Source organism: Camelus bactrianus, chromosome 22 (assembly GCF_048773025.1).
Source record: "Camelus bactrianus isolate YW-2024 breed Bactrian camel chromosome 22, ASM4877302v1, whole genome shotgun sequence".
In the NCBI taxonomy this organism is placed as follows: Eukaryota; Metazoa; Chordata; class Mammalia; order Artiodactyla; family Camelidae; genus Camelus; species Camelus bactrianus.
This window is the reverse complement of record NC_133560.1, coordinates 8,649,849-8,721,165: the sequence shown is the minus strand read 5'-3', so window position 1 is coordinate 8,721,165 and position 71,317 is coordinate 8,649,849. Positions and strand designations below refer to the sequence as shown.

General features: G+C 45.7%; 1 protein-coding gene and 1 non-coding gene across 6 annotated transcripts; one reads left to right on the top strand and one right to left on the bottom strand.

Moving 5' to 3' along the window:
* Positions 1-18,144: 18,144 nt before the first annotated feature.
* SFXN1 (sideroflexin 1) lies at positions 18,145-51,584 on the top strand. 5 transcript variants are annotated; one of them, XM_074350266.1, is made up of 13 exons: positions 18,165-18,296; positions 24,743-24,833; positions 29,902-30,074; positions 31,784-31,954; positions 32,647-32,745; positions 34,058-34,133; positions 34,721-34,806; positions 36,055-36,182; positions 38,399-38,448; positions 43,910-43,982; positions 44,912-44,961; positions 45,534-45,581; positions 49,366-51,584. In XM_074350266.1, exons 2-13 carry the CDS (start codon positions 24,798-24,800, stop codon positions 49,426-49,428), a joined length of 1,053 nt encoding a protein of 350 aa, XP_074206367.1. In that variant the 5' UTR covers positions 18,165-18,296; positions 24,743-24,797; the 3' UTR covers positions 49,429-51,584. The 5 variants fall into 5 exon arrangements, with proteins under 5 accessions (XP_074206369.1, XP_074206367.1, XP_074206368.1 ...); XM_074350268.1 differs by lacking the exon at positions 24,743-24,833 and having other exon boundaries at positions 18,145-18,296; XM_074350267.1 differs by lacking the exon at positions 43,910-43,982 and having other exon boundaries at positions 18,170-18,296.
* Positions 51,585-58,441: 6,857 nt separating this feature from the next.
* TRNAV-AAC (transfer RNA valine (anticodon AAC)) lies at positions 58,442-58,513 on the bottom strand. Its single transcript has one exon. It is a non-coding gene; the product is annotated as a tRNA-Val (tRNA).
* Positions 58,514-71,317: the final 12,804 nt, after the last annotated feature.

Below are 71,317 nucleotides of genomic sequence, written 5' to 3'. Positions count from 1 at the left end.
TTGGCAAGGAGATGGAGAAACTGGATCCTTCATGCTCTGCATTGCTGGTGGAAATGTAAAATGGTGCAGCCAGTATGGAAAACATTGTGGCAGTTCCTCAAAAAATTAAAAATAGAATTACCACATGATCCAACAATTTCATCTCTAGGCATATACCCCCCCCCAAAAAATTGAAAACAGATATTTTCACACTCCTTAAAAATGAACTCAGACAGGTATATTCACACTTCTGTTCATAATAGCGTTATTCACAATGGCTAAAAGGTGAAAGTAACCCAAGTGTCCATTGATGGATGAATGGGTAAACAAAATGTATATACATACAGTGGAATATTATACAGCCTTGAAAAAGGAAAGATTCTGACATACACTTGATCCTTGAGGAGATTATGCTAAGTGAAATAAGCCAGTTAACAAAAGGACAAATTATTGTATGATTCCACTTCCGTGAGACACTTAGAATAGTCAAATTCATACAGACAGAAAGTAGAATGGTGGTTGTCAGGGGCTGGGGGAAGGGAGAATGAAGAGTTGTTTAATTGGTACAGAGCTTCAGTTTAACTGAGGAAGAGGAAAAAAGTCCTAGAGATGGATGGTGGTGACAGTTGCCCAACAATGTGAACGTGCTTAATGCCACTGAACTTCACAGTTAAAATCGTTAAAATGGCGTATTTTACGTTATGTATATTTCACCACAATAAAGAGAACGGGAGATTAGAGCTGAGCCATTAGACGGCAGCCTCAGGAGGGTGGTCTGTGCGTTCCTGCTGTCAGAGTGCTTCCCCGGACCCTCCATGGAAAGGTGGACCCACTCTTTTCCGGTGTGTGAGCTCCCCATTATCCTCACCATCAAGTCCTCTTTCAGCCTAAGGCATCCAGGATAGATCTCTTTTGGCCAAAGGATATTAGTTGAAATTCTGACATTCTACAAAAAAAAAAAACAAAAAACAAAAAACAAACAAACAAAAAAAACAGCTGCAGCAATCTGTCTATGAGGTAGCATCCCAAACTTACTCCATGGCACAAAGAAAATCTGCCATTTGCTGAGCATCCTTCATGTACCGTGTTTTCACCTGTGCCTGACACTTCATCCCAGGGTCACCTTGCATATCCAGGCCCTTCAAGTTGAAGATTTCTTTGACAGTACACTCATTTTTATACCAGTTTCTCGCTAATATTTTCCCCTCTTCCCCCACTAAGTGACACGCACCACATAGCCCACGGGTCAGAAAAAGCTACCAACTTGTGCTGGTTCTCATTCCCGGACATGACGTAATTCTCATCACCAATCCTGCCTGGTAATTATTCAGACATAGTCTCTATTTTACTCGAGATAACTGGGGGCTCAGAGAGGGGAAGAGATTTGTTCAAACCCACAAAATGAAAAAGATGGAAGGGCGGGAGTCTTGCGGGTCCTGTCTGACTCCAAAGACCGTAATCTCTGTATGCTGGCTGGAGGATGGCTGGTGTTCTGTATGTCAGCAGCAATCGTTGCATTAAACACAAAAGAGCCAGGGAGCATTCTCCAAAATCACATGCATTGCTTTGGGACTAGGACTCATTATCATTATTAAAAAAAAAAAAAATTAGATTTCTTTACTTGAAGGCATGAAAAACAAATTCATCCATTGAAACATAACACTCATATCAACAGAGAGCAGTTTATAAAAGCCAGATTTAGCAGGTTAATTAAGGAATATGAGACACGGTGGCATAGCCAGAGGTCGCTACTGTCCTCCTGGGTTACATTGTCACGAAACATAGCCAATGCCAAATAAATGAGTTTTCTGAATCAACACCAGCCCAAACATGCTTTTTTCCTAATTGGTGCAATGCAGTAAATACCATGTCCATGCTCACATGTGCTGAAATGAAACCCACACCAAAAGACGAATAGCTCGTGAAGAAACAAAGTGGGGAAAAAATACTACCGTTTTTGAGTGCCACCTATGGGCCAACTCCAGTGAAAGTTTTTATCAGCCTTATTTTAAATATGAAGAAATTGAAGCTTGGTTAATATTTGTTCTCTTATCTGAGATCACATAGAAATAAGAGGTCAGGCTGGGATTCACACCTAATCCTATTTGATTGAAAAGCCTGCTCTTTTTCCAGGTTTCTTCACATTCATGTATTCATTCATTCAGTGATAATTTATCAAAAGCCTACCATGGTCCAGGGCTTCATCACAAACACACACACACACACACAGAGGTTTTCAAAAAGTATGGATTTGTTTGCAATTTACAACTGTAGTAATTGCTACCAAAAAAAAAAAAAAAGCAATAAGAGGAAATAAAAGAGAATGCAGATTGGGGATGAACTTTTTGGTAGGTTATACTGTTGTTCCAAATATTTGCTGCTCTCGCCAGGGAGAATATTATATTTCCCTAGCTCACCGACTTCAGGCTTGCCTGTGGGACTTACAGCGCCCTCCCTATTACGTCCCCACCCTGTTGCACTCAGGAGTGTCCATGTGACTTGTTTTGGCCAGTAGAATGCGGCTGGAAGCCATATGTGTGTTTATCAGGCAGATACCTAAAGACCAGTTCAGGGTTCACTGTCTCTCTTTTCCCTCCCCTGAGTCCAGCAGTGTTCGAGGTAGAGGCTGTGATCAGTCTGTCCCAGAGTGAAGCTATTGTGGATCAGGGCTGCAGCTGACCCGTGATGGACATGTCTTTGTTGTAAGTCACTGAGGTCTGGGGTCCATCTGTTAGCACAGCAAAACACAAACTTATCCTGACTTACATACCACACTTACAGGAGGGTGATCAGGGAAGACCTCTTTGAGGAAGTAACATCAGCGCTGAGGCTGAATGCAGGACCCCACTAGGTAAACAGCAGGAGAGGAGGGCTTCCCAGCAAAGGCAAAACAGCCAGTGCCCACACCGTGAGGTGGGAGGGAAATGGCGTGGCCTGGGTGTCTGGAACTGATAAGAAATGAAGCTGAGGAGATGTCTGGGCTGAGTGTGAAGATGCCAGGAGCCAAGTGAGGAGGTTGGATTGCGTTCTGTGTGTGAGAGGAAGCCTCTGAAGGATTCCAGGCAGAAGGATGAAGTGATCAGATTCAAGTGTTCAAAAGATTGCCCTGAATTCTGTAAAGCAGGAAAGGAAGCAGGAAGGCCAATTAAGAGGCTCTTGCATCCTCTTGCGAGAGGCTGAACTGTGTCTCCGCTGTGGGGACAATTGGCACCCTTCAAAGTCCAACGACCCCCTCTCAGATGTCTGCCTGCGATCCCTCAAAAGATAAAGTACATTCTTTACTGGGCATGTTTCCCCTAACAAACTAATAGCCTTAAGTAACGACTAATCGTACAATAGCTCAGGCTGGTTTGTTTCAGCCCACGTCTCCGCCTTGACAGAGTCATAAACCTCACTGCCCCTTCACGGACCCCAAACTTCTTACCTCACCTACAAGCAATCAGAGATTTGTGCACAAGCCGATCATGTACCTTGTGACCCCTGGGTACCTGTTGTAACCCTCCCGAATGAAAGACCTTAGCAACTGACCCTCAGGGCTCTCACGGGCACGTCTCATCCATGCGGCCCACTGTTGTCTGTGACAGTGTCCCTAATAAACTCCTTTTCTATTTTCGCCCTTTGTCTTTGGTAAATTCTTTTAAAACCTGTGCACGAGCCCATCAGACCCCACAACACCCCCCCCAAAAAAAATCATATGTTGAAGTCCAAATCCCCGTACCTCAGAATGTGACCTTATATAGAAAAGGGGTCATTGCAAATCTAATTAGTCAGGTTTAGATGAGGTCACACTGGAGAAGGGTGGACCCTTGTCCAATATGACTTGGTATCCTTATAAAACGGGGAAATTTGGACACAGATTTGCCATGTGAAGAAGGCAGATGTTGGGGTGATGCTTCTACAGGTAAAGTCATGCCCAAGGCTGCCTGAAAACCTCCGTGAGCTGGGGAGAGACATGGAACATAATAACCTCATAACCTTCAGAAGGAACCAGACTTGCTAACACCTAGATCTTGCTCTTCTAGTTTCCAGAACCTTCAGGCAATAAATTTCTGTTGCTTAAGCCATCCAGTCAGTGGTGTGTTGCTATGACAGCCCCAGAAAACAAACACAAGGCCAGAGACAATGGTACCTGGGACTAGAGTAATAGCTTTGCAGATGGTAAAGCAGCAGGTAAATTCAACATATAATTTTGTTTTTTTTACTTTCTTTTTTAATTGAGGTATAGTCAGTTACAATGTGTCAGTTTCTGGTGTACAGAACAATGTCCCAGTCATGCATATATATATATGCATATGTTCGTTTTCATATTCTTATTCATTAAAGATTATTACAAGGTATTGAATATATAGCTCCCTGTGCCATACAGAAGAAATTTGTTTTTTATCTATTTTTATATATAGTGGTTTTTAACATTTGCAAACCTCAAGCTCCCAAATTTATCCCTTCTCACCCCCTTTCCCCTGGTAACTGTAAGATTGTTTACTATGTCTGCGAGTCTGTTTCCGTTTTGTAAGTGAGTTCGTCGTGTTCTCTTTTTTTCTTTTTCTTCTTCTTCTTTTTTTTTAGATTCCACATATGAGTGATATCATATGGTATTTTTCTCTTTCTGGCTTACTTCACTTAGAATGATGATCACCAGGTCCCTCCACGTTGGTGAAAATGGCATTATTTTATTCTTTTTTTTAATCACTGAGTAGCATTCCATTGCATAAATATACCACAACGTTTTTATCCAGTCATCTGTCGATAGATTCAAGATACATTTTTGAAGGTGGAAAGGACATATTTTTTTTTTTTGGAAAAAGCATAGATTAAAATGGAAAGGGAGAAACAAAGAGGAAATCACTGAAATTGTGTATCCAGCACTCCACCCAATGCTTTCATGACCTATTGCCTCGTTTCCTCTTCATAAGAGTCCTGTGTATCAGTCCGGTCCCCTGGGGAGCAGGCACCGAGATGGGATTAGGAATACAAGGGGTTTAATGGGAGGCAATGTCCGTGGAAGGAAGTTAAAAATAGAAGAAAGCAGAATTGGACACAGAAAGGACTGTGATGCAGATCTGGCAGCATTTCAGCACACTCAACCCAATGGGGAGTTCCAGAGCAAAGACTTCCCAGCACGGGAGTCCTGCACTGGGCAGAAACAGACAGGCCCTTGTATTCCCATCATGGCTGGTCATTGACCTAGAAAGAGTGTAGCTCCTGCTTGAAAATGAAGGCAGATCCTAAAGGCGCTAACTAGCGTTTGTCTATTACATTCACTCCTTGAAGGGAGACCCAAGCAGTGCATCACACCCTGTAAGGTCGGATTTTTAGTCATATCTGACAAATTAAGAAATAGAGGCTCAAAACTCTGCTTTGGATGAGACCACATAGACTCTGGCTCCCATCCCATCCTCTGTTGCCATGGTCTCTGCCAAGTTCAAGTTAGTACTTGTGGCAGACACTGCCGGCAGCCACCCCAAGCCCCTCCTAGCTTGCCTCTCTGTGGATGAAGAGCTAAAAGCCGCATTTCCCAGACTCCTTTGCTGCCAGGGCACAGGTGTGTGAAGTGGTTTCAACCTGCCTGATACATCCCTAGATGTGGATGTGGCACTGAAGCGAGGGAAGATATGCTGCCAGCAGATGAGAGGACCACTGGGTGAGCCCTGGGGCAAAGATTTTTTCTAGAACAATCCTTGATCTGTTTTCTCCCAACTGTGTTTTTTTCCGGAACATGCATAACCACGCCTGATTCTCCAAACACCCTGGAGGTTTGCAAACTATCTGCAATCCCTTAACAAATCCCCTTCTGTTTAAATAAGAAGAGAGGCCTCTGTTGTCTGCAACTGGGAATCCTCGGGGAGCTGGTACTGGATAGAGTGCACTAGACGGTAAGGGCACAGATGCCCCATTCAGCGGGGAAAAGGAACTTAGATCCAAAGGCATTTCCCACGCTCTGGCACCCTTCAGTGTGGCATCCATCCCAAAGGAATCATACACAATTTTGGCCTTTGTAGCATATAAACAATATTTTGAAAATCAAATACACACCTGGCAGTGTTTTGGTTCAGAAAGTCTAGATACTTTCAGATCTGCTAGAAATTGCCTTGCAAGAGCCAGAATTTCTTGCCAGCTCTATGCAAATGAACTTCAGCATCTCTCAACAAAGCAAAATAGCAGTGCTGAGGAGTCTGACTCAGCTACCACACAGAAAAAGCTGCTCAAAAGACTTTTTTTATATTCAAGACCCTTTTAAAAACATCCCTTTTCAGTCTTTGATGTAAATCAGAGAACAAGTGTGATCATCTTTCTTTAGCTGTCCACCACAAGCAAATCCTACGCAATTTTCTTCAAGTGATTTTCCATATTACGCAGCAGCCAAGAACGTTAAGGACTGACCTGTGAGCCCATCACAGTAAGGACCTCTTCCTATGCTGGTGTGGATGTTGTGTGGGACAGTGAAAAAAGCAATGAAAAGGAAAGACATTTGCCAATGGGGTGGGGGGGAAATTAGGACTGCCACCCCTCCCAGAACCTTCATGTCCTCCTTCCCACCTCCCAGGGTCAGTGTCAGGGCCACAGTGAAAAAATGACGAAATAGGAAGCTAAGATGAGACGGTCTAGAGGGCCACTGAATTGAGGCAAAGAAGCTCAGAGGCCATCCCCTCCCTGGAGGAGCCATATGAGCAGAACCATGCCCAGCACACCAGTAGGAACCACACCACCCTCAGGACATCCCATGAACAACAGTCCTGCCCCCAAGGTCTCGTGATCAAAAGCCCCACTCCAGTACGGCTGCAGCTGTAGAATTTCCTGAAGCTATTCTCAAAAATCCTGTTCACCGGATTAAAAAAACCACAGGATATTTGCACAACGGAACCCTACCCAGCAATAAAAAGGGATGAAACACTGATACACCCAACACCGTGGATGGATCCCAAAGCCGAAGAAGCCAGAGACAAAAGACTCCAAGTCTATGACTTCCCTTATTTGACATCCTAGAAGAGGCGGAACTAATATCTAGTTACAGAAGGCAGATGAGTGGTTGTCGAGGTGAGGGCTTGATTGCCAAGGGGCACAAAGGGAATTTTTTTCAGGCAATAGAAATATTCTCTCTCTGGATTGCGCTGGTAGATACATGTGTGCGTATACCTCTGCCAAGACTCAGTGAGCTACACAACTTCCTGTGAGCTGTGTGTTTTATTTTGTATAAATTGTACCTCAATAAAATCCACCAAAAATTCCTATCAGGATGACTGGGACTGTGTTAGCTATAGGAAATCTATGTGAATCTGTGTGAAAACCCCTTTGCTACTTGGTTCACTCAAAACATGCCCCTTCACCTCTCTGAGGGTAGAGAGAGTTCTGCGGTCAGCTGAATCTCACCACCTGATGAAATCATTCCCAGCCTCGGGGAGGAGTAAACACCACACTCCTTAAATCCCCTGGTGCACAGATGAGTAGACAGTGCAATGAAAACTGGCTCATTCTTTGGAGAAAAATAAAATTGAATCCCTACCTCACACCATATAGAAAAGTAGGTGCTAGGTGGATTAAAGACCTGAATGTGATGTATAAGACTACACAGCTAGAGAATTAAATACTGGGGACTATCTTTACAAGCTAGCATTCGGGGCACCTTCTAACACAAGACCTCAAAAGCTCAAAATGCAAGGCCACAAGTGAATGCCTTTAATGACATCAACAACACTGGAATTTGACACAACATTGTAAAATGATTATAAATCAATAAAAAATGTTAAAAAAAAAAAGATTTCTTTTCAGCCAAACACTGTAGACAACATTAACAGGAGGATGACAGGTTGGAAGAAGAGATTTGCAATAGACACGGGACATCTGCAAAGGAACAAAGCTAGAAAACCTGACTTCAAAAAAAACCAAACAAACAGGCAATGAATATGATCAAGCAAGTGTTAATAAGCAGATGAGAAGATTCTCAAAATCACTGATAACCAAAGGGCTGCAAATCAGAACGACAATCTAGAAGTCTACTCCCTTCGAAGATCAGAGAGGTGAATAACCCCAGTTCTTGGTGAGATGTGAGGAACAGGAGACTTTCTGTGCACTGCTGGGGACTGTTGAGATATTGCTGCCATTTTGGAGAGTTCTGTGGCAAGACGTATCTAAATTAAGTATGCTTGCCTGGGCGGAAATCTCACCGAGGGTCTTTATGAAACAGGACCCTCACTAGACATATGAGAAGGCATTCAGCACAAAGCAATTTATGGCACTGAGAAGTAGAAGGCACCTTGGTGGTCATCCTGGAGAATGTAGTCACTGCTCTGTTCCAAGGGGTTGGATCAGCAGTTGCAGGGAACAAAAAAGATATGCAGAAGACCATGAAAACAGATCCCCAAAACTTAGCGGTGAGTGAAAAAGTAAGAAACCAAAGGAGAACTACAACAGAATAACATTTCTGTAATTTAAAAATCATGCACCCAAAACAACATGGAACATGTGGAATGAAATTACATGTTCTATGAGGGTACGGAATACTAAGTTAGCGCTGTTGCCTGTGGAGGGGAGGAAAACAGACATGGAGAATGTGGATTCAGGGAGTAAATAAATATAAGGGGGATATTTCTTTCAAATATATTGTCTCACTCCCCGCCCTCCATAGACTCAGATGTGTTCATGACCAGAGTCTAACAACTTTCTCTCTGTCCCGTAGCTACTTTCCACCAAGAAAGTTGGCCCAGGACACCTTGATCACTTGAAAGGGAAGGAGGGGGACCAGAAAAGGGGTTGAGGAAAGAGACCAGTTAATCAGATAACCAGCTAATCTCTCAAAATATTATCCCACCACAACTGTTTCAGGCTTCTTGCTGAGAGTTCTCAAACCCATAAAAATTCACCAGCAAAAGAAAGTCTATTCCATCTCATTATTTTCCTGTGACTTAGGTGAGTCTGTTTTAAATGAACCTCAGTGAGGGCTGCTGCATACAGTTGGACAGGCTGTGCACTGCACAAAGACGCCCTGGGCCAAGGGAGTGAGGGTGAGCTGGAATCTATTAGGGGCTCTGCTTACAGTCTGGGCCAACCTAGAGCTGCTCCAATCACAGGTAAGGGTGACTTTTTGTAATCTGTCTGCCAGAGAGGGTGAACTTTTGTAACTTCTACCAAGGCATTGTATGTGCCAGCTGGAGCCCTGGGTCTGATTAACAGTCTGATCAGAAATTCACGCATCAACTCAAAATTGTCAGTAGCCTCTGCTTTTAGGACAGCCCGAGGCTATTCCGCTGGGTCCTCTGCCTGGTTCTTTCCCTCCTTCATTCAGGTCTCTGCAGAGAAGCCTTCCCTGAACATCCCCTCTAAAGTCGGCCCCCTCCCCATTCTTATATTGCTCTGTCCTCTTATCCAGCTTTCTTCACGCCACTTTTCACTCCCTGAAATTCTGTATGTGTTGCTTTATTGTCTGTCCCCCAAGGGAGGGATTCAGCCTCACTCACTGGTCTAGTCATGGCATAGAATAGATGCTCAGTAGATACACATTGGATGGATGGATGGATTGGACCTAAAGAGCGAGTGAGGTACCATATTCTTCTCAGAAGAAAGGGAGCAGCAAGCACTTACCCAGAGCAAAAAGAAACGTGGTCTTATTTCTTCCTTATTTCTGCCCTGTTACATTAAGATTAATTTGCCTAATGAACCAGTTCCTTAAAACCCATACTGGAGTGACTCAGCTTTCTCCACATAATCAACATTGTGTTTAGCCTCCAGGACATAATTAGCTTCCAAGTGATATTTAGCATTGCTTTATTTTTAAACAAAGGGTCAATTCATGATGTGTTTTTCAGATGCTTTGTATGCGAGACACACTGAGTTTTCAGCCCGAAACAAGAATGCTTTTAGGACAATTGTCTCCATATTTGAGGAACAAAAGCCTAAGGCTTGTCTGCCTGCTGCCCACAGTCCAGCCCCCATCCTGGGCAGATGGCAGGTCAACTCTGCTGTTCCCACGAAGATCCTGCAGCCCCACCCCCGCATCTCAAGAAGCGGAGGGGCCGCTTTGAATCAAAGTGGAGGAGAAGTCTGTCTGTTCCCTGGTGTTCGCTCCGTCCCTTTATTGTCGTGGCCCCCATCCCTGGCTGTACATGGAAGCTTTAGAAATCCAGATTCCAGATCCTGCTTTTAAGATTCTGAGGTAATTGTTCCGGGCTGTGGCCTGGGAAATTGGGTAAAATTGCAAAAGTTTAAAAGCTCTCCAAGTGATTCCAAAGTTCAGCCAAGTTTGAGTCACTATTTTCAAAGGTGCCTGGTAGAACTTAGGCAAACAGCCTGAAATCCCAATGCGGCCTGCGCCCTGCTTCCAGAAACGCCCTAGGCTGCCCCTTGGTCCTCTCTGCTCTGCTGGCCCCTTGATTTTCGCCTCCTGCGTCCTGGCCCTGGCCCTGGCCCTACCTTTTCCTAAGCTCTCCAGTGGAGGAACCCGTGAGGATGCTCCTTCCAGCTTTGACCTCACCCCCTCCCAGGGAGAATGCCCTCTAGCCGTATGCAGCCCCCTCTTGTCTGGGTGCCAGAGGGCTACACCTGCCCCCTCTCCACCTATCCCCATCCCTTGAGATCTGCAGCCAAGCCCACCCCATACCCATCATTCCACACGTGGGCCACAGCTCCCAGATCCAGCCTAACTGGTTGGGCCTCGATGCTGCAGAGCGTACTGTTGCCCCTGCAAAGAATGTCCTTTCCCGCCTCTTTACTTCACTTTCTCCTACTTGCCCCTTAAGGCCTGGCTCATCTATTACCTCTGCCAGGAGCCCTGCCCTGACACGGACTCAGGGCAGGTCAGCTGGTCCTTCCTCCAGGCCCCATGTCTGCCGCTTAGACCACCTGCCCCTGCCTGTGCTGGGACCAGAGTTTCTTCTTTGGGGGAGAAAGGGTTTCAGATCATATCCCCTGATTTTCATCCCAACTCCACCTTCCTGGAGAGAGAAGTTTTTGTCTTTATTTCATCTGGACCGGAAGTGTCATGGTGTCGGTGCGTGATGGGTACTTCTAATCTGCAAGGCTAATTTTATTGAAATGAGGGCATAATGAGCAAAAGATTACATTCAGACACTGGAGATTCCTGCTTTTTCCCATCTTTCGTTGTCGGCCTCTAGGCCGCTTGTTACCCCGAAATGTGTGACCCCTTTTGCACCCAGAGGTTTCTGCTTTTCTTTGTCTGCCCAGGAACCCCTGTTGTTTACATAATGTATGGTTTCCTGTGTTTGGCCCGTGCCCCTTCCTTTTTGCTCAATTCCTGCCTTTGGCCTGCGTCCCCCTTTCTCTGCTCATGTCGAGCTATCTGCCTGCTCTAATAGCCACAGGACCCTCATGGGGCTTAACCCAAGCGACATCAGAGACGTGGTGAGTAAACCAGCAAACAAATGGCACATCAGAGACAACCAGGAGATTTGCCTTGGTTTTCAGGTGCATCTCTGTCTGGACTACAAGCAGTCACCGATCATTCTTAATTTTAACATGTTCCCTTCCCATCATCAGAATGCAGATACTGCCTGACAAAGCTTGGGGCACCAAGAGCGGATCAGTGAACAATGGCCTGAACCCAGCCCACAGATGTTTTTTTGATTGTCTAACGTTGTATTTAACATACTAACTTATCAACATTCAAAAACTAGGAAAATCTACATATTCTGTGGATTTCTGGTTCTCTTGAAAGAAGTCACAAGATGTGGCCCCTCGGAACTCATATTCCCATGGCAACAATTTGCCGGGGTGGGTGGGCTCTGCACCCTCTGGTGGGTGCGCCCTGACCACTTGGCCCCAGATCCACACTCCGCTGCTGTCATCACCAAGACCTGCTGACCCTCAGGGCCTTAGAGCTCCAGCCCCTGGTCTCCATTAACCTTGTGCATGGCAATTAGCATGCAATCCACCATGTGCTATAGTGTTAAGAGTATTTAACCTGGAATCAGGCAGACCAGGAGTCACAGAAGCTGTGTGGCATTAAGCACTTCACGTCACAGCTCTGAGCCTTCTCTTCTGCTCATAGAGGTCCCAGACAAGAAAAGGAGACAGCCCATGATCACAGTGATTTATGTGATGAAATAAGTTCTCTAATAACATGAATATCAAATGTTATTGTACCCAATGAAGGGCACAACAAAGTGCCTGGCAAAGTGAAGGACAACTTCCTGGAGGAGGTGTCTTCCAACTAGGTTTTGAGGGATGTGTATCAGTTCGTCCAGGAATCAAGACTCTCTGGGTAAAGATACTCCAGACAAAATTTGTTCAAAGGCAAAGAGGAATAAAGCAAACTGGTGTGTCCTGGAAACAGTGAGCTGGTCAATGTGCCTGCATCAGGGTGCAAGGAAGGACTTGAAACTGCTTGGAGGGTAAATCAGTATCAGAAAGCCTTGAATGCCATACCACAGAGGTTGGACTATCTGGTGGCAAAAACCAGCTTTCATGTGGGGACTGACATAAAACATCAGATCTTGGGAAGATCACTCTGGAGGCAAAAATTAGGTCAAAGCACATGCCCCAAACATTGCAAGCTAAATGTAAAAAAAAAAAAAAAAAAAAAAAAAAAAAAAAGACAAAACTCCTCTTACATTCATAAAAAGTTTGAATGTCCATATCACAGCCACTTTATTCATAATAACCCTAAATGGGAAACATCGTAAAGGGTCATCAGTTCGGAAATGGACACAAAAAGTGTGGTATTTTCATATAAACCAGAATTCTACATGACGCGGAAAAACAAACTGCAACTACATCCAACAACATGGATAAATCTCAGAAACATGCTGAGTGAAGGAAGCCAGACACACATTCAAAGACGTACGCACCGTAACTGAATCGCCATGCTGTACACCAGAAACTAATACAGCGCTGTAAGTCAGTACTATACTTCAACCAAGAAAAAGCATATACTGTATGATTCCCTTTAGAGAAATTTCCAGAAGAGATAAAGCTAATTAGAAGTTAGTGTTAGATCACAGAAAGCAGGTGATAGAGATCAGGACAGTGTTACCCCTGGAGGCATCAAGGAATCAAGGCATGTACTGACTGAGGAACAGAGTGAGGGAAGTTCCTGGGGTGATTCAATTCTCCATCCTATGTGAGTGGGGACATAGATCATCAGCCTCTACAGAAAAGACTTGGTGTGGCCCTCGCACGTGACCTCAGCTCAGCCGGTCGGACGCACGTGCCCAGACAGTGGAGCATCCATTCCAGCGGTGGCTGCAAGATGCAGCTCCGGGAGCAGCAGTGGCTCTTGTGCAAGTTGCAGAGTCTGACATTCGGGGGTGGAGGCCACAAGGTCCTCGCCCGCCTGAGTGACGCGTGTGCAAAGAGTCTCCCGGCCCAGCTGAGTGGAGGATGACACGGCTGCTCCTTGGACTGCTCCACAGCCGCTGAAATGAGAGAGGACGCTTGCCCCAGAGCTTTGCCCTGACCACCCTTCCTGCCACCCCTCCCTGCTCAAGTTGTGCACACCACCACTACGTACTGTGCACATTCCCTGTGTTGACTGTCCATCTCTCCTTTCCAGAATGTCAGCTGCAGGAGGGCAGGGGGTTAAATCTGTCCCTTTGGATGTAGAATCCCCAGTGCCTGGAACAATTATTAATGGAGAATTGGTGAGCAATAAGCATTTACTGAATAAAAGCATGAATGAATGAATGAATGAATGATGAGGATTATAATGCCACCCGAGAGAATGTTTAGGAATCATACCTTTAAGTGAAGAAAGCAGATCATAAAATACGTGCATCACAGCTCTAACATATTTAGCAAACAAATACAGAATCCACCACCCATCCTGCACTGTATTGTGCTAGACACCAGGAAAATTGAGTAAGGTTGAGTTTCTTTTTTTAAATCGTTCACAGTCTAGAGAGAAGACAGGACTATAAAGCAATGGTTCAGTACCACGAGGTAAGTGCCCACAGAGAGACTTCTGAAGTGCTGTAGGAGCCATGAAGCTAGAACCCCAATAACAACAGTTCTCAATTATCCAGGCTCGCACGGCGCCAGGCGCCCTGCTAATCTCGCCACGTCCGTCATTTCAGGTAATCTCCACAAAAGCCCCAGGAGGAAGGGTGTTGGCCTTATCCCTACTTTAGAGATAAAGAAGCGAAGGCACAAGAGAGGTTAAGGAACTCATTTGTCTAGGATCTCACAGGCCATCAGGGCAGAGATTGAATCAAAAGCCAGGCTGGTCTGCCTCCCAAGACCCGTGTTCTTAAGCACAGGTCCACATGCTTCTGTTCATACATAAGAGGGCAGAAACTCAAGCACAGGAGAAACAGAAGTTTGATTGGGTCAGAAAAGAAAAGAAAATCCTAGAAAGAAACATACTAAAAAATCTCTCAGCGACAGTGCTGGCGAATAGCACGGAGTGTGCCCGTGAACTTTTCCTTACATTTCAAATGCATCTGATTATGTATTTATTTTATCGTCATATATAGCATTGCTAATAGAATCTAGAATTTAAGGCTTTGATTTCACTGTGTCGACTGAAATAAATGCGCAGCCTAGAAGTTGAGAGTTATGTTTTATTTGGCGGGAGGACTCGAGCCGGGATGACAGCCTCTCAGATGGCTCTGAGGGACTGCTCCGAAGAGGTAGGGGAGGAGCTAGGATATATAGGAGCTTTACATCAAAGCTTTAGTTGGAACAATAAAAGATTCCTTGTTATCTAAAGAAAACCAGGCATCTCAAGTTAAAGAATTTAGTGCTTTTCTATGTATGAGAGGAAGCAAACATTTGGGCTCATTGAATTCATTCCTTTGACAAGCACCTAGCTATCTAGGGCCAGCATCTTGTCCTTTCTTATTCTGAGTCCCCTCAGAGGGCACCATTGTGAGTGGCTGCAGAGGCTGGGCTGCAGGCTTGTCTTCACTGGGGGTTGGTGGCAGCTGCTAATGACTTGATGGCTTCAGCATTCTTTGTTGACTGATATGACTTGCAGTATTTTTCATCCACAAATGTTAACTTAAAAGAAAAATATTGTCTCACTGAATTTCCTGTTGGACCCTGAGGAAACCTGCACCTTGTGGTATATTGTCTGCAAGATCTTTGCTCAGACCACTGAACTTTCACTATGCTCAGAAATGTGCCCCCATCTTTGCTGACTTAAGTGTTGTTTTGTTTTTTGCCATGCCCTGAACAGTTCAAAGTCCATATGAGAATGCCAGGGTTTTGCAACCTTGGTGCACACAAGCTTAGCAAGAATTCCCAAGCCTTTAGTTTCCTTATCAACGAAGCTGCAAAATGTTGTTTTAGCAACCCTGGAAGCTGTTTCTGAAAGATGTTTATTTAAGTACAATGGTGGGAACATGTGGACATTGGCTTTTTATTCTGAAAACCTTAGCTCATTTCTCTTCCTTCATCTGACTTCTTTTCCTGATTTGTCAAATTTGGTTTCATGTAGTTCTGATGTCACCACTTCTGTGAACATCCCAGTCAGTCAGAGATAGAAATCCAACTCAAAAGAGCTTATGATTTTTTTTTAAAAAAGAAATGTGTGTGTGGTTGGATTTATGAGTTCCTATAACTGGAAGCCTGGGAGGTAGATCTAGCTTCAGGACTGGATGAGTCAGGGGCCTGCAGTGACCTCATCAGAATTCTTCTCTCTCTCTTGCAATTTTCAGGTCAGTTTCAATTCTGCTGACAGGCAAAAAGAGTAGCCCTGGCAGCCCCTGATCCACATTCTCCCAGCTTAGCAGCCCCAGTAGGGGTGGAAGAAGGGCATGACTTCCTATTTTCTCAGTGTCTGAATATAAATTCAGGGCAGGATTCTGTTTGGCTCAGCTTGGGACACATACCCGTGACAGTGGCAGGCATGAGAGGATATAGTCCCATGATTGACAATCTGACCAGGGCGAAATGAAGTGAGAGTGGGGAGCTCCCCAAAAGAAACTGGGATGCTAGGAAAGCAAAATACACACAAGAAGGAATTTGTGAAAAATCATGTTCCCAATTCCCCACCTGTCTGTATACCACATCTATTTATAATGTCACTTTGAAGCTCCTCCCATCAAGAGATAAAGAATCTAGGTCGGTCTTGTGACTTGGTTTGACCAATAGGATAAAGCAAAAGTGAGTAGTCTCTCTGTCTCTCTCTCTCTCTCATTTCCCCTCCCTCCCTCCCTCCCTCAGACTTTGCCATGTAAACAAGCCCAGGTTGGTTTGCCAGAGGAATGAGATTTGGAACAGAGCCAAGTCATTCCACTCCTCCTAGCTATGGCTTCAAGCAGTGAGACAGCCTTGCCAAGACCCTCAAAGCCAACAACTGACACACACGTGAGTAAACCTTGCAGAGCCCATCTCAGATCCGCAGAACTGCCAGCCAGTGCGCACGCGCACGCACGAACAAAAACCAATGTTTATTTTTGTATCCTTCTGAGGCTTTGTGGTTCTGCTGCAGCATTACCATGGCAACAGATAACGGCGACACTGTGTATCAACTATACCTCTCTTGCATCCGCATCCTGCTAGTCAGTCCCTCCTCTGTGCTCTCACAGCACTTACACAGTCCACATTATACTGTGGCAATTTTTATATTGAAATGTAATCATTCTTTTAAATTACTTGTTCTTATGTTTTTCTCCTTGTCACTAAGCTCTTTGAAAGAGGAATTTGTTTTTAAATCTTTGTGAGCCCAACAGTTGGCACAGGGGTGGTAGAGAACAGAAACTGGTTAAACATTCAGAATTCCAAGGATAAGAAGTGTCACCAAAAAAAACTATCTAGAAAAACTATGCAGGCAGAGTCCCCAATCTCCAGTCGGTTCCAATATTTTTTTTTTATGTATCAGGGCCATATTTTTTTTTCTTCTCTGTGAATTGCATGTTCCCTGGGGTTATTTTTGTTTTTGTTCTGTATGTTTTTTTTATTGGATTGCCCCCTCTTCCTTCTCATTCATTTCTAAATGTTTTTTACATTTTTCTCCATATGTAATCTTTGCCAGATCCATGAATTGAAAATATTTCCTGCCGATGTGAACGGAGAGACGCGAACTCTTTCACTTCTATTACGGTATCATTGGCGAGCATGGATTTTTTTTTAGTTTTAATGAGATTTAACTTTTTAATCTTCCCTTTATATTCCATACACTTCGTGTTTATTTAAGAATGTCTCCATATACCCAGGTCAGAAACATACCCTCCTGTATTGTCTGCTAAAATTGGGGGAATTTTGTTTTTTCATATTTGGGTCTTAAATCGGTCTGGAGTTGAGTTTTGAATATGGTAGAAGGCAGGGATTCAATTGCCCCAATATCATTTAATGAATATCCAATCTCCCCCTTCACCTGGGATGCAGCTAATAGCAGGTTTCTCTGTGTGCAGGGTCCATGTCTGGTGCATCGATTTGGCTGCACTAAGCTAATTAATTGGTGATCCCTGCACAAACACAAACTCTCAGTGTTTATAGCATGTTTACTCCACCTTGCTCTTTTTCTTCTTAGTTGTTTTGGCTGTTTCCGGCTCTTTATTTTTCCAAATGCATGTTAACAGTCTCCTTGTCAAGTTAGGCACCCACTCTTATACCCACTAGAGTTGTCAGAATTTTATTTGGAATTGAATTATGTTTTAAAGTTAATGTGGGAATATACAGCTTTAGAAATAGAATCTTCCTATCCATGAACAGGATGTAATTTCACCATTTATTAGATTTCATCTGCCTCCAAAAGATACCCAGAATCCAATGATTCTCATCATCTCCCCTGTTACCAACCTGGTCCAAGCCAGCATCATCTCTCCGCTGGTTAAGCACCATTGCCTCCCTACTGGCCTCTCTGCCTCCACGTCACCTCCTCAATAGCCTATTCACCCAGCAGCCAGGATGATTCCCATGGCCTTTGCACCACCGAAAATCGCCTTGTAGCCCCAGTGGCGGCAAATGCCACACTTTGGGAAACAATGGTTTAAATACGTGAGTGAGTGGATGCTGACTCTATGTAAGACCCTGGGGATAGAGAAATGAGCGAGTAAGGGGTCGTCCCTCGGGGAAACCAAAACGGAAAACGTGGCGCCAGCCCCACACCACGGTGAGGATGAGCTCGGGAGCTCATGATGGAGCCAGACGCAAAGGCGGCGCGCGCAGGCGCTCGCGCCCGGACCGGCGGGTGGCGGGGCCCAGAGCGCAGCGACTGCGAGGCCGTGTCCCCGGGCCCGCGCGCGCGCCGCCGCCTGGCCTGGCCTAGCGGCTCCGCACGGGGACGCGCTCCGGGGACGCGCTCCGGGCGGCGGCGGCGGCGGCGGCGCGCGGGGCAGCCGTGGCGGGACAAGCGCTTCCGGTGGCGGCGGAGGCGGCGCCGAGCGGGTCCTGAGAGCGGCGCGGGCGGCGGCCCGGGGGGAGCGGTGAGTGGCGGGTAGCGGGCCCGGGCGCGGGGGGCGGGAAAGACACTGGGGGCCCGGCGGAGGGGCGCGGGCTGGAGCCGGGGCGCGCGGCCGCCGGCAGGTTGCGAAGAGCACCCCCCCGCACCTCCCCCGGCTGGGAGGTCGGACGCCCCCTGGCCATACCTGGGACTCCCAGTGCCAGGGGTGCCTGCACCTTGGGGACCCCTGGCATCCCGCTGCCTGAGCTCCCCACCTCCAGCAGCCTGACCTCCCCTGGGGTCCCCCGGAACCCCCGAGGTGAAGTGGGTCCCCCCGGATGGGAGGGGGCTCAGCCATCCACGCCCGCACGCGCTCCGCCACGCTGTCCCCGCGGCCGCGTGACGAAACTCGCCGCGGGGAGGACACCCAAGATGGCTGCCGCGGGGACAGGCCACGGCGGGGACGCGCGCGAGCGACTGCTGGGTGGCCCGGTGGCACCGACCCCCCCCCCCCACCGCCCCTCAAGCTCCGAGCTCCCGGATTCTGCCCCTGGCGCAGAGCGGGGCTGCGGGGCCAGAGCAGATCACCTGTTCCCTGCCCTGCAGCTAACTCCCAACCTGGTAGGGAAGGGACAGGCAAGTGGTTGGCATAGCAGTGACCCGGCTCGGACCCTGCATTTCTGTGCTGCCTAACTTGTCACAGGCCTCCAACCTTCTCAGAATGACAGTAGCCACGATGCCTACTAAGTGTGTGCAGAATATTCAGGTCCATTTACTTCTGCATTCGTCCAGCCCCATGAGGTGCTTGGCCTTGCCTTCCTAATCCAGATGGGAAAGCTGGGGCTCAGAGAGGTTGAGTAAACCGCCTAAGGTTACACAGTGGTCTGTAGTCTCAGCTTCAGTGTTACTTCCTCAAAAATGTTCTCCCTTGGCCGAGTTGTCTGAAATTGCCCCCTCAAGCACACATCCTTTGTTAGATTACCCCAGTGTTTTTTCTTTAATAGCATTTGTTTACTTGCTCTTCTGATTCTCTGCTTGTGATCAGGGCTCATGTTTTGTGTTTGTCTTGCTCATCCATCTATCACCTGCACCACGTAGACCCTCGCTGAGTGTTTGTTGAGTGCCTGAGTGGAAGAGCTCAGCCGGATTGACTTCAGTGCTCGGGCACTTAACCACTCCATGGGCAACTGCCTTCTGAACGCCCCCCGGCATTTTATTTGTACTTCTCTCAGAGTTGTGATCTCTCTTCTATCTCATCTTCTACATTTTCACTCGGGTGCCTCTAGATTTTTTCATCCTTTGCCCATCCCCAGTTTTCTGAACTCTTTCCATGTTCCAGGCATTGTAATAAGTGCAAGGTGGGTATCCAGACGAGTAAGGAGGCTTTGCAGCTTTTACAGTGCTGAGCTCAGTCTTGCCAAATAAGATCTGTAAGATGGGCGGGAAGTCTCTGGGAGGATGAGTGGAAGCTTTACCAAGAGGTTTAGGGACCTCGGGCATCTAGCTTGTTAAAATGATGGTGTTTGGAGAGGAGTATCAGTTCCTATGCAGTTCTAATATGTAATTGCTCTAAGTATGTATTCAAGGGTTAGACTGAGGGTGCAGGCATTTAATTTAGATCTCATGGGCTTTCAGGAAAGGGATGTTATCTGTGGTCGAAGCTCTCAGAGAAGAAGCTGTATAGCAAGGGGTAGCTGTCATTCAGGCTTAGTAAAATATTTAGAATGCTTTTAATATTCTGTAAAAGTTTTCTGAAGTCCCATGTGGATGGGTATAGTAAGGTGTTACCTGAGGATGGGGGGGTGGGGAATATCCCTGGGGGGGTGGGGAATATCCCTTCACCCTCTTCACTTCCTGCAAAGGATGCTGAGAGGACACTCAGAGCAGCAGTGACCCTTAGAGCAGATCCATCATCCAACTTCTTTGCTCTCTGATGCCTTAGAATGAAATATGGCATCTGCATCCTACCATGCAAGCAGTGGTTAGGTTCATGTGGTTGGAATATAATCATGAGTGGAACCAACCTTTTGCTTGAGGTTAAAGTAACAAATCAGTAGCAGTAAGTCACTTTTTTAAAGGCTGACTGTTTTCAATTAATTATTAAGTTAGAATTAATTAACAATTATTAAATTATAAAGTTAGAATACATGTCAAACCTACACTTCAGGATACAAAGTTGAAAGTTATTATTTTTAGTTAATTGCTGTTGGTAAAATACTTTCAGAGACAGTATATATCATCTGTGATTTGATTCTTTAAAGTAGGTGGCAAAATGTGGAACTGAATGTATCCAAAGTACTGCAGTTGGTAATATTTTATTATTTTTACAGGCTTATGCCACCATCTCAAGTATAAACCAATAGAAAAAAAATTTTTTGAAGTGGATAAGAACTTCTCTCATCATAAGAAATTAAGTAACCAAACCCAAAGTTGATCTTGAGGACCACCGAAACAATGATTGTACTGTCACCTGGGAGTTTTGAGGTTAACATAAGAGTGGGATCTGCCTTGTAGGGTGGGAGGTGGGGGCAGAAAAGATGGTGAGACAGACAGAAGGCAGTAATTCCCCATGTCTTCCTGATTCTCTAGGTCTCCATCTAGACCTATCCTAGGAATAGAGGAGGGTATGCAACAGAAAGCCAGTGCTGAGTGGAAATGCCCTTTGAAAGAATCTACTTCCTAGCATGGGATTCGACTTTCTGATTTATCATTTGATCTTCTGGGTGGCCACGCCCATAAGAAAGGAACGCTGCGTACAGATAACCAGCTTAAAGGCAAATTAGGAAACTAATGCTGTTTAATGCTGTTAATGCTGTTTAGCAATCCTCCTTGAGTGATTGGATCGTTCTTGCTGGATGTCACCTCTGGCCCTGGGAGGGTCAGGAGTGGGCTATAAAGTCAGATAGAACCGCCACTTCTGGGCTGGGTCATCTTGGGCGTGACACTTGATTTCTCTGCATAACAACAAAATAGGGGGAAATTTCATAGAGATCTGCAGTGAGAATTTAGCCATCTAGTCACACATGGAGAGCCCAGTGCCCGGCACACAGTGGACTCTCGGCCACATGACTTTGCAGTGACGTTGGCAGGGCATTTCACACCTCCAGCCCTTAACTAAATAAACCAGGGCGACCAGAGTCTTAACTCTTTCAAACTGCAGTTCTTTTAAGTAACAATAAGTTTCCAGTTTAATCACTGAATTATCATTGTTAATGTTTAGCCAGGGTTAAAGGTCTTTCTTACCAAGTCCCTAATAAAGCATGTTGCCTGCTAGTGTGTTTTCTGTGAAATTTTGGAAAATTCTTTTTTTTTTTTTCCCCCAGTAGTTAAGCATTTTCTTGGCATGCAGCTGAAAGTTTGCAATGAAGTTTATCTTAGAGAAGAGTTCTTTTTCTTAGACGTTTCTGATCATCCTCGGGCTGCTCAGGCAGCCAAGCACCATTCCATTCCCCCCGTCTGAGCCCACCAGCACCACCTGCCACTGCGTTCATGGGCAGAACATCAGCCAGCGAGGACAGGAGCCCCCACACGTGGAGAACGGCTGGTTAGTAATGATCCTGTATTGGTTAGCCGTTTACACTTAATAAAGGTTAATAAAGCACAGCTTCTTGTTCACCTTAGTTTGCTAATGCTTCCAACTCTGTCAGCCAGCTCTTGCCTCCATCTTATAGATGAGAAAGTTGAGGCTCAGAGATGTCAAGCGACTCACCCACTGACTTGCCTGGAAAGGACGGGCAGAATCATGCCTCTAGTCCAGATTGCAAAGTGCTCTGAGTCCAGTTCTCATGCCGTGGGCTGTCAGGGTGGGTGCTCAGGGGACCGGGCCTCAGGGCATGGGAGCCTTCCTCAACTGGAACCCCGGCCAGAAGGAACAGGCCCAGCCACCACCGTGAGTGGCCCTGGAGTCATTTAACATTTCTGTTTCCCCCAAAAGAGGGCAGGAATCATCCCTTAACTGGTAGGACATTTTATGATCTATTTATAAGCTTTATGTTCTTGGCAGCGTAGTGTTACCCAAACTTACCTAATCATAGGATAACCCTGGTATATTTCTTTTTTCTTACTTTTTTTTTTAAATTGAAATGTAGTTGATTTATAATGTTGTGTTAGTTTCTGGTGTACAACATAGTGATTCAGTCTATATATATATATACACGTACATACACACACACATACATACATTCTTTTTCATTACAAGTTACTCTAAGCCACTGAATATAGTTCCCTGCGATATATAGTAGGACATTGTTGTTTATCTGTTCTGTACATAGTAGTTTGTACCAGCCAATCCCAAACTCCTAATTTATCCATCTCCCCCCCGAATGTGTAACCATAAATTTGTTTTCTATGGCTGTGAGTCTCTTTCTGTTTTGTAAATCAGTTTATTTGTGTCATTTTTTTAGATTCCAGATACAAGTGATATCATACGATATTTGTCTTTCTCTGACTGACTGACTTCACTTAGCTTGATCATCTCTAGGTCCATCCATGCTGCTGCCAATGACATTATTTCACTCCTTTTTACAGTTGAGTCGTATTCCATCGTATACATATCTCTCCTGGCATATTTCTTAAATATCAAATTCCTAGGCTTCTCCTCAGCTTTACTGAATCAGGATGTCCGGGATGAAGTTTTCTGGGTCAGAACCACCTCTCTAAGGAGCAGGGATTCTGGAGCCAGACAATATAACATCACATTCTGGCACCACCACTGACTTGAGCAAGCTAGCTTACTGCCCTTATAACCCAACTGCTATGATGATTAGACAGGATATTTAAAAGGAAAGCTCTTAAAATATGTGTTTTTTAAACACTAGTGTTGTTATTAAGTGACATCCTAATTTTGTTGATGAACAGGCAGAAACTTGAAGCAGTGGGATAATGTGTACAAGGTCACAGAGTCATCGGTTGGAGCTGGGATTGGAGCTCAGATCTAGTGCCTCCCCAGGTATAAACTCCTGCCCACGACACATCCCTTCCCTTATCACCCCCATCTGAGGAGTCCAAGTTACAGGACATTTAGGGAAGGTGTGGCGTAGAGCCAGGAATTCAAGTTCAGTTAGCCAGCTGGTTCAGTAAACTTACTTGGAAACGAATCTGATGCCCATTGTCTAGTTGGAGCGGACTGTTCACCTGCCACAAAGGTTCATACGTGGCGGGAGGTGGTCCTGGCCTCGGACTCCTGGAATGGTCCTCACCTTTGTGTAGCTATGCGCTGGCTGTGTACCATCTGACCAAACAGGGAGGCAGTGTTGCCCTCCCAGAATTGTTCACGAAGGTTGTGATGCAGCTTAAGCAGAAAGAAGATGGAGTGAACTGCCATTTCCGGTAGGCCTGTAATGTGTAAGGTATGAGTGCCTTGTGAAGAGAGAATCTTTGTCATGGCACTCATTTTGGCCCTCAGAGCTTATAAATTCTGTGGCTGAGTTACTGTGAATTTTAAAGCAGGTTTACTCCATGGAAATAGTGAGTATTTCTGAAAAGTGTGTACAGTTAGGGATGTCAGAGTCATTCATACTCTGGTGTTCTGTAGGATTTACCCAGGCTAGTAATCTGATAACTCAGATGAAGGCTTCATCCGCAGAGGAGGGTGATGTCCAGACACAGCTAGCTCTGCATGGGAAGCGTGTCTCTCAGCGTGTTTGGGGGGATTTAGGCTGTATTCGTTAGGGTGTTTGTTTTTCAGCTTACTGGTTACTGTGTGTTGGGTCTTTCCAAATCCAGGGCCAAGCCATTGGTGGGTGCAGGAGAGGCCTACGGTGCATGTTTAATGAGTAAATTAATTTTGTTTATAAATGAATGAATGAAAAGACTTGGAGAAATTCATTTTGATGAGACTTCAAGATACTATATTTAACCAAAACCTTAGCCAAGAGGTTGAATTTCAAGGTTTTTTTTGTTTTTGTTTTTATTTTTTTGCTTCCTCTAAGAGATTATTTCTGTCCTCTTGGAGGGGTTAATTAATGTTTTAACATGTGTAGCAGGTATAAGATGCTATCTTTAGGAATGACTCATTTAAATGCAGTGTAATGCTATATTAATGGTCCCAGGTACTTAAAATACTCAGGTTATTAATTTTGTCTCCAAGTGACAAAACTTGGACTTTCTTTCTTTGCACAAGTGGTGTCAGTTGCCACAGAAGATTTTTTTTAAATCTCACTTTTTTTTCTCGTACAAAAAATTTTTTTTATATCTTTAAAATCCTAGTTTTTCTTCAAAATCATTCATGAAGAAGATTCTTTTTGGAGGGGGTGGATAATTAGGTTTATTTATTTATTTTTAGAGGAGGTCCTGGGGCTTGAACCCAGGACCTCATGCGTGCTAAGCATGTGCTCTTGAACTCTTGAGTTACACCCTCCTCCCTGGAAAATATTCTTAAGGCAGAACTAACACCCCAATTGGTCAAGTGTCAGGACGCCCCGTTATAACCATTTAAATATACAGAGACCTCCTTTCACTAGTCGGTTCCTCTTAATTTCTCTGTTCCAGACCTTCCAGCGTCCTTTGCTTCTCTACAACCCCGATTCCATCATTTCTTCAAATCATGGATACTGAATTTGTTGCCATCAGAAGCCCGCTGGTAGGATTTTGTCAGCCGTAACATTTTGCAGTTGACCACCTGCGGTGGTTAAACCAGCTGGTACCTGGTTAGTAAAGTTCTCCTGGGGAGCTCCTCATTTAGTCCGTCAGTATCTGTGATGTTTCCACCCTTCCTGCCTCTCCTTCCGTGGCCTCTCTGAATTTCTGAAGCTGTTTCAGCCATTCTGCTTAACCGTCAAAGCCTCAGGTAGATGTGTCAAAGAGAAGATCCTCCCACTGGTGTCTTCGGAGTCCCTCCAGGGCACCTTCCACTTGTTTGGGTTGTAAAGCTGATAAACTCACCTTCTAGCACACACTCTTTGGCGTCCCATGCAGTCTGTCCCCTTGAGATGTAGCATTTTCCCTTATCCCTGCCACCTCTGCAATTGGAAGATGTATCTTGTTCTCTGAAACTGTCTTTTGAGCCATCATGGCTTTGCAATCCTTCGTGCTGTCCTCAGTGTCATCCTGAGGGCTGCACAGCAGAATGACTTCCTCAGTGTCCTCTGCAGAAATTCCTTGTTGAGAAGCACTTGAAAAACTGTCACCATCCCCTGTCTTGAAATCTGTCAGAACCGCGTGGTTAGCGGTGCTTAAGAACGCTCTGAAAAGGTGTCTGGTCTCTGACCAGTTTCACCCTTAATGGGGACAGAGGGAGGAAAGTTCATGGCCAGCAAGTTCAAGGATGGCTGCGCTTTTTCTGCATAAACCCGACCATGGGGACGCCAAATCCATTCTTCCCCTACCATCCTGGGGACGTGGCTTTCTTGCCAAGAAGGTGCCGGCTGCGGCCCTTTCCTCACAGCCCGGCTCACCCCTCGATCCGTCGGTTGGGGTCGGTTGGTACCGAGTGTGCAGGGTGGAAACCCTTAAGCACAGACTGCAGCATCCAAGGCCGCCCGCCAACCGATGGGCTCCCGGGATGCTGCAGACCTCCGACCAAGTGACCAGGACCCCCAAGCCCCAGCGGTCAGGGGGGCGGAAAGGGGACAGGCCCCAGGGACCCGGGCATGGCAGCCAATAAAACTAGGACTCCTAATGGTTAGAAACTGGTTACTGGGAGTGGAAAAAAGTAAAAACTGTTCTTGTGCTTGAAGGTTCACGTGTGAAAATGCTTGTCTAATTGGAACATGGGATTCATAGTTAATAATTAGAATTGTATCTGCTTTGGGATCAGCTGTCTCTGTAAGTGTTGTTGCGGCATTCCTGATTAGCCTTTATAAAGGTTTTGAAATTGGCGGGGGCGGGCACAGGCTGTCCCGTCTTAGTTGGTATTTCTTACGTCCATGTCTAGTTCCATTAAGGTCCTTTTTAAGTACGGAAAACAGTGCTGTGTTAACATCCTATTGCTACTTAACGTATCGCCACAAATGTCATACCTTAGAATAAATGTATATTGTCTTACAGCTCTGGGGGTCAGAAGTCCAAAAACTGGTTCTGTGTTGCTTTTGGAAGCTCCAGGGAGAACCTGTTTCCGCTCTGTTTCCACTCTGTTTCCAGCTTCCAGAGGGCATGGCCTTCCTTGGCTGGTGGCCCCGCACCGGCCCAACCTCTCCTTGTCCTCCCCTCTGCTTCTCTGACTGCCTCTCCTGCCTCCCTCTTTTCTCTTGTAGGGACCCTTGTGCTGGTATCAGGCCCACCTGAATAATCCAGGCTAGTCTCCTAGTCTCAAGACCCTTAACCTAATCACACTAGCCAAGTCCCTTTGCCATGTGAGGTGACATATTGAGGGTCTGTGGGCACTGGGGCCTGGACGTCTTTGGGGAGCCATAATTCTGCCCACCACAGGTCTATACAGAATTGGGGTTTTGGTGGGCTTCGCCTGGAGTCTGAAGGTAAGCTGGTTTCCTCCCTAGCTGGGCAGACAAAGGAGTGCTTGTGAGTGACATCTCAGAATCGCACTTCCCACTCCTGTAAAAGGTGCATAGTAGGCAAAAAGCACGCCGTTGTGAATACTGACATAGAATGTGCTGCCTCTGGCACATAGTAGGAGCTTGCACTTTTGGCAAGCGTCTAGCCCAGTTCCTTGTATGTAACAAGAAACTCCAGAAACGTCGGGGTTCCTTTCCTGTCTGTCTGCTTTTGCTTCTCCTGCCGGAGGAGACCTTGTGAGGCCTCCACAGTCCACGTGTGCTATGGAGTCACCATAGGGTTATCTTGGTGCAGAACTTCATAATGTGAGGACACTTTTCCATTTAAAAGGAAAAAGGAGGGCCTTAAAGCTACTGATTCTGTGAAGACATCAATTGATATACTTTGCTGGGGGAGAGGGAAGTAGCTAAAAGGGACTAATGTAGTCAAGAGTGAACTGGCTGACCAGTGCCCAGGAATCCAGTCTGGCTTTGGGTCCTCCCCAACTTCCTACTGCTGCCAGCGCCCGTGGCCCAACCCGGACAAGATACCTCCTGCTCTGTGCCTCTGTTTCCTCATCTATGTGATCAGCACAGTGGGTAGATCGATTTTAAGGCCCTACCCAGCTCTTATGCAATTAGAACATTTTTATTTTTTAAAGTACTGTGTTATAAAACCAGATCATGTTTTGATGACCTGACCTAAAGTTTGCCTTCTGTTTAACAAATTGGAGATGGTTTGTTATTAAGAACTCTATGAGGAGGTGGGTACAGCTCAGTGGTAGGGTGCCTGCTTAGCATGCACAAGGTCCTGGGTTCAATCCCCAGTACCTCCATTAAGAAAAAAAAAATTAAAACTAAATAAGTAAACCTAATTACCACCCCCCTAAGGGGAAGAACTCTATGAAAGCTACATTAAAAAAGTTTTTTGTTACATACATTAAGTATAAAGGGGGAATGAATGGTGAGAGTGAGAATTATACCTTAAAGGGAAGAAAGATACTTGGTACTGAATTTTATGAGAAAAAAAATCAGTATCAGATATCCCCTGGGGGGCACTGCGGATTGCCCAGGCCCGAGGGAAGGCATAGGCAGAGCAGGGAGAGATGCAGGGAGGGAAACAGCCCCCAGCTTCATGCAGAGTGACAGCCTGGTGCCCGGGGAGCTGGAGCTCTGCACCCAGGGCGCCTGCAGAATCCCATGCTAGACCTGCTGGATCCGAGTTGCTAGAAGAAGGACAGTGTGTGTCTTTTTCAGACGCTTTCCAGGTGATTGCAGTGTGTTCCGTTGGTTGGAACCACCAGTCTATGCCAGCAGCTTTGCGGGAAGGGACAGTGTCCCGAGGAGGGAAGTGTAGTGAAGCAGTATTTCGATGGGCTCAAAGCAGGGCTGGGTGTAAAGGTCTGGACTGCGAGGTGGCCCTGTGGCCCTGTTTCCTTGGAAACTGCAAAGTTAACAAGACTTGTAATGTTGTATCCAGAAACTCCCTCATCAGGTACTCCGCGCCTGGCCTGGAAACGGAGGCGCCTTTGCTGTGTCAAGAGTGGGATGTTCCACTCTTCCTGGCATGATTTCAGACAGCAGAGTTTCTGACAGTCTGCAGTTGTGGAGAACCAGGTTTCTCAGTGAGATGAGAAAGCGGTGGTCACCCGGAGAAGGGGGTTGTCCTGACGCTTGACAGCTGCATCGTGACGCTGGGAGAAACATGGGTTCCCACTGACTTCACAGCTGAGTTTGTGTTCATGTTCCCAGCCTGCTTTATGAGTGCTGGGGCTGAGTTTTGACTTTCTCACTCGCACTGACCAGCTGCTGCACATTCGCATAGGAATCTCGTTTCCTCACGTCTGTGGACCTGACACTCGACTTTGACCCAGTGGGCCATGACGTGTGTTAATTTGAGATTCTGATGAAGTACAGGTGACAGGCCTCTGTCATCTAACATACCTAAGAACTAGTGAAGCACTGAAAGATAATGAAAAATGACCTGGAAAAGAAAGCCACTATTAGAACCATTATTAGAACTGGAAGAAAAGGGGACAGGTACAAGAAAGCAATGGTTTGAAGCCTTAAGAGAGAGAAGATCCTTTGACCTGCTAATAGCATGTAGAGAGATTCTAGTTTAAGGAAGTCACCAATCTACAAGGAAAAAGATTAGTAGACAAGGATACAGCTTTCGTTATCATGGCGACAAATTGAAAGGAACATAAACATTGTAGGTGTTGCTAAATACCCAAAATGAATATTCTGTGCCGTGGGGAATGCTCTTGAAATACATGCAAGAAACAATCAGGATATTAAAGTACAGAGTATGATGGCAACTTTATTTTTTTAATTAAATGATAATATGTATAGAAAAGGAAATATACCAAAATGTCAACAATGGTTATTTCAAGCGTGGCTAAATTATAGCAGATTTTGTTTCTTCTTTATTTCCTACAATAAGCTTATATTATTCAAAATACTACAATAAACGTGCGTTACAGCAATACAGAGCAATTCTAAAAATAAGCGTGTGTTACTCAGAGAAAGATATTAGTTACTTTTGGGGAAAAAGTCATGGTTCTTAGCCAGAAAATAAGTATTTTGTAAGGAAAATTACATGCACCATGCTATTACTGTTCATGGGGTTGTCAAAATGTGTTTTTCCCACTATGACCCCATTAGATTAAAGAACAGAATTTTTCATTTTTGATTGGTAGTTTATATGCCGAATAAGGCTGAATGAATCTGCATCTTTTTTTAATTATAGAATTTTTAGCGTGTGAGCCTTTTTTGCATAATGAGTCACTTCTACTTGTAGGAATAACAAATTTAGTAAACCAGAATGCGGCAGTAGTTTGACGTTGGTTGGTTATTTCATCCAGAAAAAGGGTTTCAAACTTCAGACCCTCTTACTATGAATGTTATTTTTAACTTTTTACATTGTTATTTTTTTCCAAAAGTATTTATAGATTTCCAAAAGTAAGGGATGATGAAATACTATGTATTTATAAAAAGAAGTGCATGAGACAATTACTGAAATTTGATTAAGCTTAATTGAGATTTACAGACAAATGTAGCTTTGGACTTAGAACGTCTTTCTGCCGTTTATAGCAAAGTTATTTTTGTAACTAGGAATGTACATAACTCTTTCTTTGAAGATTAGTGTGAATACAGAGTTTCTAAATGTACAGTGACATCGTAAGTTTTGAGCAGGCTTTTCTGTTTGACCCTCCACAGTCCAGGACGATGTCTGGAGAACTCCCACCAAACATTAACATCAGAGAGCCCCGATGGGATCAAAGCACTTTTGTTGGACGAGCCAATCATTTCTTCACTGTGACTGACCCCAGGAATATTCTCTTAACCAATGAGCAGCTAGAGGATGCAAGAAAAGTGGTGCATGATTACAGGTAACATTAGCAATTATGCTTTTTTGACTTAACACAGTAATGGGTCATCATGTTAGCCTGTTGCCTTTAAACCTTCCCTTAGTGATTTTTCAACATTTTTTTTTGCAATTATTTTTACAAAAAAAAAGTAAAAAATAGGAAGACATGTTTTATCCCCCATTGCTGACCCTTAACACAAATATCCAGGGTTTTTCTTTTTGGGGGTTTTGTTTTGTTTTGTTTTGTGGGGGAGGTACATAGGTTTATTAATTTTAATGGAGATTGGTGCCCAGGACCTCATGCATGCTAAGCACACACTCTACCACCGAGCTCTATGCTCCCCCCCCCAGGGTTTGTAATAACCTGAAAACAAGACAACCACCCCTCCAATTCATGGGTACCAATCTGTGAGGTCCCCTTTCCTAGCTCCCTGCCTCCTGCTCTCCAGTACAACCACCCTTGCATCCACATCTTTCTGTCTCCAGATGGAGACAACATCATGCAAAAAGCAAGTTGTCACAAATTAGGGTAGGTTGGTTGCTTCTGATATAAAACCCCAATGAATAAACCCCACAGATGGGATCTCAGATGGAAAGAATGCTGATGGCAGGATTTACGGGTTTGTGATGGACTCCTTCAGCTCAAAGGGCCAGGCGTGAGGCGGGAGAAAAAATATGCTCTAAGACAGTGGTGCCGACTTTTTTTTTTTTTTTTTCAATTAAAAAGAAAATTTGTATACAATTTTTAAAAGTTACACTCCATTTACAGTTATTACAAAATATTGGCTCTATTACTCATGTTATACAGCACATCCTCGTAACCTGTCTTACACCCTGTAGTTTATACCTTCCACTCCCCCACCTCTGTAATGCCCACCCCTCCACTAGTACCACTAGTTTGTTCTTTATATCTGTGAGTTTGCTTTTTTTGTTATCTTCACTAGTTTGTCATATTTTTTAGATTCCACATATAAGTAGTATCATCCAGTATTTGTCTGTGTCTGACTTACAGCACTCAGCATAATGCCCTCCAAGTCCATCCATGTGGTTGCAAATGGCGAAATTTCATTCTTTTTTGTGGCTGAGTAGTATTCCATTGTGTATCTATACTACATCTTCTTTATCCCTTCATCTGTTGGTGGACGCACAGCTTTCTTGATAGAAGACCATGTAAGAAATAGTCCAGGCTTTTGTGGACCATAAAGGGTTTCTGTCTTATTCTGCAGAACACAGCATATTCTTCCTAGTTTCTTGGGGGTTTTTTGTTTGTTTCCCAGGGCTTTTTGTTTGTTTTACAATCCTTTAAGAAATATAAAAAGCACTCTTAGCTAACAGAGTGTACAGGCCACAGCCAGTTTGCTGATTCCTGCTCTTGGGGAGAGTTGGGCAAAAGCTGAGAACCGGGTTAAGTGGGAGCCCTGAGCCTAAACGTGCCGCGAATGATCCGTGTTTACATGTTTGACTGTCGCGTGGGGAGTCAGGGAGGACACCCAGGGCGGTCTGTAAACTTTGCTGCCGGACACTGGGAAATGCCCATTTTAAGTGTTTATTGTCTAGTATTGGCTCTTAAAATTTCACTGACTCTACATAATAGTTAGATTGATCACACCATCCGGACACAGATGTTCGAGGTAAATTTAAACTTGAAAACCTTCTAGCTGCCTGTTCCTGGAGCACTGGTGAGGTCTCCGAAATGGACACCTGCCATGTTGTTTGCTGTTGTCTTCCTAGACAGGGAATCGTTCCTCCAGGCCTTACAGAAAATGAATTGTGGAGAGCGAAGTACATCTACGATTCAGCTTTTCATCCCGACACCGGAGAAAAGATGATTTTGATTGGAAGGATGTCAGCCCAGGTCCCGATGAACATGACCATCACAGGCTGCATGATGACCTTTTACAGGCAAGTTATGGCAACGGGACAGCAGTCAGTTTGTTTTACGTTACAGAAGCTTAAAGTACATCTTTGTATGTGAGTTGTTTTCTTGAAATAAGTATCATTTCGTGGGGAGTTTCATTTTGTATAAATGTAGGTCTAGGGGCTTATTTTCCTGTTTCCTTCTGATGAAAGCTACTCTCCTTGTGCCTCAAAGGAGGTTGAGTTTTTCCCTAAACCTTAGAGCCAAAAGAAAATGAGAAAGAAAATAAAAAGAGCCACTAAGCAAATTCTCCTTTTAATCCATTCATATGATGCAGGTGTAAGTATAGGTGTGGGTGCAGACATCTAGGCTTCCACATGCGGTGAGGAGGGACCAGAACGACTTAGGCTGCAAATGGCTTTTTTCCCCAAGAGAAGGGACCTGACGTTAATTGAGTGCCTACTCTCTGCCAGGCTCTCTAGAGACTGAAGATAAAATTTAACTGAATTAACTCCATTCTCCCCGTAACCCGCTGAGTTTGTTGCTGCCCGCATCTGACAAATGAGGGAACTAAGAATCAGACAGCTTTAAATTCTGCCCAGCCCCAGCGATCCTAAGCCTTGGACCCAGCGTTCTCCCTTCTCTGACCCTCTGGTTACTGGTGCTGCCCTTCCCTGTTGTGTGCGGTGCCGGGGTCACAGTGGCGGTGGGTGTGTGACGGGTCGCTCTGTTCTAGGACCACGCCGGCCGTGCTGTTCTGGCAGTGGATTAACCAGTCCTTCAACGCCGTGGTCAACTACACCAACAGGAGCGGAGACGCCCCCCTCACTGTAAAGTATGACCGTACAATGTGACCATCCTCTGCTCATTTGATTCGGTGGCCGTGCTCTCCTGTTTAAAATAGTCTCTCTGTACCAATTGTTCACATTGTTCAGAGCCTTAGGGAGCATATTTTTCAGGAGTGTTTCTTTTCCTCCCTTTCTATCAAGTTGGCAGTTTTTTTGCAGCCTGCCTGCTCAGGGGTTGTCCGTTACACTGTTGGTGGTGCTGGTAGGGGGATCAGCCCCCCACACCCTGGGGCTCCTTCCCCACCATCCCCCGCAGAGCACACAGCGGGCAGCTCAGGGAATGTAGGGAACGGCCACCTGTAACCCCCTGCAGTCTACGCTGTGCGTGTGGACAGATAAGCCGGCCGACAGGAGTAGCGGCCGTGCAGTGTGATCTCTGCAGAAACCAAGGGGACTTTTGTATCTGATTTGTCTTTAAAATAGGTCATCTATGGAGCCCAAAAGAAAATGAATGGATTTAAAATGTTACTTCTCGTTTAAAAAAAAAAAGTTTAGACAGTCTAGAGAGATCATCAGTTCACCAAACCTTTTAGCCTAACTTGTGTAACACTTCAAAGTGTTTTCCTTTTCGTTTTAGCTCTCAAAGTGCTTTTGACCGCCCGTGTTTGTCTGTTATCATCCTAGGGAACAGAGGGTGTTGACATCTGCAACCCAGCCACGCCTGTCACACCTTCATTTCGCCCGATCCTTGAATTAAAATTTATTTTGAAACAAGAGAGGACTGCTTGGGCTTCGCTGCCTTTTCAGAATGAGACAGTATTTTTATACAATAAGATGTCGTTTAAAGAAGGACAGCACTGCATTTTTACTTTCAGTATTGATATTTTGAGAATAATGATTATTTGAGCAAATACGCTCCAGACATTTAGACCAATAAGCATTTCCCCTCGTTTGCAGCTTCCTGCGATCTGGCCCCCCTCCTTCCCCACCCCACCCCACCATACATATTCTAGTATGTCTACTTGTTTGGCACTGTAGTTAGGATACATGTGAAGAATGCCATTTTTGAACAGCTCTGCTTGCTTTTTCTATGAGTATCTCTACTTGTGGAGTGATAATGAATGTTGTTTTGTGGAATCTCCATTTTTCTTAAATTTTTTTTTAATGGAGGTGCTGGAGATTGAACCCAGGACCTCGTGCATGCTAAGCATGGGCTCTACCACTGAGCTGTACCCACTCCCTTGAATCTCCATTCTTAATCATGCTCTTTCCCAGTTCCCCTTCGTTTCTTCCCAGAGTGTTGCACTTGGGTGTCCTGAGATTCCCTCGTTGTTCACGTACTGTTTTCCTTCTTTTCAGCGAATTGGGGACAGCGTACGTCTCTGCCACCACAGGTGCAGTGGCAACGGCTCTAGGACTCAACGCGCTAACCAAGGTACTCAGGCTTCTGCTTCCATAGCAAAGCTTCTTAGTTCTCACCTGCCTGACTCTTTAAGTCCCTCTGTTATTTCTCAAAATAGTTCAAGTCCTGTGATGGTCTTCTTACCGTCATTATCTTCAACTGCATATTTTAAGTATATCTTCCATAAGCCTGGGGAGGGGGGGGTCACTAATAAGATCAGCCAGAGCCCTGGTCTGTACGTGGCCCTGTGTGTGATGGGCTAAATGCTCACCCACGCGAACAGCCCACTGGGGGCTGTGTGCTGGGCTGCGTGCCTCCGGCCACATCTCTGAGAGGTGGAGGAGTCAGCCTCTGAAACCAAGACTCAGGGACTGCAAAGCCCCCCTTTCCATCATCCACACGAAGCCATCAAAATATCTTGGAAGTCTGCCTTGTCCCCATGTGGCCATGCTGGAAATATAAAAATACCTCCAGGAAACAAGTTTTGAAAGTGCTCTTGGCCCCGAGGTTCTGCCCAAATGGGACTCTGCCTGGTCAGCCGTTTTGGAGAAGAAAGAAGTATTTCCATTTAGTCCTGCGGGAAAAATAAGATGTTGCTCTTGGAATTGTCTTTTCTGCAGCACGTCTCTCCGCTCATAGGACGTTTTGTTCCCTTCGCTGCGGTAGCTGCTGCTAATTGCATTAATATTCCGTTAATGAGGCAAAGGTAAGGTTAATACACAGTCTAAGAGAGGACTCGCCCTTGACAGTAGGGGGCCCTTATAATACTTTGCTTTGTTGAAACTTTAATTTTTTTTTTTAATTTTAATATTTGCAGATGAAATTATATGAGATCTGGGATCTGCTTCCAGATAATCTGATGTTGGGGGTGAGGCTGGGTCTACTGATATAACAAGCTTAGCCATGAGTTACAATTTTTTTTTTTAATTGAAGTATAGTCAGTTACAATGTGTCAGTTTCTGGTGTAGCGCACAATGTCCCAGTCATGCGTATGTACATATATTCGTTTTCATATTCTTTTCCATTAAAGATTATTACAAGATATTAAATATAGTTCCATGTGCTATACAGAAGAAATTTTTTGAATCAATTTTTATATATAGTGGTTAACATTTACAAATCTCAAACTGCCAAGTTTAATCCCTTCCCGCCCCTTTTCTCCGAGTAACTGTAAGATTGTTTACTATGTCTGAGAGTCTGTTTCTGTTTTGTAGATGAGGCCATTAGTGTCCCATGAGTTACTAGTTATTAAAGCAGGCTGATGGGCCCACGGGGGTTAGAATGCTCTTATAATAAAACGTTTTAAAAAATACATCTCAAACTTAATGGCTACGTACGACTTTTTCTTTAAAAGAGGTTTTTTTTCCCCTTCCCCCCAAATTTTCTTTCGGGGTTTAAAATAATATTAATCTATATCTTTGGAAGTATTTTTTTAGAACTGGCAAAAATTAAAGGAGAAGAAAGAATGAGAAAAAGCATTTTGGAATGGATAACAAAAAACAGGGTAACAGTAGGAGCTGTAATTATAGTGTTAGTGACCATAGTTAAAAATCCAGTAGCACCGTGTACTTGTGACCCCTGTGTCAGTATCGTGTCAGTATCATGAGCTTGCTTAATGATGCCACGTATGATATCCATCTCGCATTTGGAAAATTGCTCAAGTTTGCACACGAGTGTAGACATTAGCCTTATCTGGCCTCTGCACTCATTAAGTCATAGTGTTATTGAAAATGCTACGCCCTTTTCTGACCAAGTTTACTAGTGTCCTTCTACTTTCGTGTCTATCGCATGAGGATTAAACTCGTCCGTGGTATCTAAAAATAGACTTGTTTCTTGCCAGAAATGTCACCGGAGTGGATTTTTGGATCAGGGAAGGACTCAGTCTTTTATAGCTGTTTCCAGCTGTTTGCTGAAGGCACCTGTGGACTTCTTTGCACGTTGTCTTGCTCTCTAGGGAACTCAAAGTTGGCATTCCCGTCACCGATGAAAACGGGAACCGCGTGGGCGAGTCGGCAAACGCTGCCAAACAAGCCATCACACAAGTGGTCGTGTCCAGGATCCTCATGGCTGCCCCTGGCATGGGTGTGTAGAACCGTGTCATCTACTCATGTAGCCGGTACATTTCCATCAAGCAAGCATTTGCGCAGCAGTGAGCAACTGCAGTGAGAATCACTCCCCTTGGTGGAAGCTGCTTTGGTGGTAGGGGAGTCAGTGGGGGGAGGCAGAAAACTAACAAATTAAGTAAAACATGTGAGATGGTAATAGGGCTAAGGGGGACAAGAGAGTAGGGGACCTGGGGGTGGAAGTAGACTGGACCGATGGGAGGGAGGGAGCCAGGTGGTTACGGGGCAGAGGGAACAGCAGGAGAGCAGGGAGCGTGCCTGGGGTGCTGAAAACGTCACAGGGAGGCAGATGCAGCTGGAGGAGAGAGAAGGAGGTGGGAACAGTAGGATGGAGTAGATGGATGTGGGTGGCCCCGCAGGCATTTGGATGGAACCCTGCCTTTTAGTCTGAGGAGTAGGAGGCCATGGAGGGCTTTGAGCAGGGAAGTGGAACAATCCAGCCTAGGTTTTAACTGCATGACTCCGGGTGCTGTGTTGAGAGCAGAGTGAAGAGAAAACAAGAACGCTGGTTGGTGATTGGTCAGGAAGCTGTCAGGTACCGCAGTCAAGAGATGATGGTGGTTGGACCAGGGCGGTGACAGTGGAGGTGATGAGAATCAGAAGGGAAAGAATCTGGTCCTTGTAAATCCCGAAAAGAAATTTCCAAAAGTTCTTCAATGGATATCATTTCTGCTAAAGATATATTTGTATCCATTGGCAGCCCTTGAAACACGAACCAAGTCGAGTTGGTTAGAGCAGCTCTTAAGAAGATGTGTGCCAAGCTACCTCTCAGCCATAGGGCTTGGAGTCAGCACGACCAAAAGCAGGAAATCTGTGCTGTTACTCAGGTCCTCAGAGAATCTCTGGTCCACTCCTAAGGCTCCTTAAGCTACACTGAGACCAGGGCTCTCAAGAAGGTTCTCAGACTTACTCAGAAACCAGAGGGCCTGAGAAATACATCACTCTTTGCAGAAAAAAAATGAAAATTAGTATGTTTAATTTCTTCATCTAAATTGAATGCACTTGGCTGTCAACTAGGCTCTCGGAGGAAAAGCATACTTCATCAAGTGCTGTCAAGTTTCCCCACTAATATTTTTTGTTGTCCTTAAATGCCTTTCGTCACTGTGAATACTCATCTGCAGGCAGGTAGGAGTGGGCAAATGAGTTGAAGAAAACGGCATGAAAGGAAAGTTTGAGGAGGCTTCCAGCTCCCCAGTTACATGATTTAACTGCCATTAAATGATTTAACAAAGAAACACCCTGGTGCCCCTGTGAGGTAGTGATGTGCCCTGTGGAGGGTGGGTGAACCATGGAAACCACAGTTGTGAAGTGCAGGTCCCAAGTCCTCTTAGTCCGGGACCAGCACGTCGTCACGCCTGCTGAGCCCAGCTTTCCAGACTTGCTGAAATCCAGGTGGCAATCCTTGCATCTCCCCTGGGCTGGCTTTTGGTTTTGTTCTTTCCCATTTTGAAAAACGAGGCTCCTCTTGGGAGTTCAGCAAGCCCAATGCGTGTGTGTCCAGTGGCTTGGTTATTTTAAACATTTATCTAGCCCCTGAAGAAGAAACAGTCTTTCAGTCCCAGTGAAATCCACAAGGTAACTGACATACTGAAGCAGTCGATGTGACAGTTGAGTCTGAGTCATGAGTAAATGAGCTAATGCTGCCTACGTGCATTATTGTATCTACTCATCCTGGCCAGTTTGATAACAATTACCCCTGTTTTATAGACGAGGAAAACAGAAAACTGAGGCTCAGCGAGGTGAGGGAGCTTTTCCAGGATCACCCAGCTAGCAGGTCATCTGCCTGACTCAACGCAGGAATCTTTATACTCTGCCCCACGCAGGATGGACACCCGGGCAAGGTTGCATTTGTTTCATAGGTTTAGGTGGGGAAAGTCCCCAATGTTTGTACTGTTGCACATTTAATGTTAAATGTAAAGTTCTCTCCAGGATTATAAAATTTTCTGGCCAGCAAAAAGCACCGCATTCTTCTTCCAAAATCTAGAGAGTAGAAACAGTGGATTTTTTTTTAATACAAAGATATTTTAAGGAATAATTGCAATTAATTTTACCCTGCCAGTGTGAAAATAACCTAAAAGTAATAGGATCCTTTTGTGAAATTGTTGAGGGAAAAAGAAAATCTGAGCTGAAAATAGACATTAATGAGGAATTAAGTGGATCTTTCTTTCCTTCCAGCCATCCCACCATTTATCATGAACACTTTGGAAAAGAAAGCCTTTCTCAAGGTAAGTCCCAGTTCTGTTTATCAGGGTCTCCATGCTTCCCATCCGTTTTCAGACTTCTAACTATACAGAGTGTTTCCCACGTAAAAAGTGAGCGAAGGATGGAAAGGCCAGTGGCAGTTGGGCACTTCATGGAAGACTTCATTTCTAATACCAGGCATTTGATAAAGCTCTCATAAACCTTCATTTACTGAATGCTGCCCGCTTCTCTTCAGAGGTTAATGCTCAGGTACACACTCATCTCAGTCACCAGTCGGATCCCTAGCTGGGTAATAATGAAGAGATGGGGCGTGTTGGGAATGATTCGTTTGTAAGTCACTATACATACTATCAGAAAGGAAAAACTAATTTGGAGTGGTAGCCTCCGAGAGCACGGAATTTAGTGCCCCGATGTATCTTTCTGTGGTGATCATATCTAATAATCCATTAATCTATCAGCCGTCTCCCCTCGAGGTCTGAAAAATATTACAGGATGAAGCTGTGATGTTAAGACTAAGACATCTCTGTGCACTGTCTGTATTCTTTTTGTAGCTTCTGTGATTCAGTGCAATAGTGTTTATGCTTCACCTTCATTCTCCAGCTTTTATAGCAAGTAGGAAGCGGCGGGATAGGGCTCATGCTGGGTTTGGAAACAGACACCGTTACATCCACCGGGGGAATGGGTCCGGCTCCGGCTGGAGGAGCGTGTGGGGGTGAACGCTGCAGCTCTCCTGGGGTGAATTGTTTTGGGTCTTAGAAATCAAACTGTAACACTGAGGGGACACAATGAGACTTTGAATAACAAAGGACATGGGTCACAGCCCTGCGCTTTCTGAATGATTTCAGGGATTAGGAAAGTTCTGAATGTCCAACAGGCATGTTCATGGGCTTGTCTGCTCGCTGTGGGCTCCAGAAGGAAGATTAAGGCTCACCCTGAATACTTCCAGCACAATTACATTCTTAGAAGAATAAGCCAAGAAAGGGTGCTTTGAAGAAGCAGTAAATGTTGAGAGCCTTGATTGACCAGCGTGCCCAGGTGGTTTCGTGTTGATGCACCAACCCCGTGTGGGTGGGAGAAGACCCCCCCTTACATCACCCCCTCGTGCTCTCCCTCGGGAGCTTTGGGTGTGTGAATGAATTCTATTCCCTGAGCTTCTTCCTCCAGCAGTTTTACATGGTGATGTGACTTGTGCGATCGGGCGTCACAGTAGCACTGTGGTGACTGAACTGCCCCATCGCACGGTAGAGCGTTCTCGGGGGAATCCACAGACCCCTGGGCCACCCCAGGAAGCTGCACCCTCAAAAGCTCTCTGAGTCCCCATCCAACTCCCGGGTGGCTTCCTAGAGCCTTAGCTGTAAGATTAAACAGAACTATGAAACAGTTACATACAGTTAATCAGTACAGCTATTCCTGAAGACCAAAATGTCATGGTGACCTCATTTGACATTTCACCTACTTGGATAAGCTCTTATTTTGAGGATCCAGGAAAAGATCTTGCCGACGTCTCTTTCTGCTGCAAAGTTCAGAAAAGATGAGCTCTTTAAAGCTGCCAAGGAATTCGCTTATGTGCTGGGATGGTGATGAGATCGTAAGACTACCGTATTACGTAAACATCTAGAACTCACCCACTTCGACATCTCAGTGGTTTTCAGACAATCTGAAAATAGTAAGGATGATAACGCTCCTTCCTCTGTCCGTCGCTGCTTTCCTCGTGGGAAGTGATTTAGGCTTTGAGGGAGAAAACCTGTCAAGTGAACTTCCAATGAGGACCATCAGCGTGACACTAGGAGGAGGTGGCCCATCCGGTAAACCTGCAACTTCACAGGCATTGAACTGATGCTCTGTGCTCTTCTCTGCTGGCCCTTGAGAAGTCACTGGGGTGGCAGTACTTCTGCCAGGGCGTCTGTTGTTGCACAGGTTGTCCTTTAATACCTTGGTGACAAACACTTGGTGACAGAAGACGTAGTTGGGCGTATTGCATCATTTTCTTGCGGAGACACAGACAGAAATTGCTACAAATACAGCCTGGCATTTTCTTACATGAAGCAACCAGCAGATGATCCAAGCAGCTGGCCTGCCATCGCCACACTGCCCTTGGCTTTTTCACAATCGTAAATGAGTAAATACTGTGTTTTCCTCCCTCGGCTTAGTTGGTGACTTTCAGCTTTGCTTTGGAACCAGACCCATGAATAATAATTTGGAGGTGTGCTACCTCACTCCCCCTCTGCCCTCACCCCACTCCCCGAAGGGTCTCACGTGGAGCCTGAAGGGGCCACTGGCATCAGAAGCCCCGTGTCAAGGTCGGGAGAGGCAGGCAGAGCAGCCCACCAGGCAGTCCCAGCGCCTTGCTAGCGCCAAAGGGTCTGGCTACAGTTGAACTCGTTCCAGCCTCCGTGGAGGATGCTGCTTTGAAAAAGCAACAGCTGAATGTGGTTGAGCTCCTCAGACGTACATCCCACTGCCATGTTCATGGTTGCTGTCAGACTGAAATACTGCATTTTGCCCATGAAGAGAAGACTTTCGGACTTAATCGGTAGTGTGGCCGTGATGAAAACCCAGGCAGAGGCTGCTTAGATGTGCATCCTGCATGCATTTCCACCTGCAAAGCACTGTCACGTGCTATTTTGAAAGGCAGGCTTTTTCCTGGCTCCTTTGACAGAAGCTCAGAGATCATCTCCTCAGTAGCTCATAAGGTCCATGTGGGTGGCATCTGCCTCGGTGGTCGGCCCTCTGTCCCTAGCTCCAGCACCCAGATGCACCTCTGTGCAAGGATGCACTGATCTGGGCTTTTACCTTGGACAAGACCAAACTCCTCTGCAAACATGAAATGAATTGAATGTTCTTGGCTTTTTTTCAACGGTGCACTTGGGGAGGCCTTGGCATGACTCATCCTTCCCCCCTACGCCTTGTCTTTTCCCAAATGGAGCCCTGGGAAGTGGCATTAGCTGGGGGCAGGTGACTCACAGAAATCTGTGCAGTCAACCAGAAAGTTCCCTGCTTAAAATCTGATGCTTCGCCCAGCAGTTTTCTTGAAGAATAGCTTCCGTGTTCTCTTTACCTTACTGGCATTTTCATTGAGAACAAAGCTGATGTGGTTTGGGTCAGATAAGGGCCCCTTATTTCTTAACCCCTGGTTCTTTTCATATTTTCCTTAATAAAGGTGGACGGCTCTGACTACTCAGTAGATTTCCAGGATTGTCTGCTGACTGAGTGTAGAGGTGGCGTTTATTTGTTCATTTATATATTTTATTCAGTAGCCCTCTGCCGAATGCCTGTTGCATGCCAAGCAACATGCTAGGTGCTAGAATCATAGAAATAGGGCGTGAGCCCTGCTCTCAGGGACCGTGAAGCACGGTGGTGGGGAGAGGCACAGGGCAAGTGGTTCCAGGACACAGTGAGTACAGTGTGGGGCACAGAGGAAGCGTACAGGAGGCTTCTCCCTCAGTTGCAGTTGGTGGGCAGAGGCTGGAAGAGGACTGGCCAGGGGCACATGCTCTGCAGAGGCTCCGAGAGGACACAGAGTGTGACTTACGGGGAGACTTGTGGATGGTCAGGTCGCCTGGGATGCTGGCCGTGTGTCAGGAACTGAAGGTGCCATATATAAAAATCAACTCCCAATGGTTCATAAAATCTCAATATAAAAAAAAACTACAACTGTCTAACTCCTAAAAGGAAAATATAATAGAACCTCTTTGAGACCTAGAGTTGGGCAAAGATTTTTTTTTGACACAACACTGAAAGCACCGTCCATAAAAAGAAAAACTGACAAATTGACTAAAATATATAAATGAACAAATAAACACCACCTCTGTACTCAATCCAAATGGTAAAATTCTGTTCTTGGAAAGCTATGAAGAAAATGAACATTCACACAACAGACTGGGAGAAAATTTATGCAAAGAATATATCTGATAAATGACTTGTATCCAGAATACATAAAGAACTCTCAACACTTGTTCAAGAAAACAACCCAATTAAAAAAAAATGGGCAAAAGGTTTGAACAGACATTTCACCAAATATATACAGATGTCAAATATGCACGTGGAAAGATGCTCAGCGTCTTTAGTCATTGGGGAAATTCAAATTAAAACCATGTTAGCTGCCACTAAATGCTTGTCAGAATGACTAAAATTTAAAAGACTGACCATAACAAGTGTTAATGAGGATGTGGAGGAACTGGAACTCTCATCCCCTGCTGGTGAGAATGTCAAATCTTATAGTTTGGCAGTTTCTTAAAAAGTGAAACATAAGCTTACCATGTGACCCAGCCATTTCACTCCTAGGTATCTGCCTAGAAGAAATGAGAACACATGTCCATAAAAGCCAGATGTTCACAGCGGCTTTATTTGCAATTGCCAAAGACTGGAAATAACCCAGATGTTCATGAACAAGAGGATGGATTGATCTGATTGTCATGAATCCACATAAGGGAACAGCTAACTCAGCAATAAGAAGTGCTGAGCTCTGGATGCACACAACCACAGGAATGAATCTCAGAATAATTACCCAAGACCGTAGCTACTATACATGTAATCCTAGAAAATAGGAACTAATACATAGTGACAGAAAGTAGATGAGAGGTTGCCAGGGAGCGGGTGACCCTGCGGTGTAGGGAAGACGGCGGAATTGCCCAGGACACGAGGAAGGAGGAAGACATTAGGGATGATGGATATGTTCATTATTTTGATTGTGGTGATGGCTTCACAGCTGAAGACGTATGTCAAAACTTGTACACAGTGAATCTGTGCAGTTTATTGTATGTTGGAAAGCTATTCGCGGAAAGATCATCAGGAGGAGAAAGAATCGAGAGTCAAGTTAACTTCTTGTAGTTTTTACCTCTTTGAAGATACGTCTTTTAAACTTACGATTCCTGTCTTTAATTCATTTAAACTTTTCATTTCAAATACCCTCCGTTTGCACGAGTCTGTAAGGTCCCTACTTGAAGGAGCTCTGAGGTTATCTAGGGGAAAACCACACATCGTCAGCTCGCTCGTGTATTCTCAGACTCAGTCCTGTTGAAGAAGTCGGGAAAGATGAGGCAGGATGCGGTGCTGGGGAGGGAGTCGGGAGGAGGGATGACGTGCAGGTTGGGGCTCACGGGAGACGTCAGAATTCTGTAGGATCCCAGTCATTGCCGAGAGCCTTTCCAGCAAAGCCGCCGCCAGCCTTTCGTTTGGACACGTCCATCGTTGAGATCACACACAGCTGTTCGAGAGTCCACTTGAAATGAGGGGCCGCTCTCACGGGCTCTCGTAGTCTCATCTTCCCACAAGATCTCATCAGTACCCGTCACCAAGTCTGTGGACCCACGCAGAGGGCGCACAGGGAGGTGCTGGGAGGAGCATTTCCCATCTCCTTGTGAAAATCCTTCATCATCGGTCGGAGCCAGTTGCCCCAGATACAGGTTTCCTCTCCTTGCTGTCCTTTGAGGGGTGAACACTGTGTGTGTCTCTGCTCATCAACGTTTCTCCCTTCCTCTCTAGTCCGTGCCTCCCTCCCCTCACATTAACCTGCGCGACGTACCCTTTCGCCAGAGGAGTCTCCTCGGGGACCAGGGTACGCCTCTGACGTGAGCCGCCGTGGAATTGTGGTTTTTTCACAGCTTGTGTTGACTCTTAACTAAGTTGGCTGATTTCCTTACAACCGATTCACAGCTTGGTCGCAGCTAGTTCAGTGGCCTGATTTAGAATAATCTAGAGACCTCATCCCTCTTTCAATTGTGTATTACACCTTTTTAAAACTCCTTTTTGAAAACTAAAAATCTAATGCACGTATTCTCCAAAACACCAAAGAACTCATTCATTTCCATTAAAAAAAAAAGTGATCGTTAAAAATGTGTTACGCCAGCAAGAGTTTTAACCATGCCGACAGCAACTAAAACCACGAAAGGAGAGGCACAGAGGAGGGCAGGTGGGCGGGGTGCTCGTTGGGCATCTGCTACGGTCCAGGCACGGTGCTAGGGGCTGTGTGAATGTTATCTGGTGCATTTTCACTTGCAAGCTTTGAGGATGCTGTGGTGATCCCCACCCTACAGAGAAGGAGACCAAAGCCTGGAGAGGTTGGGCTCCGTCTGCCCTTTCCCCACGGTCGGGATGAGCTGGTAGGACAGAGAGCTGCGTGCGGGTTCGTTAGTCTTCCAGCCTTGGAACCAGACTGCCCTGCCTCCCCGGCTACGAGAGAAACGATCGCGAAGCGATAATGGTTTCTCCAGCTCCCAGAGACAGCCAGGCAGCTCTCAGATGATACGTGCAGGGGAACGAAAGGAGAAGCCACCTAAGCTTTGCATGTGCGTCCAGCGACAGATCAAGGAGGGGACCGGGAAGTCAGGACTAACAGGCTTGTTGGCGTGTTACCCCCACATCTCACTAATCGCATTCCAGCTGGATCTTGTAATGGGGCGTGGCTCCTTCCCGTTTCCCAGCAGAAGAGGCGGTCTCTCAGAGCCTGTATGTGAATTATTCAAAATCATTTCTCTCTCAACACAGAGGTTTCCGTGGATGAGCGCCCCCATCCAAGTTGGATTGGTTGGTTTCTGGTGAGTAGAGTGACTTTGCTGTCATTAATTTCTCTGTCAAAGAGAAATACACGGTATATGAAAGGTGAGGGAAAGGGTGGATGACATGGGACACAAGCTTTTTTCTAATATTCATTTATTTAGTCGTTTATTTTACTTCTTTTTTTTTTAATGGAGGTGCTGGGGATTGAACCCAAGACCTTGTGCGTACTAAGCACGTGCTCTACCACTGAGCTGTACCCTCCCTGGGATACATTTGAAAAGTGTCAGACCATCCCCAGAACATCTGGAACTCATGGTCCCGGTAACTCAGCTGGAAGTAAACTGTCTTTAGAGAAACCTACAACATTTTAGGGCGATTGGCGTGATTCTTTTTTGAAGTCCTTTTATCTCTTTGATTTTTTAAAAAATTATTTTGGCTGTCATTGGTAATAAAATCACAAACAGGACATATTTTTGTGAAGCAGTGTAACACTCGAAGGAAAGAAAAGGAAGGAAGGAAGAGAATTGTTATAAAAGTAAGATGGTGAAAGAATCTGAAAATCAGCCATTTCAAAATGCTCTGATTTGTCTTTTGTTTGTTTGTTTTTAAGTTTGGTATTCGCTACGCCTCTGTGCTGCGCTCTGTTTCCTCAGAAAAGGTATGTATTTGTTACTCTTTAGAATAATCGTGAGTTCTGATCTTAAAATCCAGTTGAAGGTGCAGGTCCGTTTCACTACTGGGAAAGTTGACTCTCAAAACGGTAATTGAAACCAAGTCTCTAGAAGGCAGAGACAGAGGCAGAAATCAAACGCACGTCTGTTGAATTTCAAAACCCTCTTTGCCTGGCTCTTCTCTGCTACTGATACCTTCAAAAATGCTTTGTTCTTGTGTTAAGACTCAGGTTAGCTCGGGTGCAAATTTGCTTTTATAAAAATTTAAGTATGGTTCGTTTGTTGTCCGGTCCACTGGCCAAGGCATACTATCGTGCAGATGTATTAGAACTTCAGCTCCACCCCCAGGGACGGCAGTTACACACGCTTAGCTTCAGTGGTTGGTCTATTTGCTTCCCCACTTCTCCTACGCGGAGTTTTTGTTTTGCTTTGTTTTGCCTCAAAAGCTTTATTGTACACATGTCTTTCATCACCAGCTGCCTTTGAATCCTGCCTTTGATGTAGAACTGGATGGACGGGCACTAAATCAGCATCCTATAAACAGAGGGCTTCCGCCACCTTCCAGTCTAACATCACGGCGCAGAGAAGCAGCATTCTGTTGCCTTGCTGTGGTTTGTGTCACCAGGCCCCTGCCTCTGTAACACCCTCCGTGGCCGGTGGGTCCCCAGCGTGTGGCCTTCCATGCCCTGGGCTTTTATGCAGGTTTGAGATGAGGCGTTCTGCTCCAGAACTAGCTCCATCAGGTCCCTCTGAATGCCATCTTTTATCTGATCTTTCACTTGATAGATTTCAAAGAGAAGGAGCCTTTATCACTTTGATGCCTGTAGCCAAGCCCCGCCCTTGGGGAGGGCAGGACCCTCAGAATCTGTTTTCAGGCCCAGCACAGATGAATTTCCTCATCTAAAGAGGAGCACGCCTACCCATCTCATTGTGCAAACCCCAGAATCTCGGGGCTTCATAACAGAAAAACTTATTTCTTGAGTGCATAACTTTGGAATATCTGCATTTAGCACTTGACTTTGAACTCGGTGACAGAGATAGTGTCTGTGAAGTCCTGAGGAGCACGCCTGATAGCGAAGGAACTCTTCATAAATGTGGCTGTTCTTATTTTGAGATTAAAAGAATTTGAAAATCGTGGGAAGGGATAAAGCAGGAGTTCGAAATTTGCACCCCTTGGGGAGTGATGGAAATGTGAGCTATCTTGATTGTGGTGGTGGTTTCATGGCCTTGATTTTGTTTAAGTGTTAGGAGAAAAACCAATATATTCATTCTGATATTTGTTTTACGGAGTGAACTCTAGGTCTAGAAATTTAAAGATCTCTGTACCTGCTAGTGCCATGAAGTCACATGGTTTTACGTTTCGGAGACCAAGGACCCTCTCTCATCTTCCTCTATTTAAAAACAAAGGCTATGAGTCTGGATATTTCATGTACACATTTGTTTGTACGTTTGTTTATCTTTCTGTCCCTCACTAGTTAGGCAGAGTAATCATATCCCTTGGTTTGTAACACGCTGTCCTCATTGGTCCAGAAAGGACCCTCTTTTATTTTATTGATCTAAATGAAATAATGACCATTCAGGAATCCGCTGCCCAACCCATAAATAAAAATGTTGCCAATAGGTTATTTCTATCCCTGAGTTCTTCCAGCCCTTCTCCCTGCCTCCCCTGCAGATTTAATCACGGGGATGAATTTCATGCTGGTTATGCAGTTGCACTGAAAACTTACCATCATCGTATATAAGCATGAGCCTTATGGTGGTGTTTAGTTTTGCCTCCGTGGGAACCTTTCAGAGAAGACTGTCATATTCCTTTTGTTCAACATCATGTGACTAAGATCCCTCCCCATTATTGCATGGAGTTGCAGCTCATTCACTGCTGTGTGTTAGCCACTGTATGAATACACCACAATTATCCATTCTCCTACGTGAATGAGACGAAACGAAAACACTCTTAGCAAAACCCGTAGGAAGCAGCAAAAGGGTTGCTTTGAGAGAAGTTTGTAGATTTAAATGTTCCTATTGGAAAGAAAAAATGGCTGAAAATCAATGCAGTAAATGTCCAACTTAATTTTAAAAAGATAAATAAAAATAAACTCCAGAGACAGAAAAAAGAAGGAGTGAAGACCATAAACAAGTCAAATAGATAATAAAGAAACAATTGAGGGTCCACACAGTCGAAGTTGATCCTTTGAAAATAGAAACAAAGTAGACAATAATCTTACAACATCAATCAAAACCAAAAGGCACAATGATAATTATAAATGAAAAAAAGGCGAAACTACATAGATCCAACAGAGTAAAAAGATAAGAGCGTGTTATCAACATTATCACACAGTAGATGTGAAAACGGGCAAAATGGATGAATTCCTAGAAATGTATTGTCAACGCTGAAAAATTAGAAAATCTGCATTGGCCTCCAGCCGTGAAGGAAGTTGCAGTGATCGTTAAACTTCTCCCCACAAGGAAAACACAAGAACCCGGTGGTTTTACAGGGGAGGGTTACCCAAGTGTCAAGAAACAGATTATTCCAATTTTTTAAAACTCTCCTAGAAGATAAAAAAAAGAGACCACTGCCATCATCCATTAGGGTTTGAGTAACTTTAATTCCAAAATCGGATTTGTCCTTTAAATTGTATCAGTAGTAATTGTACATACTTACAGATCAGTGGAAATTCCTGCAAGGACAGAGACACAGTGTAGCCCGTTGGTTTGGGGCATGGCTTCTGGGTCGAGCTAGACTGGACTTCACATCTCAGGTGTAACTCCGGTTTCCTTATCTGTAAAACTAGGTTAATACCTGACTTTCAGAGTCTTTGTAAGAACTAAAATGCGTAATGTCTGGCCCCCAAAATGAGCAACAAGTCACAGCCATTATCATTCTCATATTATTTTTAAATTACCCAAGGAACCACTCCATAGGGGAAAAAAATAGCCAATGTGGGTTTTTTTTCTAGTTTCTTTCTATAGTCAATAATTTTTCCTTTTTTTGACATATGTTTATAAATCTGTAGCTGACCTTCTTTACCTCGTAGTTCACCACGTCTCAACTATCTTAAAGAACAATTCTTTTCAAAAGACAAATTACATGTCAGAATGTCAGCAGTTTCTCTGGGCAATTTCTCCTCATCCTTTTATAGAACATGTATGTATTAATAACCAAAAAAAAGAAAAAATAAGCTTTCATACACATACCCCTATAATACCTTCAAGTACATTTTTTTAAATCCCTAAAAGCAAAGACTCACAGTGGCCATTCTCAGTGGTGTGACTAAAGAGATGGTTTTTCTCGCACCTTCTAGCATTTTCTAGAAGTTTTAGCATTAGTTGCATTATTATTTATTAGACAGTGGACAGAAAACACATTAGTACAAGTGAATTTTTAGTGCTAAAAACTCCACTGAGTGCATGTCTTTTTTCGTTAGTGGTGAACGTTTATATTGTTTCCCTTGGGAAGTGGCGTGACCGCAGATTGTTTTCCGATGCCGTCAGTGCCTGAACGTACTACGACCATACTTCCTTGCCAACGATGAGTGCTTAAGCCTTTTAATAATGGGAGAGGTCAAGAGGGTCTCTCAGTGCACTTCTTGGGTCCTTAGCGACAATTTTCTGAAAGGCACAGGGTGCTCATTTTCTGGGCACACGAAGCGGTTTTCCAACAGGACTCTGACTGCACCAGTCATAGGGGCGGTGGGGGTCCCCTCTCTCCTCCCTTCACGTCCTAATGCCCACCCCCACCCGTGAAATAACCATGTCATCTGTCCCTTATCCCAGTTCCATGTCCGTGACAAGCCTGGAGGAGGAGCTGCGAGCCAAGATTCGAGAGACCCGTCCTGACTTACAGCGCGTGTACTTTAACAAGGGATTGTGAAGCAGGGGCAGAAACGCCTTCAGCCGGTCCCGCCAACCGCAAGCCCGGTGGTAGCCGAGGTGGCGAGGAATACCAGCCCGGGTCCTCCCAGTGACACAAACCTTTGAAAGATCCACGTTAGCCTTTTAGAGTCAAGCTGCTACATACAGCACAGCACCTGGTGTGGGCCGGGTGCCCCCACCTGTTGGCCCCCTTCCATTTGAATCACGGTCTGATTTACAGAGGCACCCTTCCTGCAGCTTTTTCCAAGGCCACTGTCCCAGCCCTCCCCCGGAGTTTTCGAAAGCCCCGCTAGGCATACAGTAGACGTTCACTAGCTGCTCCACAAATAACTTGATTATCAGTCGGCAGAAAGGAAATCTGTTTGAAACACTGAACTGTTATTCCCACTTTTGTTTCCAATCAAAGCGGTCTCAGTAGTGAGTTGGGGAAACGCAAAAGCTCTGAGGCCATACTGTGAAAAATGACTTGTACGTATTCAGGGCAGTTGGCCCCCAGTCTGAGCAGGAAGCATCGCAAAGTAGATGATGGGTTTCTTGGATTCATAGACAAAAGCTCCTTCAGATCAGATACCTCCTGAAAGTCATAGGAACAGGCAGTCGCGAGGCAAGCTCCCTGCTGTCAGCAGCTGTGTGCTTTCGTATTGCTGGTGGGTTTTCTTTGCCTGACTTTTAAATGTATCCTGTTTCACATTCCTGCGAAGGTGTTAATCTTCCCTTTACCTGTTGGCTTTATATTCAGTGATTTAAGCCAACGAGTCAACTAACTGAAATGTTAGTTAGAAAGGCAAATTTTGGAAGTCTTTCCAAAACCAGTGCAGTATGACTAGTTTGAATCTGGTTGTTTGCTGTTTTCTTGTTTTGTTTTGTTTTGTCTGTTTTGTTGTGTAGAAGCTCGTGTGCAGTTCGTTCACCTACAGGTCTTTCCGTGACATTGTAGCTCTGTTTGGCTTTCAGAAAGATACAGACACAGTGTGTGCGTGTGAATCCGTGACTAAGTGACATTTACTTGAATGTTGTATATTACATTCCACCCCCTGTGAGAATAACCAACGCCCGGACCACTGTTTTCATCACCCAGGTTAGCTTCACAAATAATACATTTAACGAAACAGAGATGATGTTTCAGTTCTGTCGAGGTTCAAAGGCATATGCAGAATAGTTATTTTATCAAGTGTAGGCCACTCGATTCAACTTGTAATTCAGAGACTTAATAAGTGAAAAAACAAAAATGTAGAAACTAATCTTGGCAGATTTTTTCCTGACAGTGTGACCAGCCTGAATTTCCTCACAAAGCAAGAATGGTGTGCCTCATGTCTGTGTTTCTGTTTTGTCTAAAAGGATTAATGGACCCAAAGCTTTGGGCCACTCTGAGCCTTTCTTTATGCTGCCAGAATTTCCTCGTTGAGAGTTTCTCTATTAAACCATCCCATGACATTCCGGCCTTGGATGTATTTTGTTGCTATAGAGGCGTCTCTTTAAAAATTGGTAAAAGCCGGAAATTCCAGGCACACCTCCACAAGGTGCTTCAAGGGCACTTATAACAAGAAACTAAAGCCCGTGAGGCCTGCCCTGCTCACCCCAGCTAATCTCAGAATCCCTCTCCCTTGTCCACTGGTGGCCCCATCTCAGAATCTTAACCTTCATTGAAAAATTTATGACCAGTTGGAAGATTGACAAAATAACCGAAATTTGAATACACACCAGGAGGACAGGACCAAAGCATCATGACACAAGGGATGACAAGCCTGGAAGTGTGTCTTTTTAAACACTATTTACTGAAGTTTCCGACTCCTGATGCTTTTATAGAGAAATATGAACTGTAGCGTCGAATTGTGGTTTATAAAAAGGAACAAATTGAGCCAAGATTGGCAGTCTTTGCTGATCTCTTTGAAATAAATAACCTTTTTTTGGAGGAAAGTTCACGTGAGGTGCAATCCGCTGGTAACCGCAAATAGTTATTAACATTGCTATGAACACGACATAAAGAATTACGACTGTAAGTGTTAACTGACTGGCAGTTTTGATTTCAGTATTAGCACCGTGTCTTGCCAGAGTTGGAGTCAATGTATTATTTCAGTTCGACTGGATGAAATGTTAAATAAACTTGGAATGAAAATAAATCCTCTCTCTGGTTTGTATGGAGTGGATGATGCAGTTTGTATGTTACGACCGATGGTACGTTTCATGTAAACTGAATCTCTCGGTACCATCAGTAACTCCTAATAGATGTTTTTGTAGTACACCTTAAGTGGGAAACAGATTCTAGTTCTGGCCACCAGCCTTCCACCTTCTCAAAGACTACGTGCACAGAGACGCACAGACCCCCCCACCAGCCCCACACAGCGCAACCCCAGGACCATTAGTTGTGCCCACAGCGGGAGTGAGATTCTGCATCAGACCTGGATGACTAACACCATTGCACAAGGTGGTGAGGTCACTCCGCTTTTATATCGTTTGTTGGATTCTAATGTGGAACTGGCATTTGCTGTGGTTCACAGAAAATATAAATTAACCCAAGATTGGGAAATGCCTTATTAACAGACTTCTTAAAGAGCTGTGAGCATTTTAACCTTCTTGGTCACATCTCTGCATCTGTTTCGCTACTGGAACTCAGTTTGTCACTAAAATTATGTAAATAAATCCAAGAGCTTGGGTCTAGGAGTCAGACGGAGCTGATGCAATCTTGGTTGTACCCACTTTTAAATATATGTATTTGGGCTACGGACATCCTCTGTGACCTTCAGTCTTGTTCATTTGGGTGATTTGAGAAAATGATTGAATCTACATCATAGAGTTGTAACCAAGGTACTTCCTGTACAGCTGTTCACATAGTGAACAGTCTGGGGAGGGTCACCCATCATGTATTTGTCTAGAGACACTGCCCATGAATTCAAAACGCCAGTGTATCAGTGCTAGCAGTAAGATTTCAGAACCCCGGCAACTTCCCCAGAGATAACCCACCACCTCACTAAAAATAGCAGATTAAAATGGTCATAGGGAGACACCTGAATCCATCCTTTTAAGATGTCTAACAATGAAGGATTTTGCCCAAACGAGATAGAGGTGGGAAAAGTCTCTGCTCACGGCTGAGAAAGCGGGGGCTTCCATAGTGAAATGCAAGTTCAAAGCTGCCTCTGGTGGCTTGAAAACTAGAATGGGAGCCAAGGTCTGACCCCCCAAACCGACAGCCCTGTCCAAAACTACAAACAACTGGGACACTAAGAAAATTAGTGTTTCCCTTGTGGATTCAGAATTTCACTGGGAACTGAGGAAATACAAAGTTACATTGGGTAGCTATGCTAGAAGGTATCACTTCAACCCCCGATGTTCAAAGTATGGTCCACAGCCCAGCGACATCCAGGTTTGCTAGAAATGTAAGTTCTCAGGGCCCAGCCCGGACCTACTGAGACAGCATATGTAAACATCGCAGCTGGAGAAGTTCCGGCTGTGCCCCGTCTCCCGTGCTCCATCAGGTCCATTTCAGATCAGCTTGTGATACTCTATGAATGTGCATATTTACCACTCCTCCCCCCCCCCCAGAGTCCAAGGAAGCATTTAGGTTCAATGTGGACATACCGAGGGACACAGGATCAACAGGCATCTGAGGGCAGGGATGTCCATGTGGTCCACTGCCAGAGCTCCAGCACCCAGAGCAGCCGGTCCTGGCCACAGGTCCACATGGTCATCGGGTTTAACCCGGGCTCTTGCTGGGGATCTGAAGCCATGTCCCTGTATTTCCAATTTCCAATTGTGGAAAAGAATCCACTTGGCATTGTGCAGAGAGGTCATCACCAGGATGCAGAAAGAACAGGGACCATGAGAGTTTCTGGGAACAGAGCTGGAAAGGAGCAGCGTCCCTAGGCATCCAGAGGCAAAGTGGCCGCAAGCAACCAAGTTGTGACCAGGGTTTGTCTGGAACCAGCCGGTTTGTCACTCAGGGCACCACTGGCCCTGGAGCTCCTGGAGCAAAAGGAGCATTGGTGATGAAACTCACAGGGGCTTGTTTCACACTCAGGGAGCCCATGGTCTGCCCAGTTTTAAAGAGATGGGATCTGAGGCTCAGACAGGTGGACTGACTTGTGTAATGTCACATGGTGATCCAACCACCATCTCAGTCCACGCCTGTCAAACTCCAAAAAGTGTCCTCCACTGTATTTCATGGCCTCTCCATCAATTAGAATAGTTAGAACTAGCTCTGGTACAGCATTTTACAATCCTCAAAGTGGTTTCACGTCTGCATACATTACTCCTTGTTTTACCGAGTCCAAACTCATTCGGCTCACCATACAACAGGCCAGTAAATCTGGAGATGAGGTGCTGGGGCAAGGAATAGCGACTTTATTCGGAAAGCTGGCAAACCAAGAATATGGCAGACGAATGTCCTGGAGAACCACCTCCCCCAAATCAGAATCCAGGCTCCTTTTATACTAAAAAGGAGAGGGGGTGTGGTTGGTTGTTGCAAACTTCTTGGTGTAGGAATCCTTTGTTCTCGCAGCTGTCCAGGTGGGTCAGATCATGGTGCCCCTATAAAACCTCTAAGAAAACAAAGGTTATTTTCCATCCTGCAACTTGTTATCTTTATAGGAGTGCAAAAGTGTTAATATCCTTAAAGGTCAGAGCCCTGAGAACAGGCTCTCCTGTATATTTCAGGCTAAAGGCAAGTTTGTTTTACGAAAGGTGCAGAGCCAGCAAGACTAAGCCTGGAAAACAGGGCACAGGGTTAAAGCCAACAGAACAGGTCTCATATGGAGTCAGGTTTGTTGCATTACTCTTGTAATACCGCCAAGGGTTCCTCTGAGCATCTCTTCATTAAAAAGGTGGGGGAAACAGTCTTGAAGAAGTGAAATCACTTACCACAAACCTAACTTGGTGAATTCAAAGGCTATATAAAAGAATGTATTCACATTCCTTCATATACACCAGCAAACAAAAGGTTTGTAGAACGTACAGTATTCAAATAAGCACCCAAAGGTCAAAGGCAGGTCGGCAAGGTCATTGCCAGATGGGGTCCCCTATTACAGTAACAGGAGCAACAGTTCTCACAGTGTGGTACCAGGACCAGCAGTTATAGCATCAGTGGGAATGAGAAATGCGTGCTCTCAGGGCCTTTCTCCTTGTACTGAATCAGAAACTCTAAGGTGGGACCCAGCCAACTTTTAACAAGCCCTCTGAATGATTCTGACACCAGAAATTCAAAAAGTATGGAGGGATAAATTAGGGGTTGGGGATTAACAGAAGCACATCCCTATATATAAAATCGATAAATAACAAAGACCTACGGTATAACACAGGGAACTATATTCACTTTCTTCGGAGAGAGCCGCAGGGCGCAGAAGCGCCGCCAGGCAGCAGCATTGCCTGCAAGACGCGCGGCTGGAGCCTGCCGATCCCTGGAGCTGCCGGCAGGTGGCGCAAGGCAACGGACTTCGGCCTGCCAACGTGGGTCTCTGGATTTCTGATGCTAAGTCCGGAAGAGGGTGCAGGAAGCTATGAGAAGGACCAATGTGATCTCTTCAGCTGCAGCAAGTTGGAAAGATGCCCTGGTTTGGCGTCCGACGGGCAGGAATGGAGTCATCCACTGGGGCTCATTTTCCAGGGTACCGGATTCCCAGTGGGAGCGGGACAGAGCGGAACCAGAACCAGACCAGAGTCAGTTCCCGCCCTCGGGACTATCAGTGCTGTGACGCAGGCCAGTCACACCTGGAATCACACCTGGACAATGAACCCTGAGCCCGGCTGGCTGGATGAGGGGAGCTGGCAAGCAGGGTCGGCTTGAAGGAGCAGGAATTTTCTCAGTGGCAGGAGGCAGGGGGCAGGAAGAAAATTGGGGCTCCTCGAGGGCAGGGGAGAGTCCATGTGACAGACCTGGAAACCAGGGAGACAGTGGCTGAAGGTTGTGTGCACCAAGGGAAGTTTGGGGAAGATGCTGCCAGGTTATCAGGGCCAAGTCGTGGGGGCCCTTCGGTGCCCAGTGAAGGAACATGGACTTCATCCTGAAAGCAGGGGGTCCTTCTCAGGGTGGTTTGTGCAGGGGAGGAACAGCAGTCAGGTCCTAGCTCTGTCTCTTACTGTTTCTTGCTAAGAGACAAGCCAGATCCCCTCTCTGAGCCTCAGTGTTCTCATCTGTAAGATGGAGACAATAAAACCCACCTTAGATCTTGCGGTGAAGGTTAAAATGGACAGGTGGCAAGCCGGAAGTCATGACTTTCCTTCCCCTGCCGTTTAATTTCTCTGTAATAACGTCCAAACGGGAAAGGCGGGCAGGCCATTTCCAGTACGGCCCCCGAGCCAGCTTGGTAAACATCAGTAGTGCGGGGAGTCGTCCCAGCCAGCTTCCCGGGGTGGGAAACCGGTTCATCGTGTGTGATTGCAATCAAGAGCAAGTTCTTTCCTTTTATAATGAAAATGTATTTTAATCATGTGCAATCTCCAGGAAAGATGGTCGCCTGAGAGAACAAGTTTTTTTTAAATAAGAAAAAGCTAAAAATAGAGACAAAGATGTCGATGCTATTGAAATTCCAAAGGATGCAACCTCGCGTTACAAACTCTGAATAATAATTTCGGTCTGGAGGAGGGGAGATGCCTGGGACCCGTTTCCCCAGTAGAGCGGTGACAGGTGAAGCAAGAGACTAAGGGCTGGGCAGCTTTCCCCCTGGATGGCGCGGGTGCTGGCGACTGAAACACGGAAGAAGCAAAAGATTTCCTTCCAACACGGCCTCCTCACCGAGAAGGCTAAGTCACGTCGGAAAATCCAGTAGTGATGACCCGATGAGGAGGAAGAGGGTGCTGTCACCGTGGGAGAAGCTGGGTCTGGATCCCACTTCCGAGGGGAAATTTCAGCTTCCCAGGAGCAATGAGGGGCTGGGGAGCAAAGAGCAAAGGAAGCCCCAGCTGCTGGCTAGGGCCTGATAATTAAAAAAAAAAAAAAAAAAAAAAAAAGAGTAGAAAAGAAAAATGGAGGGAGGAAGAGGAGGTGGCTGGACCGAAAAGCCGCCTGGACCAGGGACCAGCTGTGGCTGCAGTTCTCAAGTCTGGGAGTTGAGATTAGGGAACAGAGGGTCTGAGGGAAGGGGACCCTATCCTTGAAACTGGGCACCCCTGTTTGGGTGTAGGGCGGGATTTCTCACCCTGGCTGCACCCCCAAAATCTCTGGGAGAGAGTGTCACCGGTCCTGTTGCTCAGGCCCCATCCAAACCAATGGCTTCCCAATATGCGGGTGTGGCCTGGGAATCAGCATTTGGGGCTCCCAGGACTCAGGTTCTGAGGTGCAACCAGGGGTGAGAACTGCTGTCCTAGAGCTCAAGGAGTACTTTGAGGTGGTGTAACGACTTTGGAGGTGCTGCGGGGGGCGGGGAGAACGGTTAATGCACTGCAGTGACACGAATGCCCAGCGGTCAGCTGCAAGTATGGGCGTGAATTACCATTTAAATCCACTAGGCCACCGGGGAGCCCCCATTCCAGGCGGTGATGGCCAACAGTCACCGAGCAGTCATCTTACCCTGTCACCACCTCGTGTAACCTCACAACACCCTCTAAAATAACTACCACCTCGGTTGCTCCCATTTCACAGATGCAATTACAGGGTTTCTGGGTCTTGCCAGAGGTCATCCAGCCCGTATGCGGCAGGGGGCGGCAGAAGCCCGGCGGCAGAAGCCCGGCGTCGGGTGTTAGCGCTTCCTGGCTAATCCGCCAGCTACCCTTGGGGTCCTGCCCAGGCCCTCCCGCAGCCTGGCTTCCCTCCACGGGAGGGGACGGAGCCAGCCTCCTGACCCCAAGGAAACAGTATCCAGGACTCCATGCCCACGGGCCTGGGAGAAGGGACCCGGACCTTTGCGGAAAGCAAACAGCAGATGTCCCTGGGGCCGCAGCTCGTTAGCTCTGGGGAGCGTGGCTCTGAAGAGAGTCCAGTGTGAGTGGAGTTTGCAACTGGACAGATGGTGCATGCGGAACACCGGAGGGTGCCCTATTCTGGATGCGCGCCTGCTTCTCCCGTCCTTTGCCTTCGTCCAGGCTCCGCCTCACGCTCCTCCTCCATGCCCCGCCTTCTTTCATGCCTCAACCTCTCTGACCTAAGAAGCTCTTCATTTTTACTACCAAAATAACGCATGCTCATAAGAATAAGCTAAGATGGCGCAGAAGTGTATAAAGTGATAACTTCCTTCTCCTAACCCCAGCCCCAACACTACCATCTCCAGGGGTAACTGGTGTAACTGGGTCTATGTTCATCTGGACACTGTCTATGCTCGTGCAAACGCATATGCTCACCTGCGAGTATATTTGATTTGACTTTATAGAAATGAAATATATATGTTATACTCTAATCTTTCCTATTTCCCCTTAAAACATAAGCTGTGGATGTTTTTAAAGGTAATATATAGAGATTGATGTGGGAGGCCCCATGAAAAGACTGGCAGGACTCACAGGCAGGGACACTACTTTCCCACCAATGCCATCCGGTTCCCTGGTCCAGCAGTATTCTCTCGCTCTAATGCTTCTGTAAAACCGCTTGCTTCTAGGAAAGCAGAACTTACCCCTAAGATTCTGTTGGTCCCTGAAGCTCACTCCTGATTGGTCCATTTCTAATACCTCATTTGCATAAAGCTCACTCCTGATTGGTCCATCTCTATCACTCCTGATTGGTCCATTTCTAACACCTACTCTGCATATGATGTTGCAAGATGTTGTAAAATGTTGCAAATTCTTGACTTGTAGCCTATAAAAGCCTGTGTAAACCTACAGATGGGGTCCAGAGCTTGGAATGTTAACTCCTCTGGGCCCGCTGGCTTAATAAACTTGAGTTCTCCAGCTCTCTGAGTGCTGCTTGGTCTCTTGCCAGGATCCAGGTTGCTGTTAACACTGAGCTGTAACACACTTTGCTCTAACAAGATCTTCCTCATTATTCTTAAGAGTGTCATAGAATTCTGAAACATTCATTCCTATAATTTTTTTGTTTTGCTTTTTTTTTTTTTTTTTTTGATGGGGGTACTGGGGATTGAACCCAGGACCTCATGCATGTTAAGCATGTGCTCTACCACTAAGCTATACCCCTAATTTATTAATTATTCTTCTATTAGTGGACATTTCTGGTTTTTTCCACGTTTTTGCTCCTATAAAAAAAAATTCTGTTGTGAATATCCTTGTGCAAAGCTTTATAATTTCATGATGTTATTTCTTTAATGGAGGTTCTTAGAAATGAGATGAGCTGGGTCCTAGGATGCAAGCATTTGCAAGTTGGATATGAAGATGCAGGATGATGATGAAAGCTAACTGTATTTAGCGTTTATTTTGACGTACCAGGCATTGTAAGTGCAATTTATTCATTAGCTCACTTAAGCCTCTTATCAACTCTATAAAAGAAATTATAAGACTATTATCCTCATTTTTCACACAATAAAATTGAAGCTTAGAGAGGTTGAAACCCTTCCCCCAAATCACACAAACAGTAAATGGACTCTCCTCCAAAGAAGTTCCACTCTAGCACCAGTGCCCATTTCCTCATACCTTCCCCAGCATAAGACACAATTGTCTCTGTAAGAACTGAAAATCTTAAGGTAACTTTTCGAAGTTTACTTCTTACCCTTTGAGGTTGAGCATCTTCTGGGTGTCCATTCTTTTGGACCATTGTCTCCTCGACTTGAACCAGAGCCTCCACTGGCTCCTCCTGCCAGGCTTCCCTGTATTAGCCCATCCTCCACATTGCCTGAGCAGGCACTCCCTCTCCTGAAGCCCTTTGACAAAGTCCTTGGTCTGACATGTGAGACTCTCCATGACCTCATCCCTGCCAACCTGTCCAAGTGAATATCCTCTCTCTGGCCCTCCTGTCTCTTTCCCATTGGCTTTTGCAAGCCATGTCCACGTGCTTTTGCATCTCTGAGCCTGCACACATGCCACTTCCTTTCTTCCTAGAAGGCTTTTCCATCTTGGATATGCCTGGCAAACTCCTACTCATCCTTCAAAGCCCAGGGGAAATGGTGGGCTTCCTTCTTGAAACCAAGAAGAACACCAAAATATTAATGGTGATAGTGAGACTGCAAGTGATATTTACTTCTGTTTTAGACTTTTTTTTTGCTTTCTAAATGCTTTGAAATAAGTAACTATCACTTTTATAATTAGAAAAAATACAGTTAATTTCTTCATCTGTATTTTATAAAGTAGTGCTTTAGGCCCTGACCTACATAATTCTAAATTGTTTTTCAGTTGAGTCTTTCAGAGGAAATTGCTTGCCTCCTCTGTTCATTTGGGTCCAAGTGGGTATCTTCCTCTGAGAAATTTCCAGGTACCTGGCATATAGTTGACACTTAAAAAGTAAGTGTCTGCTGCTAAATGCATTAATTAATAAGTAACTAACAAAAAAGTCAAGCACGTGCACGAACACACACACACACACACACACACACACACCCCTTGGCTGACTTCTAAAGTGTAAGTTTCTCATGCATCCAAAAATTTCCTTCCTGGGCTCCTCTCCCAGACTCAGGGACGGGCATGAACTTCAAGCAAGTTCCTACACAGGATTGCTTCCAGTTCCTCTGAGCCTTCAGTGGCTAAAAGAGCAGATGTTACATATCTGGCTCAGTGATGGCCTCTGTCTCATTCCCCAAAGCTGGGAGGCACAGCTTGAGCACAGAGGGATAGAGGAGGGGGACGGGGTGCCCAGACCTGCCTGTTTCTGTCCGATGCTGATTCTTCTAAAAACAATCTTTCCTCTAGGATTTGATGCTGCGTTGGCTGAATGTCAGAGCTGCACCAAAACCTGAAGATTTCCCCGCCTCCTCCCCCTTTTATCTTTGACGGGCATTGTGCCCTGCGAATGTTTACTGAGCATTTAGTATTTATCAGGCACTCTGCTCCGTGTTCTCTGTGAGTTGCCATTTTATCCCCACAGCAATTTTACGAGGTAGGAACTGATATCCCCATTCGATAGAAGAGGAAACTGAGAGCAGAAAGACTATGTGGCTCACCTGGGGGCCAGAGCCAGTGGGAGGCGGAGCCAGGCTTGGACTGGGAGACCGGTCTCCTCCCTCCGAAAGGGAGGCTGCGAGGCAGCTTTCCAGCACTCCCACTCCTCCGTCCTCTCCCCTGGGTGTTTGCCAGAATCTCATTACCTCCAAATTTTAAAACAACACACTTTCCTTCTTGGAATTAGTCCAACTGGGAAATGAAGTTTCCTGGTCACCTGGTCAGAAATTCCTTACTAAGAGCTGAAATAAAAGGCTTGTTCTCAGTGATGTTTGCAGCAGAGGTGGCTGTGACAGTGGAGAGGGGATCCCTTGATGTGTACAGAGCAGGGAGGAACCGCCTCAGTCTCCCAAGGTCGGCAGCCCTCAAAGGCCTGAGACCTGAGCGCAGGAGATGCTGTAGGTGATGGGAAGAGCAGGGTTGGCTGACCCCTGGCGTCAGAAGTGTGCCTCCAACCTCCGCCGCTGGTGGGAATGTAAACTGGTGCAGCCATGGAAAACAGCATGGCAGTTTCTCAAAAAACTAAACATACAACTACTATATGACCCAGCAATCCAGTGGGATTATATTCACCCAAGCACACCTCTGAAAAAGCAAAAGCACTAATTCAAAAAGATACATGCACCCCAATGTTCACAGCAGCAGTATTTACAGATACAGAAGCAACTTAAGTGTCCATCAGCTGACCACTGGATAAGAAGATATCGTTTATACATATACACAGTGGAATAAGAGACAATGCCAAGAGAAAGCCTTAAGAAGGAATGAAATGTTGCCATTTGCAGCGACATAGTTGGACTTGGAGGGCACTATGCAAAGTGAGAAAAAAAATCAGAGAGAGACAGATACTGTATGATATCACTTATATGTGTTATCTAAAAAATATAACAAACTGGTGAATAAAATAAAAAAGAAGCAGACTCATGAAAGAAGGAATGAAGGAAGGAAGGAAGGGAAGGAAGGGAAGGAAGGAAGGGAGGGAGAAAAGAAAGAAAGGAAAGAAAGAAAGAGAAAGGAAGGAAGGAAGAGAGAGAGAAGAAAGGAAAGAAAGAAATAAGGAAAGGAAAGGAAAGGAAAGGAAGGAAGGAAGAAAGAAAGAAAGAAAGAAAGAAAGAAAGAAAGAAAGAAAGAAAGAAAGAAAGAAAGAAAGAAAGAAAGAAAGAAAGAAAGAAAGAAAGAAAGAAAGAAAGAAAGAAAGAAAGAAAGAAAGAAAGAAAGAAAGAAAGAAAGAAAGAAAGAAAGAAAGAAAGAAAGAAAGAAAGAAAGAAAGGAGGGAGGGAGGGAGGGAGGGAGGGAAGGAAGGAAGGAAGGAGGGAGGGAGGGAAGGAAGGAAGGAAAAGGAAGGAAGGAAGAAAAAAGAAGGAAGGAAGGAGAAGGGAGGGAGGGAGGAAGGAAGGAAGGAAAGAAGGAGGAAAGAAAGAAATGTGCATCCAAGGGTGACACACGTGGCTCCCAGCGTGGCGGCTGCCCCACTGCAGAGGCAATGAGCTGGCTGCCCGTCTTGTTCCGGGAGGACCACTTCCTCCCCAGGAGTCAAGCAGACAGAGAACAGTGGAGAGCACTTACTCCTTGATGCCTCAGTAATATCATCAAAACAAGGGGACGGCCTCTCCCTAAGGCTCAGCTAAGCTCTTCTACGGCTCAGAACCCCGGTCTCTTCAGCACCCCATGATGCATAGATCTTTCTGGATATTCTGCACCCACCAGCTGCCCCACAGAGGTGGTCTCTAAAGTCCCCTTTGAATAAGATTCCTCACCTCAAATCAATGAAGTCATCAAACAGAATCAACAAGCCCATCCTTGGCTTCTGGCCCAGGTACTCTGTCCTGGAAAACTACTAAGTCACCGGGGGAACTTGGGCAAGCCACTGGCTCTCTGTGAAATGCAACTAGCGTTAGGACCTGCCCCTGGGGTTTTACGAGGGTCACGTACGGTGATGCTCATGGAGCGCCCAGCGCAGGACCCACTCACAGCCAGCACTTAAGGGTTAGGCACTGTCTCAACCCGACGGGGCTGCTATAATGAAACTGCGATAGACTGGGTGGCTTACAAACAACAGGCATTTGGATCTCACAGTTCTGGAGGCTGGGGAGTCCAAATCGCAGAGCTGGCAGACTCGATGTCTCGTGCGAGCTTGCTTCCCCGCTGACATCCACTCCTCACTATAACCTCCCCGCGCGGAGGGGACCCCCTGTCGGGGGGGTCTCTTTTATAAGAAAACTTATTCTGATCATGAGGGTTCTGCCCACGTGGCCCGGTCACCTCCCAAATCCCCACCTCCTATAGCATCACCTCGAGGGTTAATTTCAACATGTGAATTAGGCGGGAGGGGTGGGGGTGGGGGGACTACAAACATTCAGACTCCAGCAGCCACTGTCTCCTTTTGGGTTCGTCAAAGACTAGGACTTGGATTCATGGTTTACTTATGAGTCGATGCCAGGAAACACCATGCGAACAGGGATCAATGAAAGGAGCTGGTACTGGCTGTCATTTTGGGTGAGTTCCTGCTGTGGGCACCTGGGGCTCAGGTCCTTATGGGACCCTCCAAGGAAGCGTGTGGATTCACGTCCATATCATCTCCCCAGAGGACAGGAGGCTGGGACGTTTATCTGGACGCTCACCCCCAGCACGTAGGGGTTGCCCCGGGAGGCGGTGACCAGCCCCACCGCATGTCTGGGCACAGCTGTCCAAGGAGAGAAGCCCTCGGCAGAGAAGAGAGATGCAGAAGCTTGAGGTGGGAGGGGCTCCGCTTTCAGGCCAACTCTGGAGGGCCAGGGGCACATGCCGAGGGGTCTCCATCACCTCTGCTCCAGTTACCATTAGTATTCGCTTGCAACAAGAAGTACCTGTAATAGGGTATTTTTTCTTGCACGACTCACTTAAATCTAACAGTCTGCTGCAACCAACTCAATCTAATTGTCATCGTCCTCCGTGATGCTGGGATTTCAATAAACACTCAGACAATCTCATGGTTCATGCGAAGGGAAAAAGGGAAACTACTTGTTACTGAGGGCTTCCATGTGCCGGGGACCGTGCTAAGCACCCAGTGCTCCCACAACTCATGCACTTGGGGATTCATGGACCCATTTTGCAGGAAACAAAACTGAGGCACAGAGAGGTTACACATCTTGTCCAAGATCATACAGCCTGTAAGAGATACAAATACACAACATAAGACGCTGGCGCCAATCATCCTAACCATTGCTGTGTTAAACCAGAAACGGCTCCATTCTATGAAGTAGCCCAGAGAGCTGGTGAGTGGGGAGGACAGAGCAAGGTACTCAAAGTCAGGTGCCTAGAAGGCTGAGTTAATCACCTTAAGAATGCTTCCCTGGGTTCCTTCTGCAGGATTTCTCTTCCAGTCTCAGGGAGGCCAGGAGACAGTGTGCACACTGAGGAGAATGGTCCGGCATTCAGGCTGACTGGATGCCATTCAGTTCTCGATCTTCCTGGTTTGGACAATAAATTGTCTATCTCTATCTCCAAAATGGCATCAAGTTAACAAAGAGCTTCCCTTGGATCATTTTACTTTATCCTCCCCGCAACCTTGAGAGGGAGCTGTTTCTACCACCATTTGACAGATGAACAAAGTGAGACCCAGAGAGGGAACTTCACTTGGGAAAAGCCACACTGCCAGCCCCTGGCGTGGCTGAGACTGAAAGCCAGATGTCGGACCCCAAAGCCCACGTTCCCTCCGCTCGACTGAGACAGGAAGGGAGGCGGCAGGGCACTGCCATTCAGGGAGTGACACAGCAGTTAGCACCCAGGTGGCAGGAAAACCAGCTCCCAGTAGACGTGGCAGCCCAAGATGGCAGGAGATATGACCTCCAGTAGACCTTGAGCTTCAGTATGCGTTCATTAGAATATATTAGCATGGGAAATGACACACCCATCGGCGCTGTGACCGGTCTGAGGCTGACCATAAAAGGTCAAAAACGGGCAGTGGCCCCGTTCCTGGGAATCCCCACCCCTTCCCCAAAGCAGTTGGGATAATCCTCCTACTCTTTAGCATATGAAATCCCCAAGCCCATAAAACCTAACAACCCCACACTTCTGGGTTGCTCTCCCTCTTGCCTTCTGAGACGGGCCAGCACTCTGTCTCTGGAATGTGTATTGTCAACTGAAATAAATGCACAACCTAAAAGTTGGGAGTTATGTTTTACTTGGTGGACAATTCTGAGGACTTAAGCCTGGGATGACAGCCTCTCAGATGGCTCTAAGGGGGCTGCTCCAAAGAGGTAGGGAAGGATCCAAGATATATAGGAGTTTTGCAACAAAGACCAGGTAGTCAGAACATTAAAGATTGCTGTTATTAAAGAAAACCAGGCATCTCAAGTTAAAGAATTTAGCGCTTTTCTATGTATGGGAGGGAGCAAATGTCTCGGCTCATTGAATTCATTCCTTTGACAAGCACCTAGCTATCTAGGGCCAGTATCCCGTCCTTTCTTATTCTGAGTCCCCTCGGAGTGTGTCACCGCCGTGGCTGCAGAGGCTGGGCTGCAGGCTTGTCTTCACTGGGGGGTGGTGGCAGCCGCTGATGACTTGATGTCTTCAGTGTTCTTTGTTTACTGACATGGCTTGCAGTATTTTTCATTCACAGTATCTACTTTTACTTTAACCACCACTCCCCGCCACTGCCAAGCCTCTCACGTCTCCGGCCTTCGGAGACCACCTACACTTGGTCTGTGGAATGTGCATCTCTCTCAGTAAATCTGCTTTTACTCAACTGTGGCTCATTCTTGAATTCTTTCCGGCAAGAAGCCAAGGACCCTCACTCGATGGGGCACATCCCAGGGAGTCATCTGGGACACTGGCATTCTCTCGAGCCCCATTTTTCCCTGTATCATTTCTTTCTTTTTCCTTTGAGCACACTGTGCCAATCCTCCTGTTTGGCTCTGCTTTCAGAAGCTCAGGGTCCAGAATGACACAAACCCCAAGCTTGCACCCCTGTCCCAAAGCCCAGAGGATTCTGGGCATGATGGCCATCGGTTCCAATTCTGTGAAGCTGCCTCTGGGTTTCAGTCCTGGTTTCAGTGTTTACTAGCTGAGTGGCTCCACCTGGGTGAGTCCGGGCCCTCTCTCTGCAAAACGAGATAATCCAAGCAAATGCCCACCTCACGCGGCTGTTGGGAGGATGCAGAGAGAAAATGGATGGAGAGAGGGCTTGGCACCGTGCCTGGCACGTAGGAAGCGGTCAGGAAAAAAATGTGAGCCATTCTTTCCTCTCTCAGGCAGGAAACACCACCCAGATCTGAACCTGGATGGAGTCTCCAGAAAACCAGAGAACTGGGGTTCTGTTTTTGTTTTTAGCACATAGCTGGGAACAGTCATTCAAAATTTATTCCCCCAGGGAACAAAGACTACTTTCCAAAGAAAACAACTGGGGCCGTGGAGAAGAGAGTTATTTGGCTTGTGAGGAAAAGGGACTTGAGAAATGTGGATCCTTTATTGCCACATCTGCACTCCATTTATCCTAAGAGACTTTCCATTTAATCGCACATGGAAGGCAGGACCCAAGGGGGCGCATTTGCATAATAAAAGAGGTGACTGAATTCAAGCACGTGGAGTCTCCACCTGTCAGAGGCTCCAATCCTTTTGTTCTCTGTTCTAATCATTTCTGGCAGCTTTTTTAAAAGGCTAAAACATGTGGCCTGGGGAGATATCAATTCAGGAGAAAAAAATATGGTCATAAAAGGGGTTAATTTGAATCATGGGCAGAAAGCCTTTTTTCTTTTTTCTTTTTCTTCCTTTTTTTTTTTTTTTCCTGCGAGGGGCCCTGATCCAGAAGGGAGAGCAGTGATTGACAGAGGCAGAGGAAAAGCAACTGAATTCCTGGTTTCTTTTTCTTCTTTTTTCCCCCTCCTCAGCAGGGGTAGGGGTTGGGATTTCTTCAAAGTGGAATTTTAAAACCTTCTGAATACACATCTATTTTTTAAAACAAAACTATTCAATGAATGCAAATAAAATGCTGGAAAATGTGTTTGAGTTTTCAATGTTATAACCAGTTAGAGAGGCAGAAAGGCGCTATTTGAGGCCCTACCATAGTCTTCATCTTCTCAAAGTCTTTGATATGTTCATATCATTTCCATTTTACAGATGAGGAAATTGAAGTTCAGACGGTTAAGTTCTAAGAAAGTGCCTGAGGGAAGCATTGAACCTCATTCTTTTTGCTACAAAGCAAAAAATGCAATACAGAAAAAGACAAGAAGGGATGCCCACCCCCAAAGAAAGGAACAAACAAAGAGAGAGAGGAATGACTTTTAGCTATTAGAAAGAGAGAAAATATAAAGAAAATATAAAGAAAAACATAAGCAGGTAGATGCTCACACACACCCTGAGATTCAGAAGTAGTCCCAGAAAAATAAATGTTATGTGGAAATAAACCTCTGGGGGCCAGAGGGGCAATACGTCCTGAGTAAGGAAGCAAAGCCACCCGGTGGGCACCCTGGCACTGTGGACAGCACGCATCCACATGTCCCGTCTAAAAGGGCTCAATCAAGGGTGGTGGAGATAGTGGCTGTCTCACTCCTTAATCTCCCCAGCTCCTCTTGCAAACACGCATGAGCAAGGGAAAAGAAGCCACAGACAACGCATTTAATAAAACCAGGTGACCGAGTGTCCCAGAGCACAGGAGGCCGCCGCAAAGCCACCGATGGCGCTGAGCTCACCTGGGCTGCAGCGTGCGGGGGCAGGGGGAGGGAAACCCAGGACTTCCAGAGGTCCTACGAGCTGAGAGCTGCAGAGACTGGCAACAGTGAGTCATTGAGAAGGTGACCGGCAGGACTGGGCATAAATCCGAACACGGAACTGGGAGGGACCTGCAGGACTCTGATTGGCAGGTGAGTGCACAGGGAAGGAGAGGGTCTGGGTGCTGGTGAGACAGGAGGGAAGGGGGCAGGGCACAACCATTAAAAGAATGACACAGCAGTTAGCGCCGAGATGGAGGAAGATTCAGCTCCCAGTAGACCTTGAGCTTCAATATACGCTCACTGAAATACAAGAGCGTGCTAAGTGGTCCTCCCACAGGTGCCAGGACAGTTTCAAGGCTGATGGTGAAAGGTCAAAAAGGAGGTGATGGCCCAATTCCTGGGAACCCCAGCCCCTTCCCAGCAGTAGCTGGAATGATCCTTCCACTTGTTAGCACATGAAGTTACCAAGCCCATGAAAACTAACAACCCCTCACCTCATGGCCTTTCTCTTGCCTTTTGAGACAGCCCGCATTCTGTCTATGGAGCGTGCATCTCTCTGAATAAATCTGTTTTTACTCAACTGTGGCTTGCTCTTAAATTCTTCCCTGCAAGAAGCCAAGGACCCTCACTTGATGGCTTGATGAGGCACATCCGGGAGACTTGCCTGGGACCTGGGACATGGCCATCCTCTGGGACCTCAAGGCTCTCCAAAGCATCCAGGAAAGAGAGCCACTCGGGAGACTGCTGGGAAGAGCATGCAGTCCGACCGGGGCAGGAAGTTTGTGGGTCAAAATGAAAAAGGGTTAGATACTTCAGCAGGAAGAGAGAGATCCCTGAAAATCAAGAGAGGGCTGGCTGCCCTGAAAGATTTTTTTTTTTTAAATACTTTGTGGAAGCAGTTGAAGAGAGAGAATTGTGAAGTGGCAGAGAGAAACAGGACGAGACACGGGTTAAAGGCGGCAAGACAGATTTTATTCAGATGAGGGCAGCAGGGCAGAGAGATTCAGGTACAAAGTGAGCTCAGCTCTGACTGAGACAAAGATGACTGAGGTTTTTAAAGGGAGAACAGAAAGGGGCTGTGAGGAAATGGACATTTACAGAAGGGAGATAAATGGAGAATTACCGGAAGTGGTTTGACAGTGTGGAGTAAGGTACGAGGTGAATTTTTTTGTTTGGTTGTATTGTTTTCTTGAGCAAAGACTCAGCACGGGGGCTGGGGTCAGATTTCGAGACCTGGCCTTGTACAGGTGAAAGCAGGCTAACATTTTGATATAAGAGAACAGGTCGTAAGAGGAGGGCCGTGTCCCAGGCCCCAGGCGAGTCCCTGAGATGCGCCCCATCAAGTGCAGGTCCTTGGCTTCACACAGGGAAGAATTCAAGAGTGAGCCATAGATGAATAAAAGTAGATTTATTCAGAGAGATGCACTCTCCACGGACCAAGTATTGGCCATCTTAGAAGGCCAGAGAGGCCACAAGGTGTGGGTTGGGTGTTTAAAGCAAAAGTAGATTTACACACTCCATAGACTTGTTAGAGCAGGCAGAGAGCTAGATATGGGCAGAGAAAGGGGGACACAGGCCAAATGGCAGGAATTGGGCAGAAAAGAGGGGTCCAGGCCAAACGTAGCAGACCGTACCTCGTGTAGGCACCAGCTGTCCCTGGCCAGAGAAAGTAAAGCAGGCACCTCTGGGCTGATAAGTGGTCAAACCTTCCGGGGTGATGAGCCGCCCAGGCCGACAAAGGAAGGTGGGAAAAGGCAGGACTCTCCAGTGTCCAAAAGTAACCTTTTGCTCATTATGCCTCATTACAATAAAATTAGCCTTGCGGGTTAGAAGTACCCATCATGCTCTCATGCTGCAACGCTTCTGATCCAGACTAAATGAGGACAAAAATCCTTCCTCCCTTCGGGAAGGTGGAGTTGGGATGAAAATCAGGGAATACGACCCCAGACTGTTCCCTCCCTCATGAATATTCTGCCCTGTTATGTTTACACTCTGTAACCAACTTGCCAATGAAAGTCAGGGCAGCTGCTCACCCGAGCCTGCCTGCTCTCCCTTTGACAGTGTACTCTCCATCCCTTAATAAATCCTCACTTCACTTTCTTAATCTCTGCATCTTGTCTCTGAATTCTTTCTGGGGCAGGACAGGAAGCTGGACACTAGTTACATTTACCAGCAGCAGGCTGAGCGCAGGCTGTCTCAAAAGGCAAGAGAAAGGTCATGAGTTGTTAGTTTTTATGGGCTTGGTAACTTCATATGCTAACAAGTGAGAGGATCATTCCAGCTATGCGGGGAAGGGGCTGGGGTTCCCAGGAACTGGGCCATCACCTCCTTTTTGACCTTTCACCATCAGCCTTGAAACTGTCCTGGCACCTGTGGGAGGACCACTTAGCACGCTCTTGTATTTCAGTGAGCGTATATTGAAGCTCAAGGTCTACTGGGAGCTGAATCTTCCTCCATCTCGGCGCTAACTGCTGTGTCATTCTTTTAATGGTTGTGCCCTGCCCCCTTCCCTCCTGTCTTAGTTTGGTCAAGTCCCTTAGCGCGGTCTGGGCGTGGGCAAATCCCTTGTGCTATGGGGGAGTCCACAATTCACAGCAGCCAGGAGAGCTGGCCCACCCTTACCGCCTGCACAGGGTAGAAAAAAGTCTCAGACTTTACTGGAAAATTATGCATGTTCTTTGTTGTTGTTGCTGTTGGGGGGAGGTAATCAGTGCATTTATTTAATTTTTTTTTTTAATGGAGGTACTGTGGATTGAACCAAGGACCTTGTGAATGCTAGGCATGCACTCTACCACTGAGCTATACCCTCTCCCTGAAAATGATGCATATTCTATAGCACAGGTGGATTCTGTCCTGTCTCATACCCCTCTACACACATGCAAAAAGTTTACCGTCATTTACAATTCAACACTTAGCATTAATTTGTGCTTTTCTGACTTTTCCTTTGAACAGGTTGAAACATCCACCTGGTTCCCTTGTTGATTAACAAATAGAATAAAAAATTTAACATGCGCTCGTATGTACACCTGTTCTGAGAGTCATGAGTTTACATGTTTCTGAAAATGAGCTTTTAACAACAGGAACTTCCTACAAAAAGCATGGAAAAACCCAACCCCCTTAAATATGAGTAAACAGAGAAAGATTGTGGTCAAAGAGTCAGAAAAACAGGATAATTATCACAGCAGTGTATCTATGGAAAACAGCAACACATTAGAAATAGATGCTCCAGTGAGAGGAAAATTATAACCTGATATTTCAAAATGAGCTAGAAAACTGGGGTGGGGTGGGTGGAGAGCAGTAAAGAAAGAACACTGTAAGGCAGTGTTGGAAAATCTCAAGAATGAATTGGAAATCAAGTTAATAGGCACTACAGAAAATTACTGTTAGAGAAATGTAGGGTGAAAAGAGAAAAAAAGAAAGAAAAAGAATGGAACAGACATGAGGAAGTTAAAAAGATAAGATTGGCGAGAAAGTAACAGGCATAGAAAATAGATTAGAATGTCCAACATGTGTACAATGGTTCCAAATCTAAGATTTTCCACCAAAAAAAAAAAAAGCTTGAATTATATAATCTGGGAAAAGCAACCCCAAATGGTCAACACCATGCCATATTTTAGTAAAATTTTTAGACTTCATAAGGAAAAGTACGTTGGGTATCCAGACAAGATGAACAAATTACTTAAGACATACTGATTTTGGAATCAAACTTGTCATCAGAGACACTATGTCAGAATTCTAAAGTAATGTTTTAAGAAATTCAAGAAAAGAAGCTGAAAGTCAAGGACTTTATATCCAGTCATAATGGATCAAGTGAAAAGACCACAGCTCAGATTGTTATGAATAGCTGAGAACTCTAATAATTGTATTCCCATGATGCTTTCCTGAGAAATCTACTAAAGAACAAGCTTCAGACAATGAGAAAATAAGGGGACAAGACCCAGTGTAAGGGCTGGTAGGGGGCACTGAGTAGGTTTACCAATGGAAATAAGACTAAGTGACGGGGTGAGAGGAATAAACTAGTATCTAATCATTACATGCTTTTGACAATGAGGTATAAGACAATTCAAAATATAGGGAAAGCAGGAGGAGGGTATAGCTCATTAGCAGTGTGCATGACTAGCAGGCACGAGGTCCTGGGCTCAACCCCCAGTACCTCCACTAAATAAATGAATAGATACAAATAAATATAAATATATGTAAATATA

Bases quoted from the DNA above. Each gene is read 5' to 3' on its own strand.
- SFXN1 (XM_074350266.1), top strand. From the start codon at position 24,798: ATGGATACTGAATTTGTTGCCATCAGAAGCCCGCTG. The intron at 32,746-34,057 runs GTATGACCGTAC...CCTTCTTTTCAG, and splicing joins GACGCCCCCCTCACTGTAAA to CGAATTGGGGACAGCGTACG. The intron at 36,183-38,398 runs GTGTGTAGAACC...CTTTCCTTCCAG, and splicing joins CATGGCTGCCCCTGGCATGG to CCATCCCACCATTTATCATG.